The sequence below is a fragment of the Cupressus sempervirens genome, chromosome 5 (assembly GCF_028749045.1).
Source record: "Cupressus sempervirens isolate cs-2001-9-10 chromosome 5, ASM2874904v1, whole genome shotgun sequence".
Taxonomy (NCBI): Eukaryota; Viridiplantae; Streptophyta; class Pinopsida; order Cupressales; family Cupressaceae; genus Cupressus; species Cupressus sempervirens.
Window position 1 is genome coordinate 753,651,872 of NC_143122.1, and position 72,089 is coordinate 753,723,960.

The 72,089-nt window shown below is 33.1% G+C and overlaps 2 pseudogenes; both read left to right on the plus strand.

The window, feature by feature from the left end:
- The first annotated feature begins 12,433 nt into the window (after positions 1–12,433).
- Positions 12,434–48,032, plus strand: LOC149558104 (beta-galactosidase 3-like; annotated as a pseudogene).
- Positions 48,033–49,363: 1,331 nt separating this feature from the next.
- LOC149558105 (short-chain dehydrogenase/reductase 2 pseudogene) lies at positions 49,364–50,275 on the plus strand (annotated as a pseudogene).
- Positions 50,276–72,089: the final 21,814 nt, after the last annotated feature.

Sequence of the window (72,089 nt, forward strand, 5' to 3'; positions counted from 1 at the left end):
GATGAGAAAAATAAAATAGAGGAATCTTTGTATGCAATGATGGCATAATACAAGCACACACCTCTTCAGCTAGATGGCTCAATGCCCAAAGAGTTATACAAAATAGTAGAAGACAAATGACACTTTTGCTTGCAAACTAAGGAAGAAATAATGGAGTCTGCAATAGGAAGATTATTGCCTAATTTGACTAAAAGTCAAATTGTAAATGCAAATAAAAGACACAACAGTAGATTTACTCCTAAGTATAGAGCATTTTCTATTTTGCAAAATAAGATTGAAGAGCTTGTGAGAAATTCCAAAAATTTGTGGAAAATAATTTATAAGAAGATTGATGATGTATTTGATGAGGAGTACAAGGTAGAAGCAAGTGCTAAGATAAAGGAGACAAAAGAAACAAGAAGGAAAAAGGTAGAAGAGAAGAAATGAGAGGAAGAAAAGAAAGATGAACAAGAGAAAAATGAGGAGCTGAGCAAGGGAGAAGAAAAGGGTACATATGAGTAGCAAGAAAAAAGTGTGCAAGACACACAACTACCACCCCCTAGCCATCCTCATGCTATCATCACACGTACAAAGATAATCAAGATAAAGGATGTTATTGACACTTCTTGTCAAAACATCAATCCTTTGACTGTAGAGGATCTCACAAAGATCCTTGACCAATCAACCCAAGCAGCTAGACTATGCACAAGTCCCATATTGGTCAGTGTTGATGAATTAAAAAAGTTAGTAGTAGCTTCGAACAATGTCAAGGTGAAAACACAAGAACCACCTTTGACCACTCAAACTATTGGACTTCTACTCCTTCCACCTCCATCTCCACCAAAAGTAATCACAGATGCACTTCAGGAGCCAAGTGTTGTAGTACGAGAAGATAAAGGAAAATCAAAATAGTTAGCAGGCACACCCCTAGCCATTTAGAGTGACAAAGAGAAACAAGTAGAAGAAAAGGAAGAGACAAGAGATGAGGAGAAAATTGCAATTCAAAGCTTGGTAGAATTACCAAAGACAGACACTTCCATTCAAACTCTTCAGTAGCCAAGCACTGACATGCTAGCATTGCAAATTTGAACACCAAGCTTGAGCTCAACAAAAGTAGCCAGGAAACTTCAGTATGGAATTCCTGAGCTTGATGAGGAAATCACAATACCTTACTATGAATCTAGCACACTTATTGAAGAAAAGATTAATGAGATACATAGAGCACTAGATAGAAGAAGGAGACAAGAGGTATTAAGAAAAGAATATAAATATAGGCAAGCATTGAATGAGATAAAAGGCATCTTTATGGATGCCTTTAGCTTGTAGACACCTAATGAGTCAAGGCCAATAGTAGATTAACTTTCTTATATAGTTGACCAGGTGAAAAATGAAGACCATGATACAAATGCCAAAGTAATGGAATGGTCAAAGAGGAAGTTCCAAGGTAAAGTTAATGAGAAGATATCTAGTGATATAGCTCTATCTCAAGTTGAGCTAGCTAAGAAATTGGAAAGAGTAAAGATTGTACTTGGGAATATATTCTCCCTATACAACAAGTTGTGTGATTTATCCAACTTCACACAGGAGACTAGCCAGAGAATAATGAGCTTGGAGAGAAATCTAAAGATTTCTAATGTGCAACTCCCCACCAATCTAGCTCAAAGTGAGAAGTATTTTTCTCAAATGCTTCACACTCAAAGAGAATTTGCTATGTTAATAGTAGAGGAGGAAAATACAAAAGCTAAGTTGATGCAAATTTAGTCCTCTACAACCCCTCACTTGGAGGTACTCCATAAGAAGCAAATGTATGCAGAAATAGTCCTCAAGAAAGATTCCAATATTTCCACCTCATTGGACTTGTACATCTAGTAGTAGAGATTGCCATTTAGCATAAGTCATTGGACATTGCACTACCAAATTGGGATGCAACTCTGAAAATACTCCTGGAGGTAAATAGTTCATTTTTGGCTCAGCATGGTATTACTCTATAGAACCCTTTGAAATTAGTGTCAAAAAGGGGGAGAAATATGTATAGGGGGAGAAATATACAATAAGGAGGAGATATATACATTAGGGGGAGATATGTATATGCAGATACTATGAGTAAATACAAATTTTGATAATTTTGATAATTTTGATTACATTCTTCCACTCCATTCTTTCACTCATTTTGAGAATAAAGTGGAATGATTGAAAATAGCCAAAAGGGGGAGACAACTAATGAAGGAGTGAAGGGGAGATAATAATAAAAAATTGAACTTCATACAGATTAGATACATCATACAGGCTCAGAATGCAAAAATAGGACAAAGGACAGAGAGGATGAGGCACTTAAGCACATAATTTAAATTTCAAGAATGGACAAGGCATAATCAACTCAAGGGGAGTCATAAGGTATATTGTTACTCATAATAATCTTTGAAATTTTGCATATATGCTGAGTAAGTAAAAAATGTACTCAATAAGATTAAGTTCATAAATGTCTAGTTAAGTGTTTTTGACACTCATGTCAAGGGGGGAGATTGTTGGTCAAATGAATAGTCTTGACAATTAAGTGTCAACACACTTAACCATTTTCACTATATATGTTGAATACATAATGCATGCCGAGTTAGAATTTTAATAGGTTATGAGTCACCGTTGGTGTTGAACAAGTTACAGTGTAGTATGTGTTGAGCAACTCAAAAATGTTAAGTTTTTGAGTAATCTAGGAACACTAATGTGCTAAGAAATTTAGAATATAATAGGTTTCAAGCAAACTAGGAAACATAGTTGATGCCAAGCACTCCAGAAACAATATGTGCCAAGCATCAGTAATATAGTATGTGTCGAGTAACACAAGATCAACATAATAGTTTGTGCCTTCACAAACTAAGATGCATAACGATTTTTGCATGACTCAAAAAATGGATAAGAAGATGAGATCAAATCCTTTCTATTACCTATGAAATCAACATGTAGCCAATCAAAAAATTAGAGACAACATGCAACCAATAGGTGAAAAAAAAGGATTTGAGCATGAACTCTATGATCATGATGACATTGCAAACCCTAAGTCTTTGTAAGGAGACCATGAAACCATTATGAAGGTGATTGAAGAAGTTGAGGTTATAGCCAAGAAGGTTGTTGAGTTACCAAGTTATTGAGGAATAGAACAATCGATAAAGGTGTCAAATAATTAGTGAAAAGGACTACATCTATACATCCGGTTGATCAGAATAGAGCAAGGTATATAAAAGGAGAAAAGATCTAGCAGAGATTAGAAGAGGAAGAGTAGATCAAGTACCTTAGATCAACAATTAGAGATTGCATTCAATCAAGTAAAATGTTCTAATACTTTCTCACAATTGTATTAGAGATTGAAATACTATGTTGATAGTTTAGCTTAATAGTTAGGTAGGAGAACCTTTGGAGAAGGTCATGAAAGAGCTATTAAATTAGGCGAGTTTAATAGCCTATATGCAAATCCTTTAACAAGGTAAAACTTCATGTAAAGTGTTTGAAAATCCTTTAAATAAGTCACTATTAATATAGTGTAAAGCCTTTAACATGGCAAGCCTTTAACAAGGAAAACCATTAGAAGTGGTTGAACTCATTGCCACAATGATTTTTGTGGGTGTCATCCCCACGCTAGTTTTACCTTCTTATTCCTGGAGGGTTTCTGGGTCATCAAATCTCTTGTGTCATATGTGGATGCATGCTTTCATTTCATGTATGCTTATATGTTTTCTTGCATGCAATTTAATTTTAGTTATGTGTTATTTAGGGTTTAAAAGGTTAAACATTTATTGCTTCTGATTCACCCCCCCTCTCAAAAGTACTCTTCCCATTTGATTATTCCAACAAGCATATCCTTTGCAAACAAATCTAGCTTTATTCCTTATTACTTTGCCATCTTCATTCAATTTGTTACAAAACAACAATTTTCCACCTATGACATTTTTCTCATCAGGTCTAGGAACAAGTTCTCAAGTTTTGTTTTTCTCAATTTGGTTTATTTGTTCTTGCATAGCATTTTTCCAACAGGACTCTGATAAGGCTTTAGTAATAGTTTTAGGTTCAAAATCTGATATTAAATAGAAATGTTCAGCAATATTTGCTTGTTCATCTGTCTTGGCCTTTATTCTAGTCAAGATTCCTTTTTCTACATCTCCAATAACTTGAGACTTAGGATGTCTCTTAGAAATTATCCTAGATGAAGTTTTTTATTTTTCAACTAGTAATTATTACTTTGGAACTTGAACAATTTTCCTGTTCAGTTTCATTAGCAATTTTAGACTCAACATTTTCAAGATTTTCATCATGCAATTTTTTTGATTTTTGGAATGATGCTTCTTTAGGATCCTCTTTATTATTGTAGCACACAAAATTATCATCAAATACAACATTTATGGCTTCTACTATTTCATTCAACCTTTTATTATAGCATTTATAGTCTTTGTTATGTGTAAAGTATCCATGAAAAATCAATTCATCGGATCTTGAATTGAAGTTTTCTAAGGAATCATCATTCTTCTTTATCAAGCACTTATAGCCAAAAATTTTGAAATTTTTAACATTTTTTGTTTTTCCATTCCATAATTCATATGGAGTATGAGTTCTTCTAACTCTAATTTGTGCTCTTTTTAGATTGTAGATAGTTGTATGAGTGACTTCTTTCAAGAATTTGTCAAGTAGTTTTTCTTCATTTAGCATGGTTCTAGCCATTTCTTTAACCATTATATTTTTCCTTTCCACAACACCATTTTGTTGAGGTGTTCTAGTAGAAGAGTATTTTCTTTTAATGCCATGCTTTTCAAAATACTCAATGAATTCTTGAGAAGTGAATTATGCTCCCCTATTTGACCTTAAAAAATTTAACTTCAAATCAGTTTCCCTTTCTACCATTTTTCTAAAACATTTGAAATGGTCAAAGGATTTTGATTTGTGTTTCAGAAATGATCCCCAAACCATCCTTGACTAGTCATCTATGAACAACATAAAATATTTCTCACCACTTAATCATGCAATTTAAGTTGGTCCACATAGATAAATATGCACAAGTTCAAGTGGTCTATTTGATAAGTATTCTTTTGTTTTAAAATATACTCTCGTTTGTTTTCCTTTTACACATTCATCACAAAAAATTATTTGTTTGGTGATTTGTGGTAATCCTTTGACCTTTTTATTCTTACTATTTATAGAAAGATTATCAAAGCTAATATGTCCCAATCTTTTTTGCCACAACCAATTCTCTTCTACTTGACTCATAAGACAAGTGTTAATCAAAGATGTTTCTTGAATAGTAGAATCAATCAGGTTATAAAGATTTCCACTTGTCCTTAAGTCACTAGCAATGACTTTATCCCTTCCATTTTTGATAAAGCATCCTTTGGCATTAAAGGAAATAGAGTACCCACTGTCACAAATCTAACTGATACGTAAAATATTATGTTTCAAACCTTCAACAAAGTATACATCATGAATTGGTGTTTTTTTGTTTAAAATTATTGAGCCTCTTCATGTTGTATAGACTCCTAAGTTATCACCAAAAGCACACAAACCCTCCATCAAAATCTTCTAGGGTGTTGAACTTACTTTTACACCCAGTCATATGGTGTGACCAGCCATTATCCAAAACCCATGTTGTAGGTTTTTGAGCAAATAGGGTTGTTTCAACAATTAAAGATTTTTTAGATATCTTTACTTCTTAAATTCAATTTGCATTGATTTGCATAATGACCATAGTGAAAACATCTAAAACATCTGATGATTCTTTTCTTACCTTGACTAATACTATTTTCATAGAAAATTGCCTTATGTCCAAAGACATTACAATTAAAACAATAACCTTTTAAGAAGAATTTAGTTTTCTATTTAGAAAACTCTTCAGACTTAAATTTTTTATCCTTTTCTTCAAGTAAACTTTTATTAATTTCTATAATCTGATTTACTTCTCTTAACTCTTCTTGAAGTCTTTTATTTTCAATTACATGATTTGAAATTAACTTCTTTAATCTTTTAAGTTCTTGCAAAGATTTTAGAAGTTCTTCTTCGAGATCAATTTCTTCATCTAAATAAGATGAAGATTTAGATTCACTAGATTTAAGTTTAGGAGTGTGGACTATTTTAGCCATGAACAACCTTTCCCCTTCTTCATTAGCATCACTTGACTCTTCATTTGAGTCCTCTTTTGATAGAAGGGTTTTCTTTTTGAAATCCTTGAATCTTTTGTTTTGATTCCAAGGTTTCTTTTTCGAAAACTTTTCAATTTTCTCATCACAATATTCTAGTTCTACATTTGGACATTATTTTGCAAAATGTCCTAGTTTACCATAGCCGAAACATTTTGTTTTTCCTTTATATTTCTTTCTCATTTTTTTGACCAATAATGCTTCTAGAGCATCTATTAAATCTAAATCACTTTCATCTTGTTTTTCAGCCTTAAAGGCTATGTCTTTTGAAGTAGAACTGACTTGATTGCTAGTTCTCATTTCATAGGCCATTAGGGTTCCTTGTAATTGATGTAATGCCATTTTACAAAAGCTTTTCTTTTCTTCTAAAGTGGAAATTTTAGTTTTTAATTTAGGTAAAACTAATCTTATAACTTTTGAAATTATATCTTGTTCTTCAATTTCTTCACCAAGAACTTTTCTAGGATTGACTATTTCATCTGTTCTCGAGAAGTATGCTAACATATTTTCATCTTCATTCATCTTTAAGTTATCAAACTGTTTCAAGAGTTACTAGTTTTAATTCTTTGACTTTTTCATCTCCTTGATAAATAGTTTCAAGTTTCACCCAAATATCATTTGCTGATTTACAGTAGTCAACTTTTGCAAACATATGTTTGGTGAGACCACATAAAAGGGCATACCTAGCCTTTTTATCTAGTTCATATGTCAGTTTATCATTAGCATCGGTAGGTAATATTGTTCGATTAGTATACTTCATAATAACAACATCCCACAATCTAACATCTAGAGAATGTATAAAATTTGCCATCATAACTTTCCAAAAAACATAGTCATTACCATCAAATAATGGAGCCCATTTAAGGGAAGCTCCTTTAGCCTATGCCATTTACTTCCAATAAAACTCCATGGAACAATTCCTATAAGGAATCCTACACTCCGATACCACTTGTTGGAAGTATTAGAGTTTGGACAGGGGGGGGGGGGGTGTGAATTAGAAAACACTAATTTTACTTAATTAATTTGCAAATTCTAACTTTAAAGATTCATCAATTGAATGGATTCAAAACTCACTCAAATAAATATCATTCACCATGCATGAAAACGAAAAAATATGAACTCATAGAAGATAGAGACACATATTTTTCCAAGTGGTAAACCCTCAAAATTCCTCAAAAAGGATTCATCATAGGGAGAAAAAACCTCTCCATGAACCTGTAATCTTTATTGAGCTTCAACTCTTTTACAATCAACAACAACAATTGCTTAAGGATTCAACCCTATTTTTCTTTTTAATTGAATTACAACCTTATATGCACATATAACTGTATGTAATATATTGTACACCTATACATGCAAATAAATTTATAATCAATCCTTTAGATGAATCCTAAAATGTCAAGATATTTATGTCTCTATTTTATATCACTGTATCACACTCATACCTTCATATTTTTACAATAATATCTTTAAATAGAGATGAGATTTGTATAGACTCAATTATTAAAAAAATGTACTAGTTAGGGTCATTCCAAAAATATTCCCTTATTATAAGTGGTTTAAAATAATTTTTTAATAGTTAAACCAAAAAATTCTTCATGTGTCTTTTGAATACCAGCATATGCCTTTATAAAAACAACAAACTGTGCCAAAGAACCTTTAATCCTTTTGTTCTTCAAAATTTTCAAAAAATTGCCATTATAGTTTGTAAGAAACCCACAAAAATTTTCCTTTGAAATAAATGAAAGACCTTCAAAAAAATTTCCATTTAGGGTTGAAACTAGAAACCCTCTAACATTTTGATTTGAAATTTCTTTTTTAAAAAGATATTGGATTCAAAGAAGAAAAAGAAACTTCCATGTTTTACACAGGAATATAAATAGAAAGTTTTCTTTTGAAAACATTCAAAAAAACCTTCTTTTTTTTTTTTTCCTTTCCCTTTTTGAAACTGACTAAAAAGAAAAATTTCAATCTTTTATTTACCTTATTCTTCTTTCCAAAAAGGAATTTTGAATAGACTAAAATAGTCATACCTATTTTTGCTTTTACCTCCCTTTTTTTTTTTTTCAATGAAACACTTTATTCATAGTAAACACCTTATTCCTCTTTTTGCCTCAACCATTCATGCAATCACAAAAGAAGTAAATAAATGAGCAACTATAGAAAAATAGAAATTCATCAAATCTTTCAAAGAAACTTTACCATACAATAGAACCTTTTATATTTCTTGTCACAAGGTAGCGAGAAGAAAAATCTTTCCATATTCCATCAGTAAAGGGGAACAAAACTTTTTCCATATTCCAAATCACTTTTCACATTAATTTGTAATTTCCAAGAAAGAACAAATTTAGCTTCGAATGACAAAGACCACACAAAAATATTTCAAAAATTCTTTCACAGAGCAACAAGATCTTTCTCATATATTTTATGTAGAGAATGAAAGAAGAAACTCCAAATACATTCATAGAGAAGAAACAAATGCCCACAACAAAAACTCCATTTTAGTTTCCTTTCAAGTCTACCATAGAAACCTTACACTTGGTGAGACATGCAGACTATTATTAAATGCCACCTGCTATTCATGTTTAGTGTTTTAAAGTCTTATTTCCTATGTGCCAGTACCTTTTTCTTGGCACGTTTCAAACTTCTTCTTCTTTTTCCTTTTCCACGTGTTTATGCCATGTAAAACATGTTTTCAAAGTTTCTTTTTCTACCTTTTATTTATCGAAAAATTCTCCATCTTTGAAAGCATTGTCAACATTAACATGGCAAAGATTGATAAAACTAGACCCATAGATCTTCTTTGAAGGTTGGTGATTCCATGCACCTTTCCTATCAAATGCCTCAAATAGGGAAACATGACCTTTTCACTTAAAGTTGTGAAGAGCATAATGTTGGCTACCAAAAATATTTGTGAGGAAGCTATTGGAAGCTTGTAGGATCTGATGCTTCTATCCATGGTGTTGGCTTGATCTACTAAGAATGTTGTCATCTAGAAGTAGATTGTCCAGACCATGATGTAGATAGACCAAATAGATAGTAGTCTTAGTACCATCAAGTCACCTCTTTTACTTGAGGTGTAGTGGCCATCTTCAAAGGGCAACCTTTGACACTTTTGACCATGTCTAGATCTGATATGGTGACCTTGTCTAGTTCCCCATGAAAACCAAAGAGAGCTCTATTTAGTGAGAAATTGCTTTCTTTTTTGTAATTATTAAGGCATATTCAATGTCCAAAGTTTATGTAGAAATATAATATGTTAAAGAAATATATCACTTTTCTCTGCTCGTTTGGATCCTCGTTGTCAAATTGGTTAGATCCAAAACATGAGATGTGTGATTTTGATCCTCGCACACCAAAAGCAATGATATAAAGAGAGGCACAAATAAAGGCCATCATGTTCCCACTCGCTTGAATACAAAATCAGTGATTACCTATGCATGTAGGAGGTTGTAAACTTAAATATTCAATCATATATCATTAAATTTGAAGATCATCCATGAAATAATCTTTAAATTTGATATAAAAATTATTCTTATATGCAGATAGAAAGAAAGAAATCAAATTAATGCACGTAACTCACTTAGAATACATCAAGAAAGAATTCAACTTGTCTCCAATGAACTTTAGTTATAAAAAGTAATAAAAGATTGGTAAAAAAAATGCATCAACAATGTAGGAAAATATATCAAAATAGATAGCTAAAAGAGTTCAACCTACTTTGATAAACATAATGCTATGTATTAGTATATGAAAGTGTGATGCAGGAGCATCCAGGCCAAGCTTGAAGGCATGAGAAGACATTAAGGTCACAAGATGGAAACATGACCATATTGGGTCATTAAATGTAATAAGACCTTGTAAAGGTCCTTTTTAATATGTTTTGTACTCATTTTGTTAAAATTAATCAAAACTGTCACCCAGACAGTTAGGAGAAGTTGGTCGGTTCCTTAGGGGATTAGACAATTTAAAGGTGCCAAAGGAGTCTATAAAAGTATGATGTAAATGAGTTTCAAAGAGATGTATCAAGGATTTAAGAAAGCTTTGGGGAAAAAACAATAAAAAGACAGTGTTTCTCTGCCACTGCAGATAGTCATAGAACAGTGACATTATATTTTGATTGTCTTTTGATTCGAACAAGTTTTGTTTCATTACAAGTTTTCCTTTTGAACATACAAATGTTTTAGAAGGTTTTTTTCAAAGTTCTTTCCATTTGAACAGGTCATTTGTAAAAGATTTTTCAAAGCAATTTAGAGTAAAAGCACAAACCTATGTCACCTTTTATAAAGAAATGTGATCTTAGAATGTGACAGTTCAACATTAATGACAAAAAAAATGGTATTTGTGTTTAAAATATGAAGATGATGTAAACTGATGAAATGTGTAGAATTGTATGAATTTTATGCCTATAATTTTTATAATTATTTTGACTAAGAATTTATTCATTTTGTTTTATTTTGAAGTCCCTTTTTTAACTATGAAAAATATAGAATGTAGTTCCCATCAAACAAGTATGTGCAAATCATCTTTTTTTGTTCTGATTTGAAAATATTTTACAGATGACATGTATAGCTAGTGAACAAAAAAAGAAATAATTACTTTTGATGTATATTTTCTTTGTTATAAGTACTCAAGTTTGACCTTGTCAGAATCCGATAGTTTTTTTCCTCCCGTCAAAACTTCCCTATCATATCTATACCTTCTTGAAAAAAAATTACATATTCGTGAAGAGGATTCTCCCCTCTAGTGATAAATATAATTTTTTTATTTTTTTGATATGATTTACTATTTCTTTTCATTTTTTGAGAGAGCATCTTTTGAAATGTTGATATATCAACTTATAATATTTTGAGATTATAAGATATTATAACTAATCAAAAAACTCAAAAATTTATATAATGATCATATTGAATTTGAGATCTATAAAAGGGTATTTTTAGTTTTTTTTTTTTAAATTGATTTTTGATAGAGAAATGAGATTTGACCAAAACAGGTTTTTGTATCACAAATGGTGACACAGATTTGTACTTTTACCCTTTAGTGACTGCCACTGTCACGTGATAGAGAGTTAATTTTTTGAGATTATTTAAAGTTTCACCTCTCCCACTACTGTAATGGAGATGTAACTCATGGGAGAGGTTGTCAATGTGTTAAATGTATCTATATAATGATGTTTTGTGTAGAGATATGGGAGAATGTGCAACGAGATTCGAGAAGAAGGTCTCTAGTTGAAGACAGAGTGTTGTTTGGGAACACTAGATGTTGGGCCAGTCAAGGCTTGGAGGTTCCATCCATTGAGGGCTGCATTTTATTGGATGGAAGGTCATGTTAGGGCTCTGTGAAGGTGTTGGATCCATTGGAAGGATCATGAAGTGTTTGGAAATGTGAGTTTGAGAAAAACCTAGGCATAGACACCTAGGAAGGAGGGTTTGTTGGTTGAGCATGAAAACCTTCGTGGAATCTCCTTTAAATGTGAAAATCCATTGTTTTGGGTTAGGATACAACTCTGTTTGAGGTCAAATGGTTTGGAGAATGAGATATGTTAGTAGTAGCTTTGTAATAGGAGGACTAATAGTGGCTAATTATGGAGCAACAATGTTGGTTTGGGCATTTAATAGATTGGTGAACAAGATTGCTTAAATGAATCCATTTGAAGGATTGAGGAACATTGGGGATGATTTCTAAGATGTAGAGCCTATGGTGGCACAAGAGAATGGTATGTGCACTCTGATAAGGTTTGAAGTTGACTAGATCAAGGAGAATGATCCTATGAAGAAGCTTGTTTGTATTGTGAAAACACGAAAGGAAGTCCCTCTGATTATAAATAACTGAAAAGTCCACCTAGGTCTCTGCATCAGGTGGTATCAGAGCATTAGCAAGGTCTGTTTGGTAGTTGATAAGTTGCATATTTCATCATCTAGGAGTCTTTGTCATTTGTAATGCACTAGTCCCTTTGTTGAAGCCTTGGAGTGTCTAATTCCTCCTTAAGTGTCCCAGAGTTGAAAGGTGTATTATAGGTGTCCAAATATTTCTTGGTGAGAAAGGTGTAAGGTGGTTTGAAATTTGAAGAATTCTAGGTATATGTAAAGATGGGGCTTACAGAATCTGAGAGGGAGTTATATGAGGATTTCAAGTGGCTAGAAGAATTTATCTTTGGTAAGAAGAATAAAAGAGAGAAGCAAAGACAAGAAGAAATAAGGATACTAAGAAGAGACATAGAAGCCTATTATGAAAAGTGGGAAGGTAGGATGAAGGAAATCTAAAAAAGAGAAGAGGAGATAATGAAGAAGTTGGATAAGTTAGAAGAAGAGATGGAGTACCTAGAAGAAGAATGGTATGATGATGAGGAAGAAGAGAAGCAGGGTGCAGAAAATACACAAGAGAACCATGATTTATGGCAAGAATACGAAGCCACCATGGAAGAATGGGCGAGTAAGAGTGGAAGTGAGGGTGAAGAAGATAAGAGGGAAAGCCATTTGATCCTTGGGAGGACATGGCCAGTAGAGGAAAAGAAACAAAAAAATAAAGTGAGGATGAGGAAAAGTAAAATCAGAGATGAGGAAATGGATCAGCAAGAGGTCATAGTGAAAGAAAACATGAAGGATTTGACAAAAGAATTTGATGCCATAGATGAGACATGGCTGGAAGATAATAGTGCAGAGAATGAAGATAGTAAGTTGATAGAAGAAGATCATGAACAATGTCTTGAAGGTGAGAAAACCAAGATGGAATCTTGGAGTCAATTGAATGGAAAACAAGAAGAGGACAGAGCAAAGTATAGTGTAGCAGACATTGGTCATGGAAAGATCATACAAGTTGAAATGTTTTCAGGCATTGGCATGTCACAGGGAAGAGGTGAACAACAGAAGAAAGAGTTGGCTGAATTGATGAATGAGGAAGTGACGAATCGAGCATGTGCTTGGGTGAATGAAGGAGTGTTGATTTATGTTTTTTCTAACAATTTTATTGCAGGCTTGTAGGGTTATTCAATGCATGATGATGGTGCAGACCATGGGTACATCAAGTTACTAGTTGGAGGATGGAACACTTAGCCTATATCCAAGGTGTTTGTTTGTAGGTACATGAGGAAAAAAGATAAAGGGTACATCATAGTTGCAACGTCTATTGAAGAAGTGACTAAAGATTGGAAGAAAAGGAAGAAGACTGCCCAATCCAAAGGGACTTGGATTGATTTGATCCTTGGGAGAATGATATAGGAGCATCAAGGCCAAGGTTGAAGGCATCAGAAGAAATTAAGGTCACAAGATGGTAACATGACCATATTGGGTCATTAAATTTAATAAGACCTTGTAAAGGTCCTTTTTAATATGTTTTGTACTCATTTTGTTAAAATTAATCAAAACTGTCACCTAGACAGTTAGGAGAAGTTGGTTGGTTCCTTAGGGGATTAGGAAGTTTAAAGGTGCCAAAGGAGTCTATAAAAGTATGATGTAAATGAGTTTCAAAGAGATGTATTGAGGATTTAAGAAAGCTTTGGGAAAAAAACAATAAAAAGATAGTGTTTCTTTGCCACTGCAGACAGTCACAGAACAGTGACATTATATTTTGATTGTCTTTTGATTTGAACAAGTTTTTTTTCATTACAATTTTTCTTTTCGAACATACAAATATTTTAGAAGGTTTTTTTTCAAAGTTCTTTCCATTTGAACAGGTCCTTTGTAAAAGATTTTGCACAACAATTTAGTGACTGTCACTGTCACGTGACAGAGAGTTAATTTTCTGAGATTATTTAAAGTTTCACCTCTCCCACTACTGTAATGGAGATGTAACTCATGGGAGAGGCTGTCAATATGTTAAATGTATCTATATAATGATGTTTTGTGTAGAGATATGCAAGAATGTGCAACGAGATTGGAGAAGAAGGTCTCTAGTTAAAGACAGAGTGATGGATGAGTCTCTCTTCTTGTGCTACAAAAAGATTGAAGTTCAATTCTAAAGTAGTGCAAAGTGTCTTGTGTCTTTTTTCATTACAAGTTTTCCTTTCGAACATACAAATATTTTAGAAGGTTTTTTTGCAAAGTTCTTTCCATTTGAACAGGTCCTTTGTAAAAGATTTTGCACAGCAATTTAGTGACTGTCACTGTCATGTGACAGAGAATTAATTTTCTGAGATTATTTAAAGTTTCACCTCTCCCACTACTGTAATGGAGATGTAACTCATGGGAGAGGCTGTCAATATGTTAAATGTATCTATATAATGATGTTTTGTGCAGAGATATGCAAGAATGTGCAACGAGATTGGAGAAGAATGTCTCTAGTTGAAGACAGAGTGATGTTTGGGAACACTAGATGTTGAGCCAGTCAAGGTTTGGAGGTTCCATCCACATGAGGGCTGCATTTTATTGGATGGAAGGTCATGTTAGGGCTATGTGAAGGTTTTGGATCCATTGGAAGGATCAGGAAGTGTTTGGAAAGGCGAGTTTAAGAAAAACCTAGGCATAGGCACCTAGGAAGGAGGGTTTGTTGGTTGAGCATGAAAACCTTGGTAGAATCTCCTTTAAATGTGAAAATCCATTGTTTTGGGTTAGGATACAACTTTTTTTGAGGTCAAATGGTTTGGAAAATGAGATATGTTAGAAGTTGCTTTGTAATAGGAGGACTAATAGTGGCTAATTATGGAGCAACAGTGTTGGTTTGGGCATTTAATAGATTGGTGAATAAGATTGCTTAAATGAATCCATTTGAAGGATTGAGGAAGATTGGGGATGTTTTAAAAGATGTAGAGCCTATGGTGGCACAAGAGAATGGTATGTGCACTCTGATAAGGTTTAAAGTTGACTGGATCAAGGAGAATGATCCTATGAAGAAGCTTGTTTGTGTTGTGAGAACACTAAAGGAAGTCCCTCTAATTATAAATAACTGAAAAGTCCACCTAGGTCTCTACATCAAAGTGTCTGAAACATTTTATCAATTTTAGGGATGTTCTAAAGATGTATTCTAAAAATATCGTCATTAGTGTGACATGGGTTGTGGTTAGCAAAAAAAACAAAAACAGTGTTATCCTATGAAGAAGGATAGGATATTACTGATTGATTTGTTTATCTTTTCATAACCTAAAACTCTAAGGATATCAAATTCGGTAGGTAGGCTAGCGAGATTATGTCAACAATTATTGCTCTCTATAAAAGGTTGTGTAAAAGAGTGTTGGTTGGGCCTTCAACAAGACTATTTGAGTGACATCTCAACATGTAACACTATAAATAGGAACTAAGAAAATGAAAATGAATCACCTGATCAAGGAGGAAAAGCTACAACCCCTATCTTAAGAAATTGCATGTTCACTAAATTCTATGATGGCTAATTCACTAAAATTTTGGAATACTAGAATTTGATTTTACAGGGCTTTATCATTGTATAGGTTTTGTAGTAACTTAGCTTTCCTTAAAAGTTCTACCAGATTTTACATTAACATTGTAAATTTTGTGGAAAATTTGTCTCATTATAAGTTCATTTATTATTTCTGGTTGAAAGTTATTTTAAAGAAAATAGAGAAATAGCTTTAGCACAACATATTAGTGAGAAAGCACAATTTTTAGAAAGCGATGAAAAAAACAATCTACTAAAACATTATAATAATCTATGGATACATATACATAAGAAATACAAACTATATAATGTGTGTTGATTCTAGATTAAGATGACTTTGATGTGCATGAAATACTAATGGTTTTTTCATGAAAGTTCATACAGATACAATATGTACCTTTATCTATTTAAAACTCAAATTTATAATATTGAATGTTGTACATGGACTTGTTCAATCTTAATGAATTATTGAGTCAATTGAATGTAATATCATATACAATCACTATTATGTCAAGCTAAAATGCATTCTTTCTTGAGAATTTAACTTCCTATATAATGAAGGCATAATGTGTAGATCCCTTTACAACACTAATATATTAATGATTTCAACAAAAAATTATCAAATTAACTAATACTTTTTCTTAAAAACTTCAGTTTCTTGGGTTGTTATTAATTGTATTCAATCATATAAAATGCACACAAAATACATAGTAGAAGATTGCACTAAAGAGAGAAATTATACTAATGACATAGTGAAAATAATAACATAATTCTAAAGATATTCACTATGTTTTTATTGTTAAATCTGATAATGTGTTGAATTTTTTTGAAAGTCTTAGAAAATTTTAAAAATGTCTAAAACACAAATTTCCAATTGTCTCATTGAATGATCAATCAAATAATTTCCTTTGACAAGGGTACAATACTCTTTCACTATTCCTATAAGATCTACAATTTTGACCATTCAAGGGTATTTCCACAAGACCAATCGTGTATGAGTGTTTTAGGACCTAATGTATCTATCTACACTACCTCCACTGGACACGAATAGAATGTTTTTGAAGGGATGACATGAAAGGCTCTAAATACAACATGATAGCTTTATAATCGAATGCTATTATGTAAAACTTGAAGGAATTTCACATTCCCTTATGGCCTCTAAATTTATAAACAATGGAATTGCATATAGATTCAATTGTCCCAACAAACACAAAAGATGTCTTATATGTTTATATCTTTAATCACTCTATATATCTACTACCTAAATAAACTTGAAATTTTAAACTAGTGCAATGAAGCATTACCAATAAATGGAGTAAATAGTAGCAAAGATAGATTTTACATATCTCTTTTCTCTTCAAATTTAAAAAGTCTATTTGAGGTTGGGATCAATAGAATGCATGTTTTTTAATTTGTGAGAAAATTTTAAAATCTTAATAGGGGATAAGTATGATAAATTTTTGTAAGGACAATCAACTAATTTTTTAAAGATATTGTGGTAATTGACACTAAGTGGCTCTCAGAGTCTTATGTCAGCTCTTGGATAACCACAAGGATTGACTACAATCTTCAACTATCTTTTTGTTCATTTTTTTTGATATTCTATTTCCAAAATCCATATTTTATTTCCTTTTATTGTCCTTATTTTGGCATGCCCATGGAGGAATGCACCTGAATTTTAAAATAAACTTGGGGATACACCAATTGAATTTTACTTTGAAGAGATTGTATTCTATGTTGGAGTCTATTAGATCTAGGTACTACCATTTATTGTATTACTGAGAATATCATAGTTAAAATGATTTCATAATTTTTTTAATTTTTAGCTAACATTTGTCAAATAAGGCATGTGTTTTCTCCATTCTCTAAAATTTCATATACATGCTTAATTGAGAAAGGAATATGTAAAGAAATTGAAAACCATCTAGTATTACTAACCTAACTGGGGGATGAAGATTATGAAAAGTCTACAATTACTCACTAACCAAAACCCATCTATAGATTCAATCAATATCTATGAATGGAACCAAACCCAAAGATCCCACTCTAGTTGACACCAACAAACAGTTTCTTTCATGGACTTAAGGTAACTATCCATTTCAAGATGGCCATTCAATGAAAATGATTCAACTATTCTACATTGGCACCATATGTGGATAATAAATATTCTGAAGTCTTCTAGATATCTCACAAATATCTTTTTGAATTATACAATATAAGATGGTTGATGATATAATATGAATTCATATATTGATATCATGGCCTAACCTATGAAGAATAACAATGTATATAAGGAAATGGAAAATAGTTGGTTGTTTCATAGTATGAACATCCAATGATTTTCACTTGTTCCTTTGTACACAATGTTCTCAAAAGTTTAGTTATGAGCTTTACCAATGAAAAAAAATGTCACAGGTATGACAAATATTCGTAACACTACATATTATAAAAAAAGTAGCTACATGTCCACTACATAATCTCTTTTTGGTTTTAAAAGGGCAATCCATTAAGTTTGGATATGGAGGTGTAAGAGAAAGTATCTTGCATCCTTGTTTTGTAATTTCCAACTGAGGGTCACCTTGTTGAGTAAACTATGCCCTTACAGATCTAACATCACGCTCATTTGGATAATGTTCCCCAATTGCTGGTAACTCAGTGACATTTTCTATTCTTTCCTTGATAGAAACCACTCTTAATCCCTAAACTAAGGCTTCTCCTTCATCAAATGTTGTCATGAACTCTATTTCCACTTCCTCATTGAATTATGTTAATTGTAAGAAATAACCAAGCCATCCACAAGCATGGAATTGCCACACTACTCAATATCTGGGAGTAAAATATTATGCTTGACTGACTCATTCCTCTTTAACTGCCCCACCATCCTTGAAATGTCTGAATTCCACTCTTGCTACTATGACAATTTTTATCCCTCTTGCCTCTGGAAATTTTCTTTTCCCTGAGCTTCAAAACTAATTTGTAAAAATTTCTATAAAAATGTCATATTTCATTACCACTTCTCATGATCAAGACCCCTTCATTTCTGGCATGTAGAATAATGATGCATAAATGGTGGAGTACATCGATGCTTTTACTAAAAATATTTCCATAATAGATCTTAGTCCTTTTAATCATGCCAAGTACAAGAGATCTTTTCCCAAGAATCACAATAAAAGGTGTGATGGATATAGAGAGATTTTAAAAATTAATGAAATGAAAACTATCAAACTACTACCAATTTACATTCTTTGATGTAGACATGAGTAGAATATCATGGATGTGACATTTTGATGCAGGAGCATCCAGAGGTATAAGGGCAATCCTGTGTCACCCAAAAAAATGTACTTAGACTTAGTTTCTATTTTATGTCTTTGCATTTTTGGATACCCATTTGGCTCAAATAAAGGTTCCAACTCTCATAGTTCAACTATCAGTGCATTTAAAAATCCCAAAAAAATAGGAGCATGCAATTTGACCATCATTTTGGTGACCTAGAAGGTGTGACTTGGCCAGATGAATGTAATCAAGATCTAGAGCATTCCAGAAAAAGAATCAGGTCAAAAGGCCCCACGGTTTGAAAGTTATTGCAGTTTTTCGGGTTTTGGAGACCCCCTAAGAATGCTTCAGAGTCAGATTTGGGGCATTAAATGACCTCGAAAAGGGTCAAAAAATGCTATAGAGCGCTTCGAGAGCTTTCCGAAAATGTAAACGGTTCGTCAATCGGAGTTACGGTTCAAAAGTTATGCCTCCCGGAAGTTCGGCTACCGTCTCTGGATTCTTCTAGAATTGCACCGACTTCTAACGCAGCTTCCGGAACCTTCTATTTTGTCGGTGGACACCTACTAGCACTTTCTAGAATGTACTCCTAGTCCTTAACCCTCCGGGGTCTATTTAAGGAGATTTTTGGCATTGTAAAAGGCAGTTCGGATTGGAGCTTGAGAGGAGGTGCTCTCTGGAGAAATATTCTCCAGATTTATGCTATTGTAAGCCCGCAGGGCATGTTTTGAGTTTATTTTCTCTGCACTGTTTGTACCAGCTTATTTTCTCAATTAATATAATTTCCCCTTTCTATTGTGTCTATTCTGGTTGTTGGGTTGTGTCCCCATCAAGTGGTATCAGAGCGGGTTTTCCTGAGTGTGTAGACAGAGCGCCGACTGTGAGGCAGTTTGCACCAGGACTGTGTGGTTGTGGGTTCGAGTTAGAAGATGCCTCCACGAAGAGAGCGTGGTGGAAGGGCCAGAGTTGTTGATCCTGAGGAGGTTAGAGCCCTCCAGAGACAGGTACAAGCATTGCAAGAGGAGCTCCGTAGAGGAGCAAATATTGCCGCAGATGACAATAGTGAGGATGACAATGAAGAGGAAGTAATGGAAGTTGACGGGGAAGTTCTGAATCCTGTAGAGGAAAGGCTTTTTAGGGCCATTTCTAGGTTTGGGAAAAGACCTACAATTGAAGTGGGTATATTTTCGGGAAATTTGAAACCAGATGAGTTGATCAATTGGATCAATGAACTGGATGAATACTTTGAGTATGAGGATATAAGGGACCCAGATAGGGTTAAGTTTGCAAAGGCCAAACTAAAAGGCCATGCCAAAATTTGGTGGCAAGAGGTTCAACTGGAAAGACTTAGAAGAGGAAAGGAGAAGATCACAAGATGGGATCGCATGGTGGACAAATTGAAGAAGCAGTTCATTCCTGTGGACTATGAGCTTGATCTGTTTAAGAAGATGCATGGGTTAAAGCAAGCAGGAAGATCAGTCCAAGAATATACAGAGGAGTTTTACCGACTCCTGATTAGAGCGGGGCATGCAGAAGCAAATAAGGAGAAGGTTGCTCGTTATATTAGTGGGTTACGACCTAGCATCCAGGAGGAATTAAGTCTGGTAAGAATGACCAGCATTGAAGAAGCATACCAGTTTGCCCTACGAGTTGAAGAGAAGCTGAGTAAAAGGTTTGAAGGAAGACAAAGAGGGCGCGGTCAAGGAGGAAGGGGAAGCAGTAGATCATCTGGAGCCCGCAATGAAACTCAAAAGAAAAATGAAGATGAGGGTACTAGCAGGAACCAGAGGAATGAGGGTTTCAACCGCTCCCGTGATCAAGATTTTGGAAATCAAAGAGGAAGAGGTAGAGGACGTGGGCAAGGAAGAGGAGGCTTCCGTGGTACCTGTTTCCATTGCAATGAAGAAGGTCATCGTGCCTTTGAATGCCCTCAACGACAAGGAAGGACAGATAGGAGAGCTGAGGGCCAAGCTAGGGTTGCTCATGTGGATGAGGATGCACAATCATCACATTCAGAGGATGCAGAAAGAGGAGAGGCCTTGGTAAATGAAAGAGTCCTACTAAGTGGGGAGAATGAACCAGGGCAACGGAGGAGTCTATTTCGTACCAGATGCAAGTGTGAGGATAAATGTTGTGATGTGATCATTGATGGTGGTAGCACTGATAACCTGGTATCAGAAGAGATGGTCTCTAAGCTGAAGCTCAAGAGAGAGAAACATCCCCAGCCCTATCGGATTTCTTGGGTAAAAGATGATCATAAGGTCCTGGTAAGTGAACAATGTTTAGTAAAATTCAAAATTGGGAGTTACCATGATGAAGTTCTCTGTGATGTTATTTCGATGGATGTTTGCCATCTATTGTTGGGTAGACCATGGCAGTTTGATAGACATGCAATACATGATGGACATGCAAACACATACTCTCTGACAAAGGATGGAGTTTGCCACAAATTGAAGCCCATGAAAAAGGAAGGTGAAAAGGTATGTAGCAGTGCTAGGATTTGTCTTGTTGATGGAAGGAAGTTTTTAGATGGCATGAAACATCAGCGCATGTGCTATGCTTTGATTCCTAGAAAAGATAAAGAAGGTAGTAGTGAAATACCATTTGAAGTTTCATATTTACTAGGAGAATTTGGAGATATTATCTCTGATAATGTTCCAGATGGATTGCCGCCAGTAAGGAAAATCAGTCATCAGATAGATCTGATTCCAGGAGCTAGTTTGCCTAACAAGGCTGCTCACAGGATGACTCCTACTGAAACAGAGGAGCTAAATAGACAGGTTCAGGAGCTGTTGAGGAAGGGCTTGATTCGAGAGAGCCTGAGTCCATGTGCAGTACCTGCAGTACTTGCACCAAAGAAGGATGGAGAGTGGAGGATGTGTACAGATTCTCGAGCTATAAATAGGATAACCATCAAGTACCGGTTTCCTTTACCAAGGATGGATGATCTTATGGATTGCTTGAGCGGAGCTCAGTACTTCACAAAGATAGATCTGAAGAGTGGCTATCATCAAATACGGATTCGAGAAGGAGATGAGTGGAAAACAGCCTTCAAGACCAAGGAGGGTCTTTATGAGTGGTTAGTCATGCCCTTTGGATTGACGAACGCCCCAAGCACCTTCATGCGGCTCATGAATGAGGTACTTAAGAAGTTCTTGGGAAAATTTGTTATTGTCTATTTGGATGATATTTTAATTTTCAGCAAGACTTTGGAAGAACATTTACTGCATATTCGTAGTGTCTTTGAAAGGCTAAGGGAAGAGAAACTGTTAATTAATCTAAAGAAGTGTGTCTTTGCAAAAAGGGAGTTAGTCTATTTGGGATTTGTTATATCACCTGAAGGTCTCAAAATGGATCCAGAGAAGGTAAAAGCCATCTTGGAATGGCCTACTCCAAGGTCTGCTACTGAGGTAAGATCATTTCATGGTCTGGTTAGTTTTTACAGAAAGTTTATTAAGAATTTCAGTGGCATATGTGCACCCCTAACTGATACAATAAGAGGGGATAGAAAAGAGTTCAAATGGACTGCAGCAGCTGCGAGAAGTTTTGAATTGATGAAGAAGAAGGTGACTGAACAGCCTGTGTTGGCACTTCCAGATTTCAGAAAAGTATTCCAGGTGGACTGTGATGCTAGTGGTAGCGCTATTGGGGCTGTATTAAGCCAAGAAGGTAAGCCTATTGCATATTTTAGTGAAAAATTGAATGATGCAAAGAAGAAGTATTCTGTTTATGATCAAGAGTTCTATGCGATAGTTCAGGCCTTAAAGAAATGGAGGCATTATTTATTGCCAAAGGAATTTGTTTTGTATACTAATCATCAGGCATTACAGTACCTAAATAGCCAAGGTAAGTTGAATCAGAGACATATGAAGTGGGTAGAATTCTTGCAGAGTTATACATTTGTGTTGAAGCATAGAAGTGGAAAATCTAACAAGGTTGCAGATGCATTAAGTAGGAGACAGTTGTTGCTTACAACAATGCAGGTTGAAGTAGTTGGGTTTGATGAACTCAAGAATTTGTACCCCGAGGATCCTGATTTTGCTTAAGCATGGAAAGCTTGTAAAGAACCTGTGGCTGTAGATAGAACCAAGTGGTTAGACTATTTGATTCAGGATGGCATGTTGTTCAAAGGGAGTCAATTGTGCATTCCAAGGAGTTCCATGAGGGAAAATCTGATTAAGGAGAAACACAGTGGAGGGATGACAGGACATTTTGGTCGGGATAAGACCATTGCCATTCTTAGAGAACATTATTTTTGGCCTCAAATTACACAGGATGTGAAGAAGTTTGTACAGAGTTGCCAGGTTTGTCAAGTTGCCAAGGGGTTTAGTCAAAATACTGGCCGATATCAGCCATTGCCTGTTCCATCAAGGCCATGGGAGGACATAAGTATGGATTTTGTTCTTGGATTGCCAAGGACACAAAGGGGTAATGACTCAGTATTCGTGGTGGTTGATAGGTTCTCCAAAATGGCACATTTCATTCCATGCCACAAAACTCATGATGCTGTCCATATTGCAGACTTGTTTTTCAAAGAGGTGGTAAGACTACATGGTCTTCCAGGGAGTATAGTTTCTGACCGAGATACTAAATTTGTGGGGTATTTATAGAGGACATTGTGGAAGAAGTTGAGAACAGACTTGAAATTCAGTTCCACGCATCACCCACAGACTGATGGCCAAACAGAAGTGGTAAATAGAAGTCTAGGCAATTTGCTGAGATGTTTAGTTGGAGATAAGCCTAAGGGATGGGATTTGATTCTACCACAGGCAGAGTTTGCTTATAATAACTCTGTAAATAGGAGTACTGGAAAATCACCATTTCAAATTGTATATGGAAATAGCCCAAGGACTGCACCAGAATTGAGGAAGATAGAACAAGGGGAGAGAACAAGTGCTGAAGCTGAGGAATTTGCTGAACACATCAAGCATCTACATGAGGAGGTTCAGGCACACATTATCAAGATGAATCAAGAGTATAAAGCTAGGGCTGATGCAAGGAGAAGACATAAGGAATTCCAAGTAGGGGATCTAGTCATGGTGCACTTACGAAAAGAAAGATTTCCAGTTGGTACTTACAACAAGCTGGAAATGAAGAAATTTGGCCCCTGCAAAATTTTGAAGAAACATAACTCAGGAAATGCATATGAGGTGGAGCTGCCAGATGGTATTCACATTTCTCCCATTTTCAACATTGCAGATTTAACAGAGTATCATGATGATGGTGTAGATGAGGAGCTGGTTTTAGAGCCATGTCCAATTCCTGCTTCTAAGAAGGAGGAGATAGAAGACATTCTAGATCATCGTGTGGGTAGGAGTACCAGAAACAGGCAGTATGAAGAGTATTTGGTCAAATGGAAAGGACGACCAATCGAAGACTCAACTTGGATTTCAGCAGCTGAGGTTTCCCATTTGGGATTTCCCCTACCATCCATAAAGTGACAGGGTCACTTTTCAATCTACCCTGGGTGTCTGATGCAGGAGCATCCAGAGGTATAAGGGCAATCCTGTGTCACCCAAAAAAATGTACTTAGACTTAGTTTCTATTTTATGTCTTTGCATTTTTGGATACCCATTTGGCTCAAATAAAGGTTCCAACTCTCATAGTTCAACTATCAGTGCATTTAAAAATCTCGAAAAAATAGGAGCATGCAATTTGACCATCATTTTGGTGACCTAGAAGGTGTGACTTGGCCAGATGAATGTAATCAAGATTTAGAGCATTCCAGAAAAAGAATCAGGTCAAAAGGCCCCACGGTTTGAAAGTTATTGCAGTTTTTCGGGTTTTGGAGACCCCCTAAGAATGCTTCAGAGTCAGATTTGGGGCATTAAATGACCTCGAAAAGGGTCGAAAAATGGGGGACGAGCGAAGCTTTTCCATAGGGCTATAGAGCGCTTCGAGAGCTTTCCGAAAATGTAAACGGTTCGTCAATCGGAGTTACGGTTCAAAAGTTATGCCTCCCGGAAGTTCGGCTACCGTCTCTGGATTCTTCTAGAATTGTACCGACTTCTAACGCAGCTTCCGAAACCTTCTATTTTGTCGGTGGACGCCTACTAGCACTTTCTAGAATGTACTCCTAGTCCTTAACCCTCCGGGGTCTATTTAAGGAGATTTCTGGCATTGTAAAAGGCAGTTCGGATTGGAGCTTGAGAGGAGGTGCTCTCTGGAGAAATATTCTCCAGATTTATGCTATTGTAAGCCCGCAAGGCATGTTTTGAGTTTATTTTCTCTGCACTGTTTGTACCAGCTTATTTTCTCAGTTAATATAATTTCCCCTTTCTATTGTGTCTATTCTAGTTGTTGGGTTGTGTCCCCATCACATTTGAAAATTACTACACTTTCCTAGTCCCCACTAAAATTTGACAAGTGTCCTCACTTAAAAAATTTTGGTATGGGAAGGGGAGACTAGTTTAAGGCTTATAAGATATATATATATATATATATATATATATATATATATATATATATAATGTAGTATTAGATTTAAATATTGAAAGCTATAGTTTAAAAATGAATGAAGAGTAAAAGAAATTGGTGTACCTAAAAATTTGAAATTGTACATATGCATGCAAGTCAACAAGGTGGCAAAGGCTAATGACCACAAAAATTGCTGACAGCTTTGTTTATTGAAAGCAAGAAAAATAGAGTGTGAGTGACATGGATTGTGGATAAAGAAATGATATGGGTTGATATGAAGAAAGAGGAAAGTGAATGGAAGAATGGGGCCTCATACTTAAATAATGTTTTATTATGAAAATTCCTAAAATTCTATCATTGTATGGTTGTAGGAAGAAGATTTTCATCTTTTGCTATAGGAACTATGTTGAGAAGAGCTGGAGCACCGGTTGGTTGAAATTGCTATAGGAACTATGCTTTAGTCTATGGCTTATGATAGAGATGCATCCTATGGCAATTTATAGGTAACTTAAACTGAACATGATCAATGGTTGTGAGTTGGACTATGCCATTGTCAAATACATGTTGAATTTCATAAGGCCCTAACCATCGAGTCTATAGTTTCCCTAGATTCACTTTGAAACAAGAATCATGTAGAAGGGCCCAATCTCCTACTTGAAATGTTTTATTCATGATATGTCCATCATGCCACTATTTTTTCTGTTGTTGAATAATTTATGTTCTTTCTAGAGCCCTCTTTTGTATTTCATCTAGCAAATTTAAATGGAGGAGTCTCTCTTGTTGTGCTACAAGAAGATTGAAGTTCAATTCTAAAGTAGTGCACAGTGTCTTGTGTTGGAATTCAATGGGAAATATTACTGTTTTACCATAGACAAGCTCAAATGGAGTGAATCTAGTTGTTGTCTTCCATGTCGTTTGATATGTCCAAACAACTTTAGTTAGTCTACTTGTCTAGTATTTCTTATGTATGTGTACTATTTTTTTCTAGAATGGCTTCAAGTTCTCTATTGGTAACATCTACTTGTCCATTTTTTTGAGGGTGATAAGGACTAGATTTACGATGCCTTATGTTGTACTCCTTCACAACCTCAATGATCATGTTTTATGTAAACTAAGCTCCTTGATATGTGACAAATTCTCTAGGCACTCCATAGTGGGTGAATATTTCTTCATAGAGGAACTTAGCTACTTTCTCATCTCTAGCACTTTTTATTGCTCTAACTTCCACCCATTTGGTGATATAATCTATACATACTAGGATGTAAGATTTTCCACTTGATGGTGGGTCAATTGGGCCTATGAATTTTGGTCCCCACTTATCAAAAGGGTGATAAAAACTTGTGGAGTGAGTGACATTTCATCAGTTTTGGTTGGTTGGCCCATCCTTTGACATTTGATACACTTAGATGTATATGTCATTGCATCCTTATGTAGAGTTGGCCAATAATATCCTATTGTAAGTATCTTCGGTGCTATTCTTTTCCCTGCAAAATGACCTCCACATGGTTCATCATGACAAGCATGTAATATATCATATATCTCATCTTCCTTGACACACCTTCTCATAACTTTGTCTAGTCCTACATAGAAGAGGTTGTTATCTATCTAGGAATATTGAAAAATTTTCTCTGCTAGTCTTCTCATTTCTTTATAAGAGAAGTGTGGGGGTAATCTATTTACAACAAGATAATTTGCAATGTCTGCATACCATGGTGTATGGGTTACTATATGGAACGAGTGCTCATTTGGAAATGTGTCTTCAATTAGAGTTGGATCTTCATTAGCAATGGTCAATCTAGAAAAATAATCTACAACTATATTGGATTTTCCTAGCTTATCAATGATAGTAATGTCAAATTCTTGTAATAGCAAGAGCCATCTTGCTAAACCACCTGTGATAGCTAGTTTGTTCATTAAATAGCTTATAGCTGAGTGATCAGTATGAATAAAAATTGGATATCTAGTCACATAATACATAATTTTTTTCAATGCATAGACTACAACTAACAATTATTTTTCTATTACTATGTAATTCAACTTAGGTCCATGAAGAGTTTTACTAATATAGTAAATGCCATTCTCAGGATTGGCAATTTTTTCTCCTAATACAACTCCTATGGCATAGTCTGATGCATTTGTATGAATATGAAATGGAATTGACCAATTTGGTCCTTGTAAAACTAGTGCCATGGTGAAAAGTTTCTTAAGCTATAGGAAGGTTTCATTGCATTTGGGTGTCCAAATGATTTCAGCTTCCTTAGTCAGCAATGTATACAAAAGGCTAGCTATTTTGCTAAAAAAATTATGAAACGCCTATAATAGCCAGCATGACCTAAAAAAGATTTTAAATATTTTGGTTTTGTAGGTATTGGAAATGTTAGAATTACCTCTATCTTGGTTGGATCCACTTGTATTCCTACAACTGATATGAAATGACCAAGTACCACACCTTCCCACATGAGCATAAACCATTTTTCACTATTAAGTGCTAGATTATGTTCTTAACATCAGATAAGAACCTTTTCAAGATTCATTATGGCTTCTTCAAAGGTGACTCAAAATGTTGTGAAATCATCCATACAATCATGTGATATATCAGCAAAAAAGTCTAATGACAACTCATTCAAATGTTGTAGGAGCATTACATAGGCCAAATGGAAAAATAGAAAATGCAAAAGTATGCCATGGGTATGTAAATGTTCTTTTGTCTTGGTATTTAGGAGCAATACTTATTTGATTATGACCACTATACCCATCTAGAAAAGAGAAATACTTCTTTCCAGCTAGAGTATCCAAAACTTGATCTATGAATGGTAAAGGAAAGTGATGTTTTTTGGTTGCCTTGTTCAATTCTTTGTAATATACACAAATCCACCATTTCCCTCCCTTTTTGGGCACTATGACCAGGGGTGAGACCCACCCACTATAAGATATAGGATAAATAAAACCAACATCAAGCAATTTTTGCAATTTAGTTTTAACTATTTCTCCAAGGGCTAGATTAATCCTTCTTTGGGGTTGATAGAGTGGTAGGAACCCTTCATTGATGTATATTCTATGAGTACATAATGTATACCCATGTAAAATCCTTTTCATGCCTTTGAAGAAGCTCTGTTAACTAGTTCATCTATGTGGAAGATAATTTAGGATTGACATGAAGATTATGACCTTTTGACAGCTCAATAGTAGTGGTAGACTCTATCATAGTAGCTTTAGAAATTGGACTTGTATCTAATTCACATGGTAAGAGTTGATGAATAATGTTTAGATCTTTAAGTAGAGTAAAATTCTCATTATACTCTTCATATGTGGTTAAATCTAACATGGAACTATCAGATACATCATTCTCTACCACACAGGTGTTAGTAAGGATACTCTGAATTAATAAATCCTCTTCCTATAGATTTATGAAAGATTGTCTATGTAACATCATAATTTGTGCTATAGAGTTTAAATCTTCTTCTTTATCTCCTAGATTTGGCTAGACAAATGTGCTTAAATCTAGTTGTGGTTGGGCTAGAGGATATAAAATCAAATTTCTTCGTTGCTTGACCATTAGATATGGTCATATTTCCTAATCTACAACTTATATTTGCATTAGTTGTAGCTAACCATGGTCATCCTAGGATGACAGGATAAACAGATAAATTAACTTTGGGAGACAATCATGAAATTTATAGGATACTCTAGAGAGTCTAGGGTTACAACTATGTTTCCTATCATCCCACACTAGTGCATTTGACCCTATTTTTTGACCAAATTTTTTGACCATCTATTAAAATGGTTTAGATTGGTTTTACTATGCAAGGAAAAATATGTTTTTTTAAAAATCCATGCTTGTGTTGGTCAAAATTTTGACCAACACAGGCTTCATATTGTTTTGAAAATGAAAAAGTTCGATGCCCTATTTCATTGTCAATGTGGTTGTTTGATGTTTTACTATTGGGGTTTCAGGGTTTAGAGAATAACATTGTGATTTTTTCCCTCGTAAGATCCAACGATGATAGAAATCTTGGATATTTGGCTAAGAAAAATAGGCTATGCATTTCTGTATCATGAGCAAGTGGAGCACTATATTTCTGTGGCAATCAGAACTTGTTGTTAGATTTCAAAGAACAAGATTGTTTGAGCGAGGAAATATATTTTCATTATCCAAGACATCCTTGTGACCCTCCTTTTGTGCTACGCATTAAAGATGCATCTTCTTTCGATCCTCTATTCTGCACATGGCCTTGTAGGGATCTTCTCCAATGCGGTCACCTGTGTGAAAGTACTTGTCATGATGGTAAGCATCAGCTCTATGTCAAACAAGTTCTTTTTCACTTCAAAGATTGTGGTCACGAAGCAAAAAAGAATTTCTCACATGATGAGGAAATAAAGCTCTGTTTGGAGAAAATAAGCTACGTTTTTGATAAGTGTGGATCTTAATCAAATCTCTGGTTTCTCTGGCTGGTCGCTGGAAGCAGAATCTAGGTAAGTAGTTTGGATCTTATTTTATTTTTCAGGCCAAGAGCAAGGATATATGGTAGGATGAAAGATAGTACCTAAATATCTAATGTCAAATGTCCCTTCAAATCAAACAACTCATAAAAATTATTGCATGTGCTTGAATTGCAATAAATCTTGTCTTAATGGATTAAGTGTAGCTGGTAAATTCTTTTATCTACTATACTGTAGATCATTGCCTTATGTGTCAAAAAATAGAATCAATACCATGAGGAAAAATACAAAACCTGTAGCAGACCCCTCAAAGCAAAGTACCCAAAGAAGATACCACTGAAAAGAATTTGAAAAATTCACAGTACTTTCCTGTAAATTTTTCCCATCTTTTCTCATGTATATACATAGACATAGGAAAATAATCATTCTCTATACATCAAGCTTTGATCTTTTGATCTGATATATTGACTTTAAGATTGGAACTCGTTATCTTTTTTTCATATGATCTAAATCAAACTGTGTCTCCCAGCAAGCATCCAGAACTTTATCCCAAATTTTTAATCATATTTTCTACAACCCATGTGAAAAAAATGGAATTGTAGATGGGCTACTTAGATCCAACACTCTATGCAGCCATTTTAGAACAAGAAGCATTTTCATATCTGCATTCTATCTTGTGTTGTGCTGCATTTAAGGAAGCCTTGCATATGATAAATTTTCTTGTGCAAAAGCTCCACAAATGGTTGTGCAGGTGTGTCTATGACATCAGCAACACAAAAAAAAACTCAAGGATAGCTCTTCAAAGAGTAGAGGTATCTAATCACTATACAAAAGCATTTTCCAAATGTTTTTAAGTTTATCAACATATCACTGCATCCCCTCTATGTAACTACTACTATTGAAAATAGATAAGAAAGACTTAGAATCAATTGAAAAAAAACACATGATAATCTAATCAACTACATAAGAACTTCATTCAAATTAGGTCAAGTGACTTACACAAAGCTTCTGCACGATTTTCTATTGTTGAGAATGTTGATGGGAAAAAATGATCATAGGTTGCTAGCTGAATATTATGACCCAACCAAAGAAGAACTATTTTTATAATGAAATTAACCAAGACTACTTTCTTGCAACTGCCACTCCAATCCATAATTTCCTATGCATAAATAGGTAGCATTAATAAAATGTATAATATATGTTCAAAACAATGATTGATAAGATACAATCCATAAGTAGGAGGTATTTTTCCATAGCAAGTCAAATTGTGATATTGTTATCAAGGTTTAATTGTGTGATTTTTGAGTCAAAGTCATTGACCCATATTTCATGACTAGTGGTTCACCGAAACCATCTCTCATGAGAATGAATGGAACACTTAGCACTGATTGAATCTAGGTGGTGCTCACAAAGGTGAAGCACCGAGACTTCTTGGGAGGTTACCCATCCTAGTACTACTCCAACTCGAGTGCGCTTAACTACAGAGTTTCATCCATGGTTAAACCCACTCTAATTGCAACCCCATTTACAAAACCTTCACCAAGTGTTGTGCCTTATGAGCCATTTTTTAGAAAGCCCCTTAAGCGTATCAATTGATAAGTAAGAGTTATTTTTGCACAAGTCAAATTGTGATATTGCTATTAGGATTTAACTGTGTGATTTTTGAGTCAAACTCATTGACCCATATTTCATGAGTAGTGGTTCACCAAACCCATCTCTCATGAGAATGAATGGAATACTTAATACTCATTGGATCTAGGTGATGCTCATAGAGGTGAAGCACTGGGACTTCCTCAAAAGTCACCCATCCCAGTACTACTCCAGCTTGAGCACCTTAACTACCGAGTTTACTCTATGGTTAAACCCACTCTACTTCAAATCCTATTTGTAAAACCTTCACCAAGTATCGTTACTTATGAACCATTCATTAGAAATCCCCTTAAGCTCATCAATTGATAAGTAGGAGATATTTTTCCACAAGTCAAATTGTGATATTGCTATTAGGATTTAACTGTGTTTTTGAGTCAAGGTCATTGACCTATATTTCACGAGTAGTGGTTCACTGAACCCATCTCTCATGAGAATGAATGGAACTGTAATGCCCTGCCAAGGGATCCAAAGAATTTCACTAAGTTTGGTAACATTTTTTTTTTTTAAAACATGAAAGATAAACCATTCACAACACTTGCGGAAGCAATAGAAACAAGTCAAATAAAAGTAAACATAACATACATAACAAGTTACATTCTTTAAAGATCCCTTAACGTTGAATTACCTCTAAATTAACTATTCATCTAACATCACATCCTTATGAAATAATAATGAAAAGTCCAATGTTCATAAATTACATTTTCAAATTGCTCAATCATCCACCATACATATCATAGGGTATGAAAAAGCTTGAAAGAATAAACATCCATATAAATAAAGTACATCAATATCCAATATTAATCCATGATGCAATAACATAAATGAAACCACATGTCATACATGATACATCATTACAAAAGATATAAACATCCATCATAAGAGATAACCATAAATCACAAACATAATAAACTAAGTGCACGGTTCCTCCCAACTGTTAATAGTATCATTAGACCATCGTGGATCATAGCCATCCCTCCGTGCGTAACATTCCAAAGCACCGAAGAGATCATCGGTATTAACATAGTAGGAATGTCACTCCTAAAACATCCTACTACATGCAAAGTAAAGCATAAGATAACATCAACTAACATATGCTAAGCAACAATGAAAGGATACATACCCACCATCACGAAGGACGCATCAGCCACAATGTCTCAATGAATCTCAAATGATAAGAGTGGAAAATACACTACCACCCGACCGCGTGGTACCTAAGTGGTCCACTCCCATCATGCTGAGGAGATAATCTCAAGTCCCAAACAGGCTATCCATAACACATAGCACAAATCTCTATAGTCCAGGAATCTTAAAAGTATACTAACTCAAAGGTTCTAATCAAGAAATTGACATCTACTTCCCAAAGGCACACAATGACATGTAGGAACCTACTATGTAAGCAAGAAAGTGTCATTACATTTATCATGTACAAGTTACCCTAGCAGTTAGCTAAAATCCATGGGTCCATACTAATCTCATGCAGCCACTAGTATCCTCTCATATTGACGAGGCATACTACGGAATGCACGATCGCAACCATGCATTCTCACTACTCCCATCCTAGCCTATACAAGCACTCAAGGCATGGGCGAGAACATCAAACCAATTATCTTTTTAGGTTCATTTAATCTCCATTTAGTGTGTAAATGTTATCACTTATTAACCAAACTTACAATGAGTTACCCTGGCAGCCACTTAGGGCCCCGACCCCCATTGCAAGCCACTTCCCGACACTACAAGTAGATTACCTACCCTAAGCTCATGGAATCATAAATCTCAAAATCAAAAAAGATAATCCATAATAAAATCATCAAATATGCATAAAAGCATCAAATATCCATAATAAAAATCATCAAACCTCCAAGATAAGAATCATCAAATCTCCATGAGCATCCAAAAAGCATCCATAGAAAATGATGACCACAATAGTTCTCTATTGGCAACTGAAGGCATCACTGATAATCATAATAATCATTGGTTCTCAATAACCAAAATATATCTCAAAATAAATCACAATATCATTTGGTTCTCATTAAGCAACCAAGAATAACTCAAAATCATACTAATCGAAGACTCCAAAATGGTTGAGTCAAACATGTCACAACATGACATCATCAAGAAATAAATCCACATTTCAGTCCCATCATGGCGACTAGAAAGTAATCCAAGGATAACTAATAGATGACTCAAAAATGATTAGCTTAAGTGTCTCATACACATACATCTCAGCTTCACACATGAAGACTGATGAAAAAATACAAACATTTCATAAAGCATACGATCACATTACCATGGTTGGGCTTAAAAGATCGAGACCAAATAAGATCAACATGCCATCACATCTCATAACTCTCGAGCCTCTGGTAACAACCTAGGACTGGTCAACACTAGTTAACCCAAAACCCAAAAATAAGAAGCATATAGAATACACGATGCAGACGCATGTTTTGGTTTTGCTATCTTACATAGTTGAATCAAGTGTAGAGGTTTCCAGTTTTCTGTTTGCAAGTATATTTTCAAATGTCTTAAGTTTCATCTACAAGTCAACCCATTTGTTCCCTGGCATTATCCTTCTATTAATTAAAAATAATACTTTAAGAATAACTTAAAGATAAATATTCACTAAACTGATTATCATTGACCTTTAATTGTTCTCTTGAGTTAACTATGATCTATATTCTAATTTATTAACTCTTCTTTAAGGTTACTTCAACTTTTCAAGATAATCAAAGATCATTATTCGTTCATAAAAGAACCAATGAATAAGAAGATTATAACTTAATTAAAATGATCAATCTAATCCACTAATTAACTTAGCTGCACAATTCCATGATCCATTAACATTTTAATGGTTGAAACTCAATTAAAGATCTCTAACACTTAAGCCTCTTAATTATAATCATTATTAAATTGTCACTATTAACCGTTAAAATATCTAAGTCATTATTCAAGTTATTAGAATAAGACTTATCAACTTTGATATCAATATTTTTTTTTACAATCTTGTTAAAAGAATAATATCAATTAAATCTCTATTACATAACTTAATTATTAATTAAATCTAATTAACTCTAGTTAATTTATTTAATTAATAATTTCACAACCAAACCATCAACCCAATGATTATTAGTTGACTAATAACTAAAAGTCAGCCATACACAAATGTTCATGTTCATAGTTCAATAATAACAACTTGCTAATATTTAATGACAAGCTATATTGAAAATCTTATTAATAGATCACATTCATCATTCTTTATGAATACTAATGTTTTCTTAATTAATTCGTATTAATGATAGTCATTTCAAGATAAATCTCAATCGCATAATTATATTGACAACTCAATGAATGTGAATTGATTAAAAATCAATCATACTTCAAATCTAAAACTAATATCTTTTTACAAAACTTTAATCATTAAATAATATCCACTAGATTATCTCTAATCAAATTTGTTGATAACTATTTAAACCATTATTTATTAATAGTTTGTTAAACCCAACAAACATTAATAAATAATAAACTCATCAAACTATAAATAATCGATCTAGAGAATCCCTCCATAAACTTCATTAGTTAATATTTAACTAACTCTTAACACCATTAAGATATATCAATAATTTATTTAATAATACATAACGTATTATAATACCATAATAACTCAATTCATAGTAATGTTTTGAAATCAACTGTTCTAAACTCAACTAAGGGTAAATGTTTGAATCATTATAATTTAATGTTCTTTCAAGAGATGATTCTGATTTAATCATAGTATAATGAATTTTCTTTCCTCTATCTCGACCAATTACTCTCGTTAAAACTATTTATACTATCACTCATTAATAATCTTATCCATTAAATAATGATCTCATTAATAATTCAATTATTTAATTCCACTTATTAATATCTCTTTTCTTATAATTTTCCCTCATTTAAAAAATCTATTTACTTAAATTGACTAATAATTAATTACACTTCTTCTACTAGTAATTAATCTTAATTAAATTAAATTTAATTAGATTAGATAATAAACCATATAAAACTAATGCATATTAATAAGATTCTAATAAAGGAAGATTGCAATAATATCTTTAATTCATTTAATGCTTTGATATATTATTTTTGTGAAGTTTAAGCATAAAAAACTCTTGGTTATGAGAAATGGAGAAATCTCTGTCTTTGAATAAAACAGTCCTAGTATGACGGCCATATCTCCCTAATGAACCGTTGGATCGGGCTGAAATTAAAATATGTTGGAGAGGGCCAAGTTGCGCCAATTCTGACAACAGTGATTGAATAAATTCAATCACGATAAAAAGTTATGAATGACTGAGTTTGGGTCTATCCAAGGGGCAGCGACAGGACAATTTGTGATGAATTAAGAATTTCCTCTTAAAAATGTAATTGTTCTCTAAATTTATCCAATAATTTCACAAATGGATTTGGCCATAAATCTTGAATCTATTTTCAAATCTATTTCAATTTGATTCTAATTTGAACCCAAACCCATTTAGATCTAATTTCTTCCTTAATTGGATCTAAGATTTTTCTAATATTTTCTTCTCAACCAAATAGCATATCTAGATTCCTATTTCAATTATAGATTTAATCACAGAGAGTATTCAGATACATATAACAAACATGATGAAGACAGGAAGAGAAATAGTGCAAAAAGAATATGTGAATATCACGAGTGCACCTGGACACTGATGCTAATCCGTCATGCCTCAGAAGTCCATAAAAAATCCCTTCCTTCTCTACCAATCACAATTCCTCCAAGATCCAAGACAACTGAAAACCTCCAAATGACTAGAAGTGCTAGAAGAAGCATAGAAGCATGTAGAAAATATATGAGCATATGAACTTCTCCAATGCATGTAAGCTTTGAAGCTTCCATTTTAAGCTTGTAGCTTGTAGCTTCCATTCCCCAATTGCTCTCCACGCTATATCTAAGCTTCTATGAATGCCTGAATATAAAGAGCTCTCAAGAAACTTTTGGAATGCTTCTTGAAACCGCTGAAAGGTGTCACCAACTAAGCATGGGTCTTTTCCAACCTTTTTGATGAGTCATAGAGTTGTAGACACCTTGTGCTTAATTGATGCACTAACCCCCATGTTGTTGACACATGTTAATTTCCATGCAAGCTTATAACTCCAATTTACTTTACTCTTTCCAATTTAATTAATTTATTTATTAAGTCTCGTGCACTAACTTTAATAACTCCACTTTTCAATCTTAATATATTTATATTTTAATCATATGAGATTTAGAATCTTTTAATAATTTAAAATATATTTTTCACTTTTTAAACTTCATTTCTAAAATATTTATTAGCTTTAATAATAATATTATTCAGTCATTTATTTAAAAATGAGCTCCAAATATATTATTATTAAAATAAATATTGTCACATTCCAAATTTAATATTATAACTTTTATCTTCCAATTTAATTATTTTATTTTCAAATTTAATTATTTTATTTAATTAATTTTTCAATTAATTAAATAAAATAAATATTAAAATATCATATTAATTTTTTATTTAATTAAACCATTAATTAAATCTTTTAATTAGGCTTAATTAATAGAAAATACTCCAAAGATTCACAAAGGTAAAAATACGAAAAATCCATCATAGCCAAAATACATACAAATCAAACTAAGGGGTTTATATCACGAATTACATCATCTGACGCATTCGGAGGGTACTCAACTTAGATACTTGTCCTAATTTTTTAATTAGAACAAATGACTTAAAGGGTTGGGATTTGGACTTGAGAATTTATCTCCTCTCTCTTATCATTGAGGTAATGTGATAGGGTACGCTCATCTTGGCAATTCAGGGAAGTCGATACACGATACCTGCAACCTGCATAAAAATCATGCATATACAAGCACAATATATACTAAACTAAATAGGCAATGGCAAGAAGTGGTGCATCATGTAGATCTCAACTAGCAGGTGACTACGACTCCCTTCTTTAACCACATCAGACATGCCATACAAAAGAAAACACGCAAAGCAAACACGCACACCATACACATGCAAGTATGGGGTAAGTATCCATAATAAAAAAACATATGATAATAAATCATCTTACTAATCATCATTAATAACTGCAAACACTAAAAATAATAATCATAGATACATGAAATGTAGAGTCTAAGTAATCTCATCACATATCAACTGAATCCATAGCACAATATCTGATAATCTCATAATAATGTTACTAACCATCAACATGAAACTAGTTCTAAAAGAGTTTAGCAATGATAACAAAATGCGAACCAGGGGCAGGCACTACAGGAACACTTAACACTCAATGGATCTAGGTGATGCTCACAGAGGTGAAGCAATAAGACTTCCCAGGAGGTCAGCCATCCTAGTATTACTCCAACTCTAGCGCACTTAGCTATGGAGTTTCCTCCATGGTTAAACCCACTCTGCTTGCAACCCCGTTTGCAAAACCTTCACCAAGTGTTGCACCTTATGAACTATTCATTAGAAAGCCCCTTAAGCTCATTAAATGATAAGTAGGAGATATTTTTCCACAACAAGTCAAATTGTGATATCACTATCACGATTTAACTGTGTGAGTTTTGAGTCAAACTCATTGACCCATATTTGATGAGTAGTAGTTCACCAAACCCATCTCTCATGAGAATAAATGGAAGACTTAGCACTCATTGAATCTAGGTGATGCTCATAGAGGTGAAGCACTGGGACTTCTTGGGAGGTCACCTATCCTAGTACTACTACAACTCGAGCGTGCTTAACTACGGAGTTTCCTCTAGTTAAACCCACTTTGCATGCAACCCCATTTGCAAAATCTTCACCAAATATTGTGCCTTATGAACCATTCATTAGAAAGCCACTTAAGCTCATCAATCGATGAGTAGGAGATAATTTTCTACAACAAGTCAAACAAAGGCAAGATACTCCTACAATGTATGCATAAACCCACAAGAGAAAACAATGCTCAAGATGGGGCAATAACATAAAGAAATAATTTCTGAAAGATTGTTTACTTAAAATCTAAGTTACTGGCCTTCGTAGTGGTTTGGGTTTAGTTCATATGTCTGGTTTGAGGAGTTTATCAAAAAGAATCTGGTGTTGAGTTCATCAATACAAAAACATTTAAAATATAAAATATGCATATTTGCAGCAGTATTTCAGTTCAAAATACTAATGATATATTAGTGAAACTCAAATGTTATAATATATATTAAAATTAAATAATAATAATGTCAATTGTCAACAGTGAGTCATCATTTTAAAAAAAAAATGATGGGACTTACAAAATATCATCACCATCTATATTAGGTGATATAGGTAGTGGTAAATTAGAAGAACCACAAATAGGGCTCCACTAGCATTGGCACTGGCACTAGCACTCCAATGCGCACAAATTTACCCATAGTCATCATCAACATCAAGTGTAGAAAAGTGGGAAGTGGAAGATCCAAGTCGATATGTTATGGGCTTATTATCTCAGTCCCTTATGTCCCCTCTTAGCCACTTTGTTTAAGGAGCAGTAGAGTTGAATGCTCGTAAACCAAGTCCTTTTCCTTTTTTTAGTCACTACTACATTTGACCTCATTTTTCGACCAAACATTTCGACCATCAATAAAAAAGGTTTAGATTGGTCAGATTTTAAAGGAAAATTTTCATTTTTAAAAAATCAAAGCCCGTGTTGGTTGAAATTTCAACCAACATGGGCTTAACTTTGAAATGAAAAATCATTTTCAATTTGATTGTTTCATAGAGCATGCGTGAAGGAGATGGAGCTGGAGCATGAGCATGGTCTGAGGGTTTTCTTAATTTGGCATTTGATTCGCATTGTTTTCTTCTATATTTGTCGCTTGTGCTCCCTAATTTCTCCCTTTAGCTTGCTTTTGAGGCAGTGGTATATGTATCATTAGAAACATTCCTTCATCTTTTAAATTAGGCAAAAATTAAAAGTCACAAATAAGAGTTTTAGGGGTTTTAGTAGATCTCTTCTATTTCCAGATGATAAGATGAGAGATCTAATTGAACACTTTGCTGAATTGAATTTGAGTTGGGTGTATTATGCCTCAAGATAGGTAGTTTTCATTTTGAAGGTTGATCCACAGGCAGTCTATGCCAAACCCCCATGAAATAGATGACAAGGGTTGGACTCCTCTTCATATTTGAGCACATAAAGGTGATTTGAAATTGGTGAGCTTCTGTTCTTTTATAGATATCTTTGTTTCACTCTGAAAGGGCTGATTTTTTTTATGTTAGATAATGGATTGTTCATTCTAATTGATTTTCCATTATTTATATATTAATCAAATCTTGAAGAAAAATATATATGCGTAAACAAGTATGCATGATTTCATTTCTTAGATTTACAAACATAAAAGCATCATTTCAGACTTAAAAAATGTTATAACCACACATTATTCTTTCTTAAGAAGATATAGATGTAGTACAAGGAGGATCGCTTAGTACCAAAGAAAATTACACAATCAAAATTTTATTCTATGCTGTTGCAAGATTTTGGAGAGTAGTTCAAACCTTAATAAGAAGTCAAAAAAGCACTTATAGTTTGCAAATTAATAGTTAACCATATTAATTCCACAAAAAATAATTGCCAGCATGTGAATATGTGTGATTTCATATTCTTAATGATCATGGATTTTCTGCAGGATTTACTTCCCTTTCCCCAGAGGTACTCTCTCTCTCTCTCTCTCTCTCTCTCTCTCTCTCTCTCTCTCTCTCTCTCTCTCTCTCTCTCTCTCTCTCTCTCTCTCTCTCTCTTAGGGAAAGCACTTCTCCTACATCCACTGCATTAACCCAGTATATGGTAGTCAGATAACATAACGTGTATACATATATCAACACTTTTTTGTAAAATATAATGCTTGTTATTAACAAGATCATCAAAGGTATAATTTTATCATTTGACATAATTTATCCTCCTAATATAATGATTAACCAACGTCTTAATCATTCAACATTCATGTTCTTGAATCCCCAAAAAAGACCATAATGGAAAAATGGGATGTAACACAATCTACTTAGGAAGGCTATCCATTCTACCATTGTGATGTGGGACACAAACTCAATAGAATCTCTTATTGTATCCATTCCACCATTGTGATGTGGAGCACAACTCAACTTCATCCCTTATTGTAGTTTAGACCTTCACACTTGGCAAGCATGGATCATTGGAGGGATTTTGTGAGTGAAGGATAGGAGGGGTATGTAGTCCACCATTGTGGTTTGGGAAACAAACTCAACTTCATCCTTTATTTCTAAGTTACCGATTTAGATGCGGATTCTAGAAGTAGAGATTTTTTTTTGGATGCGGATGCAGGAGGAAACATATATATAATTTGCACTAATTTTGTGTACAAATAGTACATGAAGAATAGGATCACAAGGCCAAATTTAGATGACCATTACTTCCTTTGTGCTGCTGCAAATATTTACCATAACCACCTTTTAAGAAGCTTGTGAAATTATCTTCCAAATGAATCTAAGATCTCTTTGACTAAAAGCCTATCTCTTTGACTAAAGGCCCATCTGGCCTTCTTCAATAATATGAGCTGTCCGGGAAAACATCAACAGAAAAAAATGTTCCAATTTTCTCAAATCAGAACTTTGAAATTAGATCACAAAACTGGGTAAGGATGATAGAAATTCTCCAAATTGTAATGGAAATGTACTCATTAATAGGATAAGCCCTAGAGATAGGGCAACACCACATAATGCTCTGCTTATTGGAAGAGGGCATTCCACTTATATTTGCAAGATGAGATCTCAAATGTGTGCAATTAGTTCCTATATTTTTTTCTCACCTGAGCTCCACAAGATGTAAACATCCAACTACTACATGTGAGAAAAGTGCTTTTAATTTCAAACTATTAAAATTTCAAAGCTAGCATACACCCAAATAGTTAGGTACAAGTTCACACATGACCAATAAAACCAACATAAGGGACATGTGCTACATGTTGGTATCTCCATAAACCAAGTTGTATTTTAATATCATTATTCCCAAACACATCTTAATTTTCTTCTACAATAGTACATTATATTGATGATGATGAAAAAATGAGTTTCAACTTTAACTAGCAAAATCAAATGTAAACAGCAAAAACAAGTTTCAATGTTTATGGATTAGAAGTTGACCATATTTCAACATTTCAAGAGACAACCAAAACTTTAACTTGATGTATATGATTTCTCACTCACCTTACTTTTAGTTGGCCACCAGGATATCCATTTCTCATTTCAATTCCATATTTTTCCTCACATGTTGGATATTTGGATTATTGTTCATTAGTGAAGTGGATCTTCATGAAATGGTTTTCATTAGTTGCTTAGTTGGAAAGGAGGCCATCAAAGCTTATATAGGCAACTGGATAGTTATTGCTTGTGTTGAAGGTTAGATGCAACCTTTGTGCTTGTAGAAAACCCCCATCCTAGCTAAGGTATTCCCTTTGCATACAGAAGCTCTTTGTGTTAGGTAGGTTCAAGGGGTCATTTGTCACATGCTTAGAGGGTTCATCAGCTATAAGTTGCAAATTGTGACCATAAAACCAATGTAAATTGGTAGGCATATATATTTTTGGAGATTGGAACAGTCATCAAATTTGGTGTGCTCCATTTTTCTTGCTATTAATGGACATGTTTCCTCTTGCAAGATATTATGAGCTAGGGTGGGTGACCTATCTGAATATCCATTTAATCTTTGTATTAATCTAGATTAGTGTAAAAGCCACATGGTTTCATTTGAGCTCTAAGCTTGATGAACCCAAAATAAAAAGTTCTAGAATTTCTTTTTATCTTGGAATTTAATCTCCAATTTGATATATTTTACCGAAACAATGTTTATCATTTGCATTTTTTAACATATCAAGTATTATATCCATGTGCATGTTACATGATGTAGCTCAGAATAAGGCTCTACTTTCATGAGACCAAATTAGATTTATCTAGTTCCAAGGGCATCTTGTGAAGAAATAGAGAAAGGCAAGGCTTCTCCTTTGTGTATGGCTTGATTAATCTTTTAGCAAATTTCTAGAACATTTTTCAATAGATACACATCAAACAAATTCAAGGCTTGTATCTATTGCCCTTCTGTTATGCTTTCAATTAGAAATGGAGAAATAGAGAAAGGCAAGGCTTTCTGTATCTATTGCTCTTCTTGTGAATAAATGGAGCAAGGAAAGGCTTCTCCTTTGTGTATGGCTTGATCTATCTTTTAGCAAATTTCTAGAACATTTTTCAATAGATACACATCAAACAAATTCAAGGCTTGTATCTATTGCCCTTTTGTTCTGCTTTCAATTAGAATTTTCTGTGTGCCTTGTGTTAGCTCAGGAAAACAATTTAGTTTGTGTGTTAATGATAAAGCTTCTACATGATTTGTAAAATTTGTTAGCACTATTATACAGGGCGAATGGTTTTTGATCATTTTTCAATTCTCTATGCAAACCTCTGTCTGTTGCACAAGCCTTTGCACCATTCAAGTTTTTCTATAACATGTGCACAAAGTTCTTAGTGTCATTCAATAATTGAATTTGAATTTGTAAGGCAGAAGACATTTAATTATGTTTGTGCACAATCTCTTTTTTGTTGCATGCTACCTCTTTGTTATTTGGCACACTTTTGCTAAGTGTATAGGTCTATGGAAGACTCATGAATCGGTTATTAAAATCATAGCTGTGAGCTTGTATATTTTAAATCCTATTGCTTTCTCATTGGATAGTCAAGAAGTGATTGGAAACTCATTAACCACATACCTGCTTCTTTTGATATTTAAATCATCCTATGATGATAAACCATAACTGTTTCCTTAAGTAGTAGTTACTAGATTTGCATAACTTGGCTTAGGTACTCACATGTTGCAGTACCGAGTTGAAGACATCATGTAGGTCTAAAGATAATGAAGATAAGTGGAGCTTTTATATATTAAATGGCAGGGGTAGACTGCAATTGATGAGAGGAAGACATCCTATTGTATAGGGTTGCATTTAGATTCACAATATGTTGCAGGTTCCAAAGGTACTGAAGTTATTTTTGACTCTGTATTGCTTTATTGCTTTTGCAGTACTATTTTGAGGGGAGATTCGATCTGGTAAAGTTTGTGAAGACAGTGCAATAAGAAGGATTATATGTCAGCCTTCAAATTGGTCCTTATGTCTATGCCAAATTGAATTTTGGGTATAATTTTCTATAACTGATCTATATTACATGCGAGGTTCTCTTCTTTCAAACACCCAACATGGTTTATTAAATGTGGATATTAATGCTATTGATCAATTTGTAGGGGCTTTCTAGTTTGGTTAAAGTTTGTCCCTGGCATCAGCTTTAGGATGGATAATGAGCCTTTCAAGGTGCTTCTCTATGAAATGATGACACTTTTAAGACTTATAAATGCCTTGTATCTTTACAAGATTTTAATGCATAATATTTGATCTAGTTTCTCGTATTGAATAAGTGATGAGTATTGCAGATGACAATGCAAAATTTTACATCAAAGTTTGTGGACTTAATGAAGAGTGAAGGGCTCTTTGAGTTTGAAGGTGGACCTATTATTATGTCCCAGGTGTGTGTGTTTCTTACAACATTACCATGAATATGTGTTAAGGCAATTTTTTCTATCTTAAGGCCACTAATCTTATAAAAGATCAATGAAACAAGAAGAGTTTTAAGTGTACATCTGTATGGAATCAATGAATACCCTAACCATCAAATTCATCCTCTTCATAGGTAGAAAATGAATACAAGCCTGATGAAGTGGTGTTCGGGCCTACTGGGGCATCATACATGAACTGGGCTACACAAATGGCTATGGGATTGGGTACGGGTGTACCCTAGGTTATGTGCAAATAGGATGATGCGCCAGATCCTGTGGTGAGTTCTATTTCATATGATCCATTTCTATTTTGAGGTTTGGGGACTCTTATGCCTCTATCAATTGTGATGGTCAGTTTGGAATTATCTTGTGTCCTTGTAATTACACTAAATCCATTTCGTCAGTTCAGTTTCCTAGCATTTAAGTTTTTGTATTTTAATGTAATGTACACTTATCCAAACAATTCAAGAAGTGGTAAATAATGTAATGTAAGCTTTCAGGTTTCTGAGGTGTCTACATGTTATTTTATGTTCCTATAATAATTCTTGTTGATAATCTGCATATTCAACAGTTCAACCCTTTTGTTGAATATTTTTGACAGATTAATACTTGCAATGGTTTCTACTGTGACAACTTGGTACCTAAAAAACCCTACAAACCATCAATGTGGACTAAGGCATGGAGTGGCTGGTATAGATCATTTCCTCTTCTCAATGCTATTGAATTTTGAAAATTGCTTATATAGTGCTATTTGCAATAATTAGGCAATCGGTTTTCTTGATGGCTTGTAGATTCTAGATTTTTAAGAAATGATAGTAAAGTGTTTTCTTTTTTATGTTTTAACCAGTGGGTACATTGAATACCATTAACATTATAATTATAAGTTCGCTATCTACTATTTTTGTAGGTTTACAGAATTTGGGGGTACTACTTCTCATCGACCTGTTGAAGATCTAGCCTTTGCAATTGCTCGCTTTATTCAAAAAGGAGGATCGTTTGTGAACTATTATATATGTTTGAGCTCATCTTGAAGAAAATGGGTTATCCTAGCACATGCCATTCTTATATGGCCTCATTTTTTATATTAATTCAGTTTCTCTTCTTTGCAATATCATGGTGGAACAAATTTTGGCCGCACTATAGGAGGGCCTTTCATTACAACTAGTTATGACTATGATGCACCTATTGATGAATATGGTATGTTTTTTTGGGCATGAGATAAGACTTGTGCTGATATTCTTCTTTGTTAATAGTGTCAAACTGGAACAGATAATTTTTTATGAGTTACATAAAATTCTTAAAGAGCAATACATTTGTTTATCTTTATAAAAGATAAGGTTTATATCCCACTTTAAGTTCCTTGCTACCTTTGGGTCAAATTAAATCAGTTGGATCTTCAGTATTTTTAAATATGTAAATTGTTTTGAGCTTGGTATTTTTATTGTATCTCAAAAATACTATAAAGTCTTCAGGAATTAGAACATGAACTATTGTTCTTTTCCTTTCTTGGCAGGGCTTCTCAGGAAACCAAAGTGGGGACATCTTAAGGAATCACACAAGGCTATAAAGCTTTGTGAGGCTACTTTAGTTAGTGGTGATCCTCAAGTTAACTCTGTTGGCACTTATTAGCAAGTAAATTGAGCGTGTTGACTGATTTGCTACTTTATAGACTATTTTTAGATTAAACTTTAAAGTCTCATTTGAAAAAGGGGGAAAAAAATTAAGAAGTTGATAATGCTATTATAAACACAATGAGCTGACAACATTGTCTTTTTAGTCTTATGTGTATTTTGTAGGGCGTGGAAGTTGTGTTTCTTTCCTTGCAAATTTTGATGCAAACTCTAATGCAGCAGTCTTTTTTAACAAGTGACACTATCACATCCCTGCATGGTCTATTAGTGTTCTCCCTGACTGCAGAAACTCAGTGTTCAATACTACCAAGGTGATAGTTAATTTCTTTAAAATGCCAATGTGCTTACAAATTAAGACTATCTACGCCCTTTATTTTTGAACTACAATCTACATGTTCTTATTTGATCAAGTCCTAACAAGATGAGGGTTTCATTGTTAAGTATGAATATTTTCGAATGATCCTTGCTACTCTTATCGCTATTTAATCTTGATACTTATCTGAAAGAGCAATGTGTAGGATTTCTCTGTACTTTTTTGTTTATTGATTCATGTCATGCTTCTCTATTAAACTAGAACCTCTCTCAATAATATAATAAGGGTAGAGGTGCCAGTATCTTGTTTAAAAGAAATGGTCACACTTGCCTATGAAACTTTTGTTACTATTTAATCTCAATGCTTATCTGAAAGGAGCAACATGGAAGGATTTTCTACATTTTTTCATCTTCACAGTGAAAATTTATTTATTAAAATATGCTCTCTTCTAAAGTGCATTATATTTCTTCTATACATGGATAGAATGTATTTGAATTACTTCAGTTGCACATGAGTTGTAGAATTTATGGCAAAAATAAATTCACATTCTCTATGACAGGTTGTTGTCCAAACAACTCAAATGAAAATGACACCCGTTAAGGGATTCTCTTGGGAATCATTCCAGAAATATGTTACCTCCAATGTAGATAGCTCTCTCACTACAATAGGTTTGCTGGAGTAGATAAACACTACAAGAGATAATACCGACTACTTGTGGTACGCTATGAGGTAAGATATACCTTTTCCACATCTTTTTTTATTCCTGTAGTTTTCTAAATGGTTACCAAGGTGAATATTTTATCAAACATTCTTACTAATTAGAATGATTGTTTTCTGTTGGTTCCGATTTTCACATTGTTGAGATTTGTAACTGTATCTTAGAATGATTAGAAAATTAATTCTATTCTAATCCATAGATCACAAGATAACTTTAGTTGATCTCTTGCATGCTTATGCTTTTTGCGGAATAACTTAATTTAGTGTCTTGCATTCGTATCTTTTCCATTTTTGGAAATATTTTTCTTGCTGTTCCTTGCTTCTCATTTATGCTTCACATTTGACTTGTTTTACGGTATCCATATTGATTGTATTTGAGCTCTAAATGCTCTTCTATTTTAACAATTTAAGTTTTTTACTCCATTAAATATTAACATGTTACTCTTGATAACAGAGGAATATTTAAGGAAATCATAAACAATTATTTTACTTTTTCTTCCAAGTAGATCTATTATTTAATGCTTCCTCTAGATTCTAAATGTTTAATGTTGAATTGTGGATAGGAAGACTACTTGATGAATAGTCATATGGTTAGTTTGTAACTTTGTTTTTTGAACACGAATCTAGTTTGTTAAAAAATAATCTTGAATCAATTCAAACCTAAGAGTTTTTTTTTTACTGGGCACAAATTGGCAGTTTCACATATTAATACATTTGTTGTATCATGTATGGTATAGTGTTGAAGTTGGTGAGGATGAGCCTTTTATAAAGAATGGTGGTCTTTTAGTTCTTTCTATAGATTCAGTACGTGATGCATTGCATGTTTTCATGAATGGAGAATTTGCAGGTATAAGATCATCCAACATCCTTGAATTCAGAGTGTGTTTTCTAATTTAGTGCTATTGTGTTAGACAATCAGAGTGGACTAATAATTGCTAGTTTGGTCAGTGTTTTTGTTTTTGGTTTTTGGATGTTGAGAAATAGAAATTGAGAATTGGGAGGACTTTTCATGCTAGATTTATGCTTTTGATAGGCTCTCAATTTGGAAGCAAGGAAAACCATAAAGTGAGATATCCATCTAGTGTGAAGCTTAGGGTTGGAACAAACATAATTACACTCTTGAGTATGACAGTTGGTTTACAGGTTTGTTTCAAACCACATATGTGCAATTGCTTCTATATTTTTGTCTTATTTGGTAGATGCAAAAGTGAAAATAGTAGGTGTAGTGATGCCAGTATCTTGTTTTATGTCTAATTTCATGTATAAGAATTTAGTCACTAGTTGTTTATGTGAAATGAAATCAGATATAATATTACTGGTTATCACTATAATAGTATAATGCTTTTCCACATTAGATACTAATTCTTGATTTATTTTTTTATGTTACAGAATATTGGACCCCATTTTGAATCTTGGAATATAGGGATTCTTGGTCCACTTACCCTTAGTGGCTTTAAGGAGGGAACACAAGACTTGTCAATACAAAAGTGGTTTTACTAGGTATGAACCATGTTAATGCAAAATTTTTATTTGATACTATAATTTGGAGTAGAAAAGAATAGTTTCTATCCATTTAAATTTTTAATTATTGATTAATTCATTTGTCACCAAACCCTTGGTTCTAGGGTCACTAAACTAGGGCCTGTTCAACGAGACCTCTAACAACATCACCAAAACAAAAGGATTGCACCATCACTTCATAAATATCCTCCCCATACATATTCCTTCACCAAATATCATTATCCTTGAAGGAAAGCTCATTCATGTTGATTGGTGCTCACATAGGCTCTTTCACAATCAGCAAATAAGCACTCAACACTGCTTCTCCACCAAGATTCTCTATTCTCCTATAGAAAAATAATAATATACAAGTATGTAAAATGTTGTGGAAATATTCCACCAATCACATAGATCACAAAGGGTGTAAGAGTTGCCACATTGTAGAAAACTTCAAATCTAAACCCGACTATGCTCTACCAATCATTGTCTTACAAACACCAGCTCGATTATTTGAACCTAAAAAATATGAAAGAAGGAAGAAAATGCGTGAAAAGATTAGGGCACAACTTCCTTAAGACTCCTACATCATGATCAATCGAGAGCCAAACTCAACTATCATTTCAGAGGTATTGATTATGACTATACTGGAACAGTGGCTAGTTAATAGAGAAAAAACTTGTTTTTATTGCTTCTAGAGTCTATTACATGTCTTATTTTTCCAAACACCAACTCTCCATTTCCTTTAAAACTTGACCACCTTCCACTAAATAGCCAAACAAAGCCAATACCCACTGCTATCTAACCATAGCAGTAACAGTCAGTTACAAACTGAAATTTGTTCTCTAAGTTGACACAAAGTGTCAACTTTGACAACTTACAATCATATATGCCTTTAATAAATTTTACTAACCTTTTCAAAGGTTTTATAACTTCACTAACCCTTCCAAAGACACTTAAACCTCGTACAAGCCTTACTAGACCTAAATTGCCAACATGGCAAAGTACAACTTTTGAGAACTTTTAGTGCTTTTACAATATTTAATGGCTTTTAAAAACCATATTAAATTGGTCCAATACCATATAGGTCTTTAAATCCCATAACTAGGCTAGGATCCACAAAATGACCCTTAATAACCCCTTAGGTGCATTTTAATCTTTTAATACCATTTACCTCTATTACATTGCCTTTATAGTTTTAGGCTTCATTACATCAAAACATCAAATACAAAGATGGATCATAGATCCAATTACAAACATTTTTTTGGAAGCTGAAAGAATTATTTGGGAAAATAAATGTTGAATGCAGATGGTGGACTAAGGATATTGTAGCTATGGTCACAAGGGCAAACAAAGGAATAGGTTTTGAAATTATACGTCAGTTGGCAGAAAATGGTTTGACAGTTGTTCTCACTTCAAGAGATCTCAGCAGAGGATTGAGAGGCACCAAAACCCTTCATGATGAGGGTCTCAACAATGTTGTATTCCATGAGCTAGATATAGAAAGCTTGCAGAGTATTTCAGAATCTTCAATATGGCTCAAGGATAATTATGGTGGTCTAGACATCTTGGTATTATTCTGCCTTAAATAACTCTCATTATCTTCTCTATTTAGTCATCTAGAACCTCAAATTACACCAAACTTGTGTTTCTACTTTTTAGCAGACAATATGCCCACTTCATTTAGGAATATAGGACTTTTAGTTGACCTTCTGAAATGATTTATTGTAGGTGAACAATGCTGGCATCTTTGGTACCACTATTAATAAGGAAGCTACAATTCAAGTTGGATCAGTTTCACAAATACAACATGATTTGATGGTAATTTTTAACTTTGTAAGAATACATTTTCTTTTATCTGAAATCTATGCTCAATGGGTAAGGTGAGGTAAAGTTATAATATGTAATTTTCTTTTGCATAAGTTGTCTTCCACCTTGAAATCAAATATCTAGTAGGATTTGATGAAACCAATATCTACAACTTAATATTGTCTCCTCTTTAGTTCTATTAATATGAATAACTCTCCATGCTGGAATCAATACTTAGTAGATTTGATATATTACAGTAGCCTCAATTAACATGAACTAGTAACCTAATATATTGTCTTCTTAAACTTTGTAATATTATGTCTTTTGTAGGTAAGGTTTTAGTTGACGGGCAAGTGGCAGGCAAGGATGGGATGTCTATTTCAGAGAAGGCTTCCATTGATATTACTATTGAAGTTCCAAAATACATATGTAGGTGATTATCCTTAATACTCTTGACTTTAGCAGTAGCTGACAACATATTTTCATTGTATATGTCATTGGATTTTCTCTTCACACCAGACACCCTTGTAACAAGAAAACCATTGGCAGAGCATGATACAAGTTGGAGGGAGCACTCGAGCAATTAAATATTGATGTTGCTGAAAAATTTGCATTAGACTCTAGTGTTTCCATAGGTGGCTTCACAGATTGCTTGCTTCAGCATGACACATTTTTTGTTTATGGAGTTGATGTAGGCTATGGGCAGTTGAATTAAAGCATCAGTTTGACAGAATACATGCACATTTCTATAATAAATGTATTTAGTTTCATTTTCCCTTTGTTATTAGGAAGTCACATCAAATTTATGCAACTGTTGGATAATGTGATGTCTTACAAGTTAGCATCATATGTTTTATGATTACTTTGTTATTGTTTTGATATTTGGATTGTCATAAGACTCATGTAGCTACAAGGATACAATTTTAAGATATAAATTGACAAATCTTGTGGAAGAGATGCATGTCTTCAACTTTTCCTTGTTGATTCAAATTCTGTATGTACATTACTAGAAAAAGTTAGTGAACCTCTAAACTATGGTTCTTGTTAGAATCCAAAGAATTTCCGCATGTTGCCTCCTTGGATGTTTAAATGGATAGTAGGATTAGGAAGGATTAGTTACAATAGTAAAAAGAAAAGCTAGAAATTATTTAATATTTGTACCCCAAATTTGTGCGGTCATAACTCCTAGTCCATTCGGTGAAAATTGAATTAATTTGGTATTAACAAAAGTTAAAATAAAAAATTGCATTCGGTGAAAATTGAATTTATTTAGTATTAAAGAAAGTTAAAATAAAGAATTGTATTGGGTGAAAATTGAATTCATTGGATATTAAAAAGGTCTAAAACGCAATTTTTATCAATATATTTAATTTTAAATTTTATTTTTTTTACCATAATTGGTCAAAATTTTGACCAAAAACATTGGTCGAAATTTCAACCAACAATGGACACAAATGAGGAAATAAGAGTTTAGGCTGGACTAAGAAAATCGACAAACCGCTTGTCAATAAGTCGACCTTTTTAAAGTCAAATTTTTGACAAAAAATTACTGTGATGGAAAATCAACAAAAAAAGACTGACAACAGTTTTGGTCATGTATTCGACCTTTTCTCGTTGAAATTTAGGATTAAATTTACTAGTGCCATCAAGAGTGATAGTAGAACTATCTATAAGTTGCAAAATTGTTGGAGTAGCCCTTAATCCTTCTATTTTCAACTTCTTCATAGTATCCTTTGTCATGAAATTTATAGCTACACAAAGATCAATTAAAGAATTTTTAATAGATTGGCCATTTATACTTACGTTCACAACTAGACTAACCAGATTAGAATATTTAGGAGAGATCAATTTTCCTAACATAATTTTAGCCAATTATCCCACAACATGGACTCTAGTTGGGTCCTTTCTCTTCCTCCCAGGCTTCTTCAAGTAGGCTTCACTAATGGCTTTGCCATAGATGGGAACATATTTAATATCTTGGAATAGGGATATTTGGACATGCATGTTCTTTCACTGATCAATAATATCAAAAGACTATTCTTCTCTTTGGATAGGTTTACTTTATACAAGTTTCTCTAGAAAAGGAGGTTCAACCACTGGTTGGGATTGAACTAAAATAGTGACATTAGTTGAGTCATCCTCTTTAGAAACTAGGGGTTCAAATGTTGTAGGAGTATTTGTTCTTTCTATTATAAGGGGCAGTTTAAGTCCTAGTATGGTTGTACTAGATCTCAAATGTATATTTGCAACATTTAGGGTATAAGCAGGATATTGTTGAGCATTATCAGAGTACATGGGTTTTTGTGACTGCTAGTTATTTGGATTTGGCTAAGGTTGTACAAGTAACTAGGTCTATTTTTTAGGTCTAGGATTCATAGGTGGTGGCATTAGTACAGGTTTTTGGACTGGGGGTGGTAGTTGTGGAGTACCAAGATTTTGGTTGGGCCATTGTTGAGGTCCTCTCCATTGGTTTGTTGACTGCCAATTCCCCCAGTGTGGTTGTTATTAATTTTACCGGTTCTTCCATTCATTATTTTGTTGGTTGGGTTATGAAGGTTGGGAGTTTTGAGACCATTGGGGCTATTATGGATTATTTTGCTAAGCATTATTCCAATTAGGTTGACTATATTGTGGAGGACCTTAGGTATTACAATTTTGACATTGATTACCATATAGATTTGAATTTTGCAAAGGGTCCTATGGCATATCTTGACATTGGACCCATGGCTGAAATTGAGAAACAAAGAATACTTGCTCATCATTTTTGTCTATCTTGATGTACTCAGTTGGAAGATGTTGGTTTTCCATGCTAGTGACCAATTTGCATTGGCAATCCTACTTTTGCTTCCAATAATGAGGGAAGTATTCAACTAGTTGTACTTTGGCTTCTACATGCTTCTTCATTGTAGTCATTGTGTCAAGATGTGTGGAAACATCATTTATAATGTCCTACTTGAAATATGAGAGAAAATTAGATATCTCGAGCTTTGAAATACCCTGATTGATTCCTTTAATAGTTGTAGCCCTTTTTCCTTTCCCTTTCTTCATGGTTGATCTTGAGTAATTAAGGAAAATATTTTTAAGGTCATCCCAAGAAGATTGATACACATCTCCTCTAAACATCAAGTCTAATGCTTCTAGATAACTATCATTTACACCTCTTAAAAAGACTAGCTTTTGTGAATCCTCAGATAGCACATGCTGAGGGTTCTTCTGCAGTGTATACAAGAAACATGCAACATAGTCTTCCAATGTTTATTCCTCCTTTTTTGATATTCAAAAAATATCATCTCCTCTTGAATCATTTGCTTTGCAATACTCTTTGTATTTATCCAAAAATAGAGTATGCATTTCATCCCAAGTACCTATTGCATTGGCTCCTAAACCCATGAGCCATCGTATAGCTGACTCTTTCAATATTGCTATAAATAATTTGAGCTTATGAGCATCAGTGTTGTAGTCAAGACTATGACAGAGTATGTCAAATTTAAACAAGAAAGTATCAAGATCATTAGTTGCAAGGCCATAAAACTTTGGGAGAGCATTTGGAGGTATATTTTTGAGATTAGAATTGGTTACAAGGCTTGGGAGAGGAAATGGAAAAGTAGGTTGTGCCATTACTAGACGTATTTGATTAGGAGGTTGTTGTTGAAAAGGAATATTGAGCACTAGATTGTTAACAACTGATGGATTTGGAGCAGTACTACCCAGAATACTTGCCAAAATTTTAGCAAAAGGTTGAAGGCCACTTGTATCCAAAGGTTCTATCCTTGAAGATGATTCTGTAGGAAAAATAGGGCTTGCATCTAGAAAAGGAAACTTAGCTTCTTCTTCAATGTCTTCATTCAACTTAACAAGTTTCCATGAAATAAATCTTCCATATTCATCGAGTGCTCTTCTTCTTTGATGCATGCAATTGAATCAGTGACTTGTGAATCAAGCACTCGATCTTGTGGTTTCTAATTAACATACTAATCTAGAAACTAAGGACTCGGGAAGGTTCCTAGTTTGACATCATCTCTGGAAATGGCACAAAAAATGCAAGTTTCTATAATAGATCAAGATAATCATAATCATATTTTTCTAACAAGGGTGTTGTATCCAATTTTGAGGAATGTATATTCCACTGTGCAAATACATTTGAATTGTCAAACTAGGGACATAGGATTTGAAATGGTTTAGTACAATATGTGCACTAAGTTCCTTTGATTCTTAATACCTATGCTATAGGAAAGTAAAATGCATGAAAGGAATCTATACTAGTAATACAAAATAGTAAACACACTTAAACTATCAATAGGGAACTGAAAAGACTATAGAAAAGAGAACTCTAAACTAGTTAACAACTCAAATATCCACTATGATAGTTTTCTACAAGTGTTGCAAGAACTCTCAAAGTAACTATGCTATAGGAAAAATACAATAAAGCTATCTTAAACAAAAAATTACAAGAAATGAATCTACTCTACCTAAATCTATTCCACCCCCCAAGTGGACCCTCTTGATTGGCTTCAACTAACTTAAGAACACCACAAGTAATCCAAAACTATTCTATCATTATAATTACTCTTTCTATTACATGTCTTTAAAAAAATTTGAGAACAGAGAACAACTTCAAAATTTCTAAATTCGTTTACTAACTCTAACATTCCATATATATAGAAGATTGGAACTTATTACAAAACATAACATAAAACTCATAATCAAACATCATCAGTAGAAAAATGATGGGATGTCAACCACGAATCTTGAAAAATTGATTAAATAATAGAATAATGGTCCACAAATAGTTTAACAAGTCAATTTTTTTGAAATAACACATTCTGCATACACGGCTTATTACCTAGTGTTGACCCACATTTCCATTACTCCTTATTTAACATATTGACTGCCACTCTTTACACCACTCCCACATTTATAGAAAATTAGTAACATCTAAACATATACAACAATATTTATACTCTTAATCAAATATTAAAACATAGCATAAAACATTTATATGAAATACTAGACTTTATATATAATATTTAAGTAAGATATGTCATAACCACTATCCATAGGTTTAATAAGTTATGGCTATATGTAGTATAAATTCTTAAGAAATTTAAAACAAGATTTTTGGAAATATTTTCTCATGGCTTAAAAGTGTAAAGATTAGACTATAAAACTATATCAAATTTGAGACCTTAATTTGTCTTATCAATTACGATGGTTTTTACACATTTTGACATGGACCACCGATCCCTACAAGGGATGAACAACCAATCAAATGAAGAAGCAAAAAGGGAAACAACTATATTGTTGATCTTATTCAAGAAGACTCTATAGATATGTTTAAATAGGTAGATCCAAACCCTATTTTCATATATAGAGAAAGATATCATAGATGATTGTGTGAAGGATGCAAATGAGTTAAGTTTTCAAGGGTGTATGTGAAAGTTATGAAGGTAAGACTTAGTGACCTAATGAAATAGTTAAGTTTTGAATAAAGAAATATTAGATTGGAGATCGAATTTGAGATTGGAAGGAGAAGATCAATAATCAACAATTGTAAATTTAGACTGAAGGATCAAGTACTGAATTAGTTTTGATAGATTGAGTGAGGGAAAATATCTAAATGAAATGGTTCTAAAAAAACCTTTGTAAATCTTTTAACAAAGTTATTACTTCACTGTAAGTGTTAAATCCTTTAATGAAGGTAGATCTACAAGTATTGTAAATATTTTAATAGGGAAGACCCCTCATATGGTAGATCATCAGAAGTGATCAATATTATAGTCCTTTTAGGATAACTTTATTACTGCAGTAGTGAAGATTTGTGGGTGTCATCCCCACCCTAGTTTTATCTTGACCTAGGAGGTTGTCGAGGTTGCTAAAACCTTTTGTATTATGTGTTTATGTTTCATGGATGTGATACTTAGCTAGATTTATTTCATAATTTGATATTTCAAGTTATGATATGCATAAATAGGATATGAGATGGTAAATGTGGTGAATATAGTCAAGTTTATTTGAAGGATAATTTTTTTTATAGATCCTGATACTTAGATTGGATTCACACAGACAACCTCTAATACAAATGGATACAAAAAATGGCCTTAAAAATGATTTGTATTTCATTGATGGAAAAAAATATAGGTTACAATTTATACTAGACAATCAACACTAAAATTATGTATGTCATAGATGCAAAGGTTTATGGTGGGTTAAAAAAGCTCCATGGTTTTATAGAGAAAATAAAAGGTTCATCTAATGTGCCTCTAATAGGTCAAAATTAAAATTATCACTTACCCAATGCACCAAATGAATTGAATCACTCTTTTTTTCCTAATATGAATTTTTCTAATAGGTTTTAGGCTTCTAGGTAGGGGGTTTTATCCTTAAACTCCAAATTGCTCCTTGTAGGCCTAGTTTTGCTCAAATTAGGACAACTTGGGATTGTTGTTCCCCTTTTTATAAAAAATTTTACAAACTAATTAAAAAATAAATTACATTTTAGGACACTCATTTGGCTTCTTTCCAACACATAAAAAACTTGGATAGGGTTGTTTTGAACTGTGTCCTTGCTACACCAATATGGCCCCTTTTTAGGCTAAAAAACCACCACTTTTACAAAGGAAGTAAAAGAAATAATTAACTCAAATCTATCAAACCTTGTATAATATTTTATTTTGATCCAAACTAAAGGATTCTATGAAAACCCCAAAACCTTCCTCAAATATGCCCTAAAATGAAAGAGTTTCTTCATTCGGCTTACACCCATCACTATTCCTTTTGTTTAAACTCTAGGTTCTAGGTCCTTGTAAAACTTGGTTCCATTTTCTAGTCCTTTTTTGTGGTTTCAAGTCCCTATAAAACTTGGTTTTGTAACTTTCATACTGCAGCTTTCATGTTCTTGTAAAACCTAGTTGTGCTTATTTGAACATCTTTTGTTTTTCTGTTAAGGGTTTTGGGTCCCTTCAATTTATTTTTATTTTTATTTTTACCTTAATTTAAAACTTATGCCCATCACTTTTAGGATCATTTGGTTGATCCTGCATCACGTATTTTATGTCATATCACTTGGGTATGTGCAGGATCATGGTGTGCCAAAAAGTGGCGATCTGAAAAATCTATAGTTCTGAAATATCTCAAACCATTTCAAAATCTATTCCAACTTTTTTCCCACCCACCCTGATACTAAATGAAACAAATTAATATATTTATAAGGTCTACTATATCTTCTGATTCCAAACCTATATGGTCAACTTAAAAAATATCCTTAAAATGTGCTTTTGACCTATTTTTATGTGATTTTTACTTCAAACATGTGGCTGACGACTTTTTTTTCCACCAAAATTTGATGAAATGAAAAGGGTTTTGCAAGAATGTTCTTATCTTTCCATAAATGTAAGGTTAGTCAAATTATGAATTAAGTAAGTAATTATTACTTATTTTCTAATGGAGTTACGTATAAAGTACTGACTGACACAGTAATTGAAAAAAAAACTATAATTTTCAAATGGTACAACATTTTTTAAATCCAAAAAATGCATCACATTCTATGTTTCTTCTACTATAAGGAAAAAAGATGAAAAATTGAATTTTGTAGAGTTTTGAATTAGTTAAGGTGGTCAGACATGAGAGTTTTATTATTCCAAAAATACTAAACTCAAAAATTAATTATTTATTATTTATTTAGAATAAAAATACCCAAAAATATGTGTCACATCCAGGCATGAGTCTACTACTTATATCTAGAACATTATTAAAAAATATTATCATTTGATTTTGATTAAGGTGGTGAGACATACGTCTACTTCTTATTTTTGTTTTTGAATTTTTGTAATATTGCATTAAAATTCAAAATTTTGACCAATCAATTTTTATTTTTTTGAGATAATTCCTAGTAGTTTAGAAACTAGATTCAATTTTCTAGAGATTCTTTTCTCTAAACTTTTTGATATAAAGTTAATAACAAGTAGAAAATTGCACGTCAAGTTGACATAACCTTGATTTTTTCATTTTTTATTGCCACTTAAGAGCATAGTTTCGTTGACCGTGATTTTAAACATACCCACTTATCCAATTATAAAAATATAAGCTCCTCCAACCAAAACTCTTGCTATTATAGGCTAGCCTCAAGTTTCCTTCACTTTACTCAAAAAAAACTCATAGGTAACCCTTGCAAATCTTAGTTTCCTTGCATGAAATGTGTTATTAAATTATTGATAATAAAAACTACATTAAATAGATTGACTCCACAATCCAAAGTTTTACCAAAACTAGTTAATTAAAACATTGATTTCCTTGGACCAGTAAGTATAGATTAGATTTTAATGTATTAACAGTTCAAAAAAAATTGTAGAGACTTAAAATATTATTGTATTAATATTCTCTAGTCATTCAATGTGAGATGCAATTAGTAAGAATTGGTAACAAACCAAACTCATGAGAAAACAATGAGAGGGGATAGGAAAGAGTTTAAGTTCATGGACTGGCTACATTTTATGGAAAGTTCATAAGAAGTTTTAGAAGTATTTGTGGACCCTTCACTAAAACAATGAGAGGGGATAGGAATGAGTTTAAGTGCACTATAGGAGTAGATAAGAGTTTTAATCTATTTAAATACAAAGCTAGTGAGAAACTTGTTTTATCACTTCCTAATTTTAACAAGGTATTTCAAGTAGATTGTGAAGCTAGTAGTACTATGTAATAGGAGCTACTTTGAGCTAGGATGGTAGACTTGTTACTTATTTTAGTGAGACGTTGAATGACACAAAAAGATTTTTTATTTTTTTTTATGATAAAAATTTTTATGCTATAGTTCAAGCATTGAAGAAATAGAGATGCTATCTTCTTCCCAAGGAGTTTTTTTTGTATACTCATCATCAAGCTTTGCAATATTTGAATAGTCAATAAAAATTGAACCAAAGGGCTTTAAAGTGGGTTGAGTTTTTGTAGAGTTATGCATTTTTTTTGAAACACTAGAGTGAGAAGTCTAAGAAAGTTGTAGATGCACTTAGTAGAAGACAAAGTTTGCTAACATAAATATAGATAGAGGTGGTTGTGTTCAAGGAACTCAACACATTGAGTCCAAGTGATCCTAATTTTAGTGAAGCTTGGAAGGCTTGTACATAACCTATTGCACTTTATAGGTCAAAGTGGTTAGATTTCATGATCTAGGATAATATATTGTTCAAAGGAAACTAGTTGTGCATTTCAAGAAGTTCAATGAGAAAGAATCTCATCAAGGAGAAGCATAGTGGAAGCTTGGCTAGATATTTTGGTGGAGATAAAAGCATAGCTTTGGTTGCTAAAAATTATTATTGGCCATAGTTGTAGAAAGATGTGATGAAATTTGTACAAATTTGTAGAGTATGTTAGTGAAGGGAGTGAAGTAGAATACAGGGTTGTATCAACCATTGAGTATACCAAAGAAGCCATGGGAGGATATCAACATGGATTTTGTTCTTAGATTACAGAGGACATTGTGTAGGCATGAATCTATTTTTGTGGTGGTTGATAGGTTTTCAAAGATGACACATTTTATTCCTTGAAAGAAGACTAGTGATATTATTCATGTAGTAGAGTTGTTTATCAGAGAAGTAGTGAGATTACATGGTCTACCAAAGAGTATAGTTTTAGATTGAGATACCAAATTTGTTGGGTATTTCTAGCATACATTATGGAAGAAGTTGAAGATAGATTTGAAGTTGAGTTCATCACATCATCCACAGATTGATGGACAAAAAATCTATGAAGAAAAGTTTGGGAAACTTGCTGAGATCCTTGGTTGGAGATAAACAAAGATAATGGGATATAATTCTACTATAGGAAAAATTTGCACATAATAATTATATCAATAGGAGTACTGGTAAATCACCATCACAAATTGTATATGAGAGTAGTCCCAGAAATGCTTTTGAACTAAGGTAGTTAGATAAAGGAGAGATAAGTAGTGCTAAAGTAGAAGATTTTGTTGAACATTTGAAGAACATCCATGAGGAGGTGAAGAAGCACATCATAAAGATGAATACACAATATAAGGATAAGATATATGTGAAAAGGAGATATAAGGAATTTTAGATTCGATACGAAGTCATGGTTCATTTGAGAAAGAAGCATTTTCTAGTGGGTACATATAATAAGTTGAAGATGAAGAAATTTGGACCATGCAAGATAGTGAAGAGGCATGATTCTGGAAATGTGTATGAAGTGGAGTCACCTAGTAAATTGAATATTTTACCAGTATTTAATAGTTTAGATTTGATAGAGTATTATGAAGGAGGTGATGGAGATGAAGATGCAGAAGTGTAGTGGAGCATTCCAACAGTTAGTTCAACTACAGAGGAGATTGAGGAGATACTAGATAGTTATGTTGTAAAAAGTATTAGAAACAAAACTTATGTGGAATATCTAGTCAAATGGAAAGGGAGACCAGGTGAGGATTCATCATGGCTAGCAAAGGAGGAGGTTAACCATCTTGGTTTTCCTCTAAACACCTGAGACATGATGAGATCACTTCTAAAATTACCCTAGGTGTCTAATTTGGGAGCATCCTAGGTGTAAGAGCAATCTTGCATCACCCAAAAAAATATTGTATTTCAATCTTTTCTACTTTAAGAAGGACTAGTAGACAAGGTGATTACTATTTATGGGAACTTTCTATTTTTAGTAAGCTTTTCATATGAGCTGAGAATGTTCTCATTTTGTATAGGAAGGTTCATTTTAAAGTTGTAAGCCTTCCATAAAAATCTCATTTCTCAAGAATAAGTATCAGAGAATTGTTTTATAGATTTTTGATGAAACAATTTGCTGCTAAATCTTAGCCTTATTGTTGGAGGCCTTAGAGTGTTTGGATGAGGTCCAAAATTTCGATGGAAGGGCACTAGTGTGGTTTTGAGCCTATAGATCAGGAGCTAGTATTTTTAAAAAGTGGTTATAATAGCCAATTAGAGCAATAGTTCATGAGTTATGGCCTTTAGAAGTTGGGCTACCAAATTTTCTAAAATAATTTGTCAAAGATATATTGGCCAACCCTATGTGTATTGTTAGTGTTGGCTAGACCTAGGTATTAAGTTTGAGCATCTAGAACCTTCTTGGGTGGCATACAACTACCTATTTAAGAAAGGCCCAAAAATTTTCTAGCATAGCTCTAGGTTATAGTTCATAGCACTATCTTACAGATTGTTGGATTGAAGGTGCCCATTTGGGTTAGCTTATTGTAATTGAGAAGTCTGTAATTTTGCATTTGCAATGATAATAAGAAGTCCATATTTTTTTCTTGCATTTTTTGTTGTTTCTTTGTTTCTATTATAAGTTTATGGTATTAAGGGGAGCTCCCTTCATCACCATGGATGATTAGAGGGTTCATCATTTTTTCAAATGAACTATGTTTGAAGTCTTCAGATAAATGTATGTGTGAGAAATGATAGAATCTTTGATAGGAAGTCAAAATTTATTTGGAAACCAAGGGATTTGCAAAGAGACTTGTTCATCTCCTCTTACTTCCAGACAAATATAATGACCCTTTGGATTTAAGAAGTTTGGGAAATATTTGAAGATTTAAATTTTAGTTTTGTGTTTGGGTTGAATTTTATTTATGGAAGAGAGCCCTAGTGGGCATATTTTCTTATTTTAGAGAAGGAACAGTCACAAAAAATGTTATAATGCACATGCATGTTAGATTTTAGACTTGAAATTCAAGATTTATAGTAAACACTTATCCCTATAACTATTCAAATAATTTATTAGTCATTACCTATCCATTTTTTGTACTTTTTTCATTAATATGGCCTAGTTAGGCTTATTAATCTACTTATTTTGTGAAATCTTGGAAGAGTGTTGTGGAATTTTGATATCTCTTCATTATTTTTTGGTATCATGGATTAGGAAAAGGTTTGGGAAAGGGTGATTGTGAATTTTTGTGGGTTGTGACAGGTTTAAGATAGAAACTATAGAGTGGCAAAAAGACTAGGTTCAGTGGAGAGAACCCATATAGGAGAAAATCGTCACAAGAGGAGATTTATCTCATGATAAGAGGATATTATTAGATGCATGCGTTTCATATTGGGATATTTGGGGAGAGAGGGGGGGGGGGGGGGGGAGAGAGAGAGAGAGAGGGAGGGAGGGAGAGAGAGAGAGAGAGAGAGAGAGAGAGAGAGAGAGAGAGAGAGAGAGAGAGAGAGAGAGAGAGAGAGAGAGAGAGAGAGAGAGAGAAGAAGAAGAAGAAGAAGAAGAAGAAGAAGAAGAAGAAAATATTTTTAATGAGGGAAATTAAAAAAGGGGAAGTAAATTTAGAGAGACTAAAAGAGGAATTGAAGAAAAATATGGATAATGTAAATAATGATTTCGAGCAATTAGGCATTGTATATGTAAATAAATGTGAAGATGGAATAGAGAACCCAATTATTAATTAAGAGAAGATTTTTCCATTAGAAGGATAAATCGATGAAATTGATACTGATATAAAATGTTTGAAACAAATAATTATTGATGAAACTTATATGATAAGGTTATTGAAGATAGGAAAGAGATGGAAAATATAGTTGTTGATGAGTCTTATTATGAAAATATTCATAAAGATAAGGAAGAGATAGATGTGATGATGGTTGTTGATAGAACCATGGGATGGCATTTGTAGTTAACTAAGAAAGTTGTATGGCCTATCAAAAGGCTAATAGTTGCAGTAAGGAAGATGACTCATGATGAATCCAAGAGAATAGAGAAGGCTCAAATAGTGATAAGCTTGTCTCCAAGCATGGAGATATTTCAGCCTAATGACATTGAAAAACAGGATGAAAAGGTTCCTATGGCGAACCAAATTCATGAATTGATATATGATGAGGTCACATTTATTTTTCTTAGTCCATTTATTGTAGGTTTTCCATAGTTCTACTTGAATTCTTATGTGGAAGAGGTTTATGAATATATGAAAATTAACTTGGGTACTTGGTAAGAGTACAAACAACAAATACCAAAGAATTGGAAGTTGAGTATGCCTCACATCATGAATGATCCATTTTCAAATTATTATTTATATAATATGAGATTCATTGGAAATTCATCTCATCAGTTCATTTAGGAATGTGTTGGCATATATTTTCAACTATGCACATACTGCATAGTCATTAGGGTTCTTCGACTACATTGACCACAAAACTCTAGTATAGATAATATTTTGTGTCATTTTGTGCCCTTGGTAGTGATTATATGATCAATCCTCATAATATCCCTAAGTATGATAGAACATTCATTTTTGAAAACCTAATGATGGAACTCCTAATCAAGCCACATTTTATAAAACTACTTATTCATGAGTGGATAAAGGTTATGAAAATGAAAAGTTGGTTCCATTGTGTGGTTTTGCAAGTGGAAAAGTCCTATCTAGAAGTGATGATAGCATAAACATCTCCCATCTCATTAATAATGATGTTGATCTAATAGAATTATGCACTAGGGAGGTTATCCTCAAGTGTAGTGGTCTTTCTCTTATCTCAATCTATGGTATCAAGTTCCTAGGACATAGGTATGGGTGGACATGGCTTAGGGTTCCTAATGCCTTAGTTGAAAAAGATGTTTCTTTCTTGGGGTACACTACCATAGGGACATTTTGAGGTTCTTGTATGAATAGATTCTATTTGTAGATGGAATTTGAAAAGATAGTATTTTGATGGTCAGATTTTGGTGGTTTAAATGTCAAAATGGTTTATTTGTATTCTCCTTCTAACCCCTTAAGTAGAGTAAGTGCAGTTTATATGAAGATCCTTGGTTCTTTGGAAATGCATCCTTATTTGATAGGATGTATACTTCTAGATTTAATGGGTCCAAGGAAAATTCTTATTGGGTCTTCATTTGAGTGAGGTTTCTAGTGTTTCCTTTAGATTATTGGGATGAAGAGATATTTAGAGGTCTTGCTAATGCTCTTGATTATTTTCTTTCTACTAACATGATCAAAATAGAAGTGAAACACCATATTTTTTTTAAAGCTTTTTGTTCATATGGATTTTGGTAAGTTGTTACCTAGAATTATTAAGTCTCACTCCATGTTGGGTGTATTGGAGTAGATTTACTCTACAAGTATTCTTTCATAGTTTCCTCTAACTCCCATAGAGTTGGCCATTTCTCTCACTTGTTCTAGGGTTTAATTAGAATTGGAAGATATATAATGAACAAAAATGATATACAATTCAAAAAATATATAATACTTTTGCATGAAATCCAATAAATTTATAACAATTTCAGTCTTGGCCAAAACCTACACTTCCATTATGTTCAAATTAGAATATTGAATACACTAAGGATATTTCCTTCTTAATGCATTTCAAACCATTGCGCTTCTTTCCAACCTATTATTTCATATTAAGACCTGATAACCTTCCATTTTGAAAAAAAATATTTAAATAATGTTATGGATAATGCTAACTCTTGTAAAACTAATACCACTAATCATATCATTGTTCAGTTTCACAGGTGTGATTATGAATAATGGAGAGGATGGAAAATGCATAATGGGTAGATTGCAAGAAAGATACAATCCATGATTAAACAACCAGTATACAAAGGAATTTAAAATCGCTACCTTGACATCTTAATTGGAAGTTCAATGATTGAAAGGTTCCACATTAGGTTGCATGAAGGTGTCCATCATAGCTGTCATTTTATATACCCACTTCTTCATTTGTCATTGCAAGCCAAAAAAATAAACAATGCAAAGAAGAAAAAATGGTGTCATCTACATCTTACCTTCTTATTTTGCTTGTTGCTTCCTAAATGAAAATAAATGATTTCTTATTGCTGCATAAATGAAAATGAATGACTTCTCATTGCAGCCTAAATAAAAATGAATGAGTGTTTATTCTAATTTTAGATATTAATATTATTTTTCATTTATAATAATTAAGAATTCTTAAATACTTACGATTAAAAAAAGTTATTTTGTCTTATTAAAATTTAAAATGCACTTTTTTATGGTGGGAAATATTGTACAGTATTTTCTCAACATATTAATGTTTTTTGTTTTCAATGTGTTTAAGTAGATTCAAATAATATTACGCAATTATCAATTACTTTCTTAAATATATTTGTAAAGTCTAGATTGCATTCAATTTTAAAGTTTTTTAAGTGACATGTTTATTTTCCTTAACAAATATTAATATAAAAATATATTATTAGTTTGTATATTTTATATATAAGTTTATTTTTTTTTAATAGTTTTTATATGATGTTATTCTAAACCATGTAATAAATATTAAACTAAAATGCAATTTGATAGACATAAAGGCCAATGTGGAGTTTATTTGATAGCATGAGAAACCACCTTAAAATAGTAGACCATGACTACAAATTTGTTTGATTGTAACTATTAGTTGTGACTTTATCTCTAAATGTTGTGTATGAAACAATTTTATCACCTAAAAGCCATGTTTTTGACATGAGACAACTACAGATGAGTTTATCTTGCAATATAACTATTGAAGGATAATCATTATCAAATATTATTATAAAGGAGTCACTTATTTAGTTAATTATTTAGTGGTTTATTTATTCACTTGTGTTTAGGTGACTAATTATCTAGTCATTTATTTGGTAGTTAATTTACTAACTTCTATTTTTTTAATCTTGTGATTTTACTTGGTGACCTAATTAATCACCTATACCTCTAAATTGCAAAGAAATAGTGGGTGGTGATCAGTTTTAGTCACATGACTAAACATTTTAGTAGTGTGACTAATAGTTTTAGTCACATAGTCACATATTTTCTGAAATGTACTAGTGGTAGAATCTTGATGCCTCAGCTTTGACTGATACCACTTCAGTTGTAGATGTTACTTCCCCTACTCACTAAAGATTCCTTGATCAAATCAAAAGGGATAGAGAAGTTTCCGAAAGATTTATCATTTGGTTATACTTTATAATGGATAACAAGATGAACTATGTTATGAGTCTAGCTTAGACCAAGATGTAGACTAATAAAGTCACCAAAGAAATGGAGTCAGATCTCAACACCTAGGAGAGTAAAAAGGTGAAATGGGATGAAGGGATCATGTATATAAGTGTAGCTCAATAATATAGGTTATCAAGTTTTAGAAAGAAAAATCTATTTTAGGACTAGATGATCATTTTTTGTTTGTAAGTAGAGCCAACATTTAAAGGAGGAATATTTTTATTAAAGAGGGCATAGACGAGATAGTGGAGCTTACCAGGGAACTAGAATCCATCAAGGATATAATGACTAATGATTTCATATGCATTGAAATCAGATAAATGGAGAATGAGGGGAGACTATATGAAAAAAAAGCATAATTTCTTGATTTTAAGAAATTATAAAACTAATAAAATAGATAAATGACATATCATGGAAATACCTCACCATGATCCCAAAGGTTGACTCAATGTTGATAATATGAAAGGATCATATGGAGACACACAAAATAAGAGTGAATCACATCAATAAGATGAAGTGAAAATTATACAAAGAGTAAATTGGAGTGGCACATCAATATGCATTAGTTGAGTTTGTGATATCATACAATGAATAAAAAGAAGCAATAGGTGCATTTTCTATTGGTTGGGAGAAAAATGTTGAGTCCTCTGCTCTAGGTGGCAGTTAGATGATGGTATATAGTGTCGTATTTTTTGATTAAGTTTTTTCTTATTTTTATGTTTGAAGTTATTTTAGGTAAAGGCTTATGCATGAGTTAGATTCTAAAATTGAATTCAGCCTTGCATGGCTACAAAACTTATTTTTCAAGTCAATAAGAAGGTTGTATTTTTGGTTATATTTTTGGAAATTTTAATTTACTATTCAAAGTGTTGTGATCTTCTTAATTGTTTGAAACTTAAGAGTAAATATTTTAAATCAAATGGTTCCTTAAATTTGGTTATTATATGCTTGATTTTGTGGTTCTTGATCTACATGATATTTGTTTCAAGTCAAATAAAATCGTATGTGGTGGTAATCTTTTTTTACTATTAAGCATTAGAAATGTGCTTCATATTCAAGTATATTGTATTGTCAGTCAAATTGATACATTGTCCCTAATATCAAGTCATGTGGTTTTTTGTTAGTTGCATTGATTTAAATCCATAGCATTCTCTACATGTTTATGGGAGGGTGCCTAAAACCTTTAAAAAATTCAAGTTAAAAGTGTGAATTTGAAAATCATTGCTTTTTAGTAAAATTTAATTGAATAATTATTATAGAAGGGAGTTTTACCTTTGAAGTGCATTGAATAATTATTATATAAGGTATTTGTACCTTCAAAATATAGAGACCTCAATTGAGGTAAAGTGCTCAATTGTTAGCAACATTTTTTTATCACATACATGGTCTTAGAGTTAATTAATAAATCATTTATTTGAAGGAAAGTAAAAAATTGTTAACTAAAAATGTACATATAGAGATTCTTAATTATTTTTCAAGGAATAGAAAAACAATGATAATTAGTGAGCACATCTCAATTTTATCTTCATACTAGAGACATCTGCTTAAACATGAAATGAGAGGGATTCAATCCACATATAAATATGCATCAATCAAACATATTTAAGTCACATGGTCTGCATCAAATATATTTTAGAGGCATGTGAAGGTAACTCCTACAAATATTGAGTTACACTATATCAACAATGAAGAACCATGAACCATGCAAATGTAACTCTTGTATGTTCTACATATAAAATAATAATTGCAGGGAGTTTTTCTCCCCAAACCCATTCCTTGATGATTAAATTGGGTTCCCTGGATTATTACATCAGCACCCAATCATTTGAATTAGATGCAAGGGTTCTTCAAACCTCTCAATTCTCCAATCCATCAAATCGAAGAAGAAACTTAACATGGTGCAAAGTAGAAAAGTTGGGAATAATGAATGTATGCTTTAATTGTTTGTTAGAAATAACCCTAGCCTAGGGAGCATGGGGAATGAGGCACTTTGGTGAAATGGAACAACAATCAGAGAAGCCTTTATGAATGACTTGTCATGTCATTTGAGCTTATAAATACATGCACCTAATAAATCAATTATTGGTTGAATCTATTAGTAATTTATTTGTAAAATGTGTTGATCATATACAAATTCTCAGAAGGATTATAGAGGAGCACTTCACATATATTGGACTAGTTCTAGAGGAGTTGCATCATCACAAGTTTATGATCAATCTTGTGAATTATGAGTTCTTAAAAATTGATCTTGTATCATTTTGTTTTTGATATATCAAAGGGTTACATTAAGATTTATCCTTTTAAGGTGGAAGTGATCCTTAACTAGTTTATACTAAAGTTTATTATAGATGTGAGAAGCTTTCATGGCCTAGCCACTTTCTATTGAAAGTGTATTAGGGTTTTTATCCACATTGTTGTTCATATACTACTACCATTGAGGGTGGAGTCAAATGGAATTTTCTTGGACTAAAAGAAGCTAAGATTTTTCAAATGTTGAAGAAAAAAGTTATAGAAATATCTACTCTACTACATCCTAATTGTAATAAAGTTTTTACTGGGGTGTGATGTAAAGATGTTATAGAAGCAGTGCTTGATTAGGATAACCATCCTCTAGATTTATTTTCAATGAAATTAAATGATTCAAAATAGAGTTATTCCACTTATAAATTGAAATTGTATACAATAGTAGAGTTTATTTTATTCACACAAAATCATTCATTGAGTTTTTTTAATAGGAAAGAAATACTTAATTAGAGACACATTAAGTGGGTGTAAAAATTCCAAGTATTTAATTTTACCATCAACCATAAGAAGGGGGTTGCTAATAAAGTTGTATATTCCATCAGTAGAAAGGATCTCACTATCCAAGAGATTTAGTGTCATAGTATGAGGGTTGAATCCCTCAAGGAAATTTATGGTAAAGATCTTCATTTAAAGGATTCTTATAGTATTTGCATAAACATTGATTATAATTTTCATGTTGATTTCTATGACTATGTATTTTAGGAAGAGATTTTTTTTGAAAGGAAACTAGATTTATGTTCCTAGATGTTCTATAAGAGAGAATATTATCATAAATAAGAATAATGGGGCTCTTAGTGGCTATTATGGCCTTCATAAAAATGTTGGACTAGGTTAAGAGATACTATTAATAGCCTAAGTTAAAGGTGGATATTAAATTTTTTATGGTAAGTTGTATTTAGGGAGAAAAGGGGGATACTTTAATAGGATTGTAGGTCTCCTCTTATCTAGGCTACCAAGCCATTCAAATATGTATGAAAGGGAAAGAAGGGAGTTTCCAAATATGATTCCACTTATGACCAAAATTAGAATATATAGGACCCGAAAGAGTGCCAATACTAAATTCAAATTAAAAAGGGGAGTGAAATAAAAAGAAAAGTACTCTTTAGCCCTTTTAGGATAATGTGTATATAAATTTAAACAATTTTTTTGAATAATGTAAATCTTGATGCTTTTGTATATAATCATCCCAATTAAGATATAGATCTAGGGTAAATATATGAATAGAAATAAAAAAATGGAAGAATCACCTTGAAATATATAGAAAAAGATGTATTGTAGCTCCAAAATCATAGATCTATAACCTTTTATGAATATCCAACTATGAATCTTTAAGTGAAACAATGAAAGAAACAAAACATATAAATCTCTCAGAAAATGGACATAAAGGACTAGGTTGACTTGTTGGAAGATTGTCTTACAAAATGGTTGAAGTAGTCTAGTGGTGTTATAATACATTTCTTTACAAGGATCCCACATGGTAGATTCCATGTCTATAAGGTCCAATTGATATCATGCCTGATACTCATGGGAACAAAGGCTTTTTATGGTTGGGTTTGATGAGGGCTTGCCTTAGTAAAGCCCTAGGTTAAGGAAATAATTGCAAATGAGAAATGTAAATGTAAATGACTAAAGAAAAGATAAATTTTAGGATTCACCTTATCCAAAACCCTTGTTAATAAGGATTTTATATGTAATGTGATGTAGAACTTGAATTGGAAATGCAAGGTTTCTTTGCACTTTGCAATAGATCTACCAAAATCCCATCATGGTATCATGGATGTAATTTTATGTCATTGAAGAAGATAACGAATGATTGAATGTAGGTATCTTCCCTTGGTGGCCAACAATAAGCCATATCTTGAAGAGGAAAGTTTCACAAAGGATCCTTCAATGCTAGATAAAAATCTCCTTGCCTGAATACATGAAAATACTTGAACTTCATGAATGGAGAAGGCATAAATCTTGACTTGAGATTATGATCTTGAGAGTATGATCTTATGTTATAAAAATGAAACATCCAAGTCTTTTTATATATGATTTTTAGGGTGGGAAAATAATAATACAAGGCTACCCGAGAGTATAATAAAACTAATTAAATCCCCAAGGCCTTTTAGGCCCTAATCTCAAATATCTATGGGGAACAAGATGATTTGAGGCTCACCTAGTACATAGTAGGTAAAATTAAGTGGAATTCATCCCAAAGGTCAAGCTCAAAGAAACATAGAAAGAAGAGATAGAGTACATCCATGGTCTAAAGAAAGCATTATAAAAAGGGTACTACGAGATCTAAAAAGAAAAGTACATCCATTTTAAGATAGTAAATTTAGCCCCCACTATAGGAGTACGAGTTTCCTCAAACTCACGATAAAGTAGATCAAGAGCAAAGAGTTAATCTTATCATGATCTAGGAGGCAAAGAAATCATCAAGCCTCCAAGAGACTTGAGTCTTCATCACATCAAAAATAAAAATAATTGAGATGTCCAAATCTCTCATGCCATAGTTTACTTTGTGAATTTGAATGAGTCAATAGGGCAAGTGAAGTGGACTCAGGAACAAAATGAGAAAAAGAGTTAATTCTTGTCTCCTGATTAGCCTTTCCAACCACCACCATAGAATCATAAGATTTTTCACCACAATTGTATCAGGAAGAAAATCTACTTTGTTGCCACATCTAAAGTGAGTTATTTTGTAGATGGAAAGAAGGTTGGTGCTAAGGTTAGGAACATGTAATACATCCTTGAGGACACCATTGTCCAACTCAACATTCCCTTTCCCTTCAACTTCTTCTTGAGTGCCATTTCCTACATAGATGTAACGTACATTTGATGGTTTCAAAGAGGAAAAATGCTCCCTTGAAGCACCCATATGATGTGTAGCTCTTGAATCAATAACCCATTTCTCAAAAAAAATTATACTTGCTACCAAAGCTTATCCCTTACCCTTTGAAGTGGTTGAAGACCACTTATCCTTATAGGTATTTGGTACATCAATTTTGTGTTTCCTCATTAAGTTTACCAATTCATCAATCTGCTTATTCTTACACTCATATTCATCATGACCATTCTTCTTACAATAGACACAAGTTTTCTTCTCCCTTTTGTTGGAGTTGTTCCCTTTCTGATTATTTTTGGAAAAATACTTGCCTTATTGTGAGGAAGATTTTTGAGTGGAAGAAGATTGATGTGAGGAAGATTTTTGTTTAGAGGATGATTGTTGTGTGTCATCTTGTGGCTTCACCTTCCACTACTTCTGCTTCTTGTTGGATTTTTTACCACTTGAATTCCCTTCATTAGCTACCAAGGCTTTGGTCTTGGAAGACTACACAATTCTCATACTCACTAAATTGTCTTGTTCTAAGGCCAACATTTTTGAAAATTTCTTGAATGAAGGCTTGGTGTAGGCACTGGGTATGTGCAAGATCATGGTCGACCAAACTATGCTCTTAAGTGGCAATAAAAAAATAGAAAAATTAAGGTTACGTCAACTTGATGTGAAATTTTCTACTTGTTATTAACTTTATATCAAAAAGTTGAGAGAAAAGAATCTCTAGAAAATTGAAACTAGTTTCTAAACTATTAGGAATTATCTCAAAAAAAAAAATGGATTGGTCAAAATTTTGAATTTTAATGCAATATTACAAAAATTTTAGAACAAAAATAAGAAGTAAACATATGTCTAACCACCTTAATCAAAATCAAATGATAATATTCTTTAATAATATTCTAGATATAAGTAGTAGACTCATGACTAGACGTGACACATATTTTTGGGTATTTTTATTCTAAATAATTAATAATTAATTAATTTTTGACTTTAGTATTTTTGGATTAAAAAACTCTCACATTTGACCAGTTTAACTAATTCAAAACTCTACAAAATTCAATTTTTCATTTTTTTTCGTTATAGTAGAAGAAACATATTATGTGATGCATATTTTGGAATTAAAAATTTGTACTGTTTGAAAGTTATAGTTATTTTTCAAGTAGTGTGTCAATCAGTACTTTATACAAAACTACAT